The following is a 72,089-nucleotide window of genomic DNA, read 5'->3' on the forward strand; positions in this document are numbered from 1 at the left end:
CCTGTTGGAGCTCTACAGCCATTTGGATAGGCCACAGTTGGAGTATTGTGTACAGTTCTGGTCACTGCATCATGGGATGGATGTGATTGCACTGGAGGGAGGGTAAAGGACATTCACCAGAACATGGGTTGGGCTGCAGCAGTTTCGCTGTGAAGGGGGAGGCTGGATAAGCTCAGGCTGCTTTCTTTAGAGCAGAGATCGGGGTATATAAGACCGAGGGGGATGTGGACAGAGTGAATGTTAAAGCAGTTTTCCCCCTTAGTCAGAGGGCAATTAACAAAGTGGTGTAATTTTAAGCTGAATGGCAAATGGTTTAGAAGGGACATGCCACCCAGAGGATGGTAGGGGCCTGCGCTGCATCGTCCAAGAGGGGAGTTGAGGTAGAAATCCTCAAAACCGTCACAAAGTACTTGGATAAGCACTGAAAGGTCATAACATTCAAGACCATGGACTAAGTGCTGGGGACTGAGACTTGTGTTGCTTTTAGTGTAATTTTGGAGGTACAAACCTGATGGACCAAAGGGGACATTTACCCTGTATGATGCCATCACGCTATTAATTTGAATGTAAGGTTCTGATTTTTGTTTTGTCTTTGTTTTGAGAAAATGTGACCGAGAGGAAGTTCCAGCTGTTGGTGTGGTCTGTATCAGCTTCAGGTTCTGTGTTAGAGTGCTCATTCACAGAGAGAATTTCCCAAATCAGTCAGATAACTGAATGACCAAGGAAAGCTGTGGGATAACAGTGTGCAGTGGAACAGCTCTCAAGGAGCTTGACAACATGAGGTATTAAATGACTGAATAACCTCAGCAGAATCAAAGTCATCACTGAAAAGAATATCAAAAGATACTCAGATATTGATGGGACTGATAGTGAGTGAAATATTGCAAGTATTGTTGTTGAAGACAAATTGGAATCAACATTTGAGACCTAACAGGATCAGATTAATCTAGTCTTTGGGGTATTCAAATACAGACTTCAATCTCAATGATATCATATCATTAAAATAAATGTGTTGTCATTAATTGTTTGTTCAAAATGATAAAAAAATTTGAAGATGTAATCATGGTTTCCCAGTGGAGATACCACACAATATAAAATAAAGTCTCTGGAACTGTGTCAGCTCCATCTCCGAGAGAATTCTCCAATTCCGACAGGTTGCCAGCAGCAGGAAGGGAAAGAAACAACGAAATGCATCTTCTCAGAGAAAGGGTGGATCAGGTGTTTGACACCATCCTCGCTGTGGTTGGTGTTCCTGGTAAGTCTTGTAACAACTGAGCTCATACAAAACTTTGCATTGAATCATCCTTATTCCTGTGGTCATTCCCCTCAACAATAAGTATACCATTTTGGATACTGTTGGGGGGGATGACTTACCAGCGGAAAGCTGTGGGGCACCTGCTACTCAGAAGGGAAGGGGGAAGAGGAGCAGAGCAGTAGTCATTGGGGACTCGATCGTTAGGGGGACAGATAGAAGGCTCTGTGGGGACAAGAGAGACTCACGGTTGGTGTGTTGCCTCCCGGTTGCCAGGGTCCGTGATGTCTCTGATCGTGTTTTTGGGATCCTTCCGGGGAGCGGGGGGAGGGAGAGCAGCCCCAAGTCGTGGTCCACATTGGCACCATTGACATAGATCGGAAGAGAGATGGAACATCAGGGAGCTAGGATGGAAGCTTAGAGCTAGGACAAACAGAGTTGTTTTCTCTGGTTTGCTGCCCGTGCCACGTGCTAGTGAGGTGAGGAATAGGGAGAGAAAGGAGTTGAGCACGTGGCTACAGGGATGGTGCAGAAGGGACGGTTTCGGGTTTTTAGATAATTGGAGCTCTTTCTGGGGTTGGTGGGACCTCTACAAGCAGGATGGTCTTCATTTAAACCAGAGGGGTACCAATGTCCTGGATGGGAAATTCGCTAAAGTGATTAAGGTGGATTTAAATTAATACAGCAGGGGGATGGGAACCAAAATTGTAAGACAGGTACAGAAGAGGATGAGAGTAGGGAACCTGGATTGAAGTGTGTGTACTTCAACGTGAGGAGCATTCGAAATAAAGTGGGTGAACTGGCAGTGTGGGTTGGTACCTGGGACTTCGATGTTGTGGCCATTACGGAGACATGGATATAGCAGGGACAGGAATGGCTGTTGCAGGTTCCAGGATTCAGATGTTTCAGTAAGAACAGAGAAGATGGTAAAAGAGGGGGAGGTGTGGCATTGTTAATCAGGGACAATATTACAGTTGTAAGAAAGGATGTTTGGGGACTCGTTAACTGATGTAGTATGGGCTGAGGTTAGAAACAGGAAATGAGAAGTCACCAAGCTGGGAGTTTTCTATAGGCCTCCGAATAGTCCCAGAGATGTAGAGGAAATGATAGCAAAGATGATTCTCGATAGGAGTGAGAGAGGCAGGGTAGTTGTCATGGGGGACTTCAACTATCCAAATATTGACTGGGATCACTACAGTACGAGTACTATAGATGGGTCAGTTTTTGTCCAGTGTGTGCAGGAGGGCTTCCTGACACAGTATGTAGACAGGCCTAACCTACTGGGTAATGAGCCTGGCCAGGTGTTAGATTTGAAAGTAGGTGAGCACTTTGGAGACAGCGATCACAATACTGTCAGATTTACTTTAGTGATGGAAAGGGATAGGTGTACGCCACCGAGGAAGAGTTACAGCTGGAGGAAGGGAAATTACGATACAATTAGGAAAGATTTAGTAAGCGTAGAATGGGGAAGGAAACTGCAGTGGATGAGCACATTAGAAATGTGGAGCTTATTCGAGGAAATGATAAGTATGTACCTGTCAAGCAAGGAGGAAGATATAGCGCACTTGAGCTGTGGTTGACTAAGGAAGTGGAATCCATGGTCAAGAAGAAGAGGAAGGCTTATGTTAGGACAAAATGTGAAAACTCAGTTAGGGCACTTGAGGGTTACAAGGAAGTCAGGAAAGACCTAAAAAGAGAGCTCAGAAGAGCCAGGAGGAGACATGAGAAGTTATTGGTGGATAGGATCAGGGTTATCCTTTAGGCTTTCCACAGGTATGTCAGGAATAAAAGAATGACGAGAGTTAAATTAGGGCCAATCAAGCATAATAGTGGGAAGTTGTGTGTGGAGTCAGAGGAGATAGGGGAAGCACTAAATAAATATTTTTTGACAGTGTTCACTATAGAAAATGAAAATGTTGGTGAGGAAGATACAGAGATACTTGCATCTAGATTAGAGGAGATTGAAGTTCACAAGGAAGAGGTATTAGAAGTACTGCAGAGTGTGAAAATAGATAAGTCCCCTGGGCCAAATGGGATCTATCCTAGGATCCTCTGGGAAGCAAGGGAAGAGATTGCCGAGCCTTTGACATTGATCTTCAAATCATCATTGTCTACAGAAATTGTGCCTGAGGACTGGAGGATAGCAAATGTGGTTCCCTTGTTCAAAAAGGATAGTAGAGACAACTCTGGTAATTACTGACCAGTGAGTCTCACTTCAGTTGTTGGTAAAGTGTTGGAAAAGGTTATAAGAGATAGGATTTACAACCATCTCGAAAAGAATAATCTGATCAAGACAGTCAGCACGGTTTTGTAAAGGGTAAGTCGTGCCTAACGAATCTTATTGACTTTTTTGACAAAGTGACCAAACAGATAGATGAGAGTAAACCAGTTGATGTGGTGTATATGGATTTCAGCAAGGTGTTCGAGAAGGTTCTCCACGGTAAGCTATTATTCAAAATGCGGAGGAATCGGATTTTGGGAGACATAGCTTGGTAGTGTCGATGAGCAGAGGGATCTTGGTGTTCATGTACACAGATCTTTGAAAGTTGCCACCCAGGTAAATAGTGCTGTGAAGAAGGCATATGGCGTACTGGGCTTTATTGGTAGAGGATTTGAGATCCCGAGTCCTGAGGTCATGTTGCAGTTGTATAAGACTCTGGTGCGGCCTTATCTGGAGTATTGTATACAGTTCTGGTCGCCATACTATAGGAAGGATGTGGAGGCACTGGAACAGGTGCAGAGGAGGTTTACCAGGATGTTGTCTGGCATGGTAGGAAGATCGTATAAGGAAAGGCTGAGGCACTTGGGGCTGTTCTCATTGGAGAAAAGAAGGTTTAGGGGAGATTTGATAGAGGTGTACAAGATGATGAGGGGTTTCGATAGGGTTGACAGTGAGAACCTTTTTCCGCGTATGGAGTCAGCTGTTACTAGGGGACACAGCTTTAAATTAAGGGGATGTTGGTATAGGACAGATGTTAGGGGTAGATTTTTTAGTCAGCGGGTTGTGAGTTCATGGAATGCCCTGCCAGTAACAGTGGTGGACTCTCCCTCTTTATGGTCATTTAAGCGGGCATTGGATAAGCATATGGAGGTTATTGGGCTAGTGTAGGTTAGGTAGGCTTCGGTCGGCGCAACATCAAGGGCCGAAGGGCCTGTACTGCGCTGTATTTTTCTATGTTCTATGTTCTATGTTCTATAGCAGTTTGAATCAGTAATTGGCTTGCTGAAAGAAAACAGAGTTTTGTAGTTGATGGAACATGTTCATCTTGGTGTCCAGTTACTAGCAGCGTACTGCAAGGGTCAGTGTAAGGTCCACTGCTGTTTGTCATTTTCATAAATGACCTGGATGAGGGATTAGAAGGGTGGGTTAGTATATTTGCGGATGACACTAAGGTCGGTGGAGTTGTGGATAGTGAAGAAGGATGGAGTAGGTTGCAGAGAGACATTGTTAGGATGCAGAGCTGGGCTGAGAGGTGGCAAATGGAGTTTAATGTGGACAAGTGTGGATGGAGTAATCGGAATGCAAAGTACTGGGCTAATGGTAAGATTCTTGGGAGTGCAGATGAGCAGAGAGATCTCGGTGTCCATGTACACAGATCCCTGAAAGTTGCCACCCAGATTGACAGGGTTGTTAAGAAGGCGTACGGTGTTTTGGCCTTTATTAATAGAGGGATTGAGTTCCGGAACCAGGAGGTTATCCTGCAGCTGTACAAAGCTCTGGTACGGCCACACTTGGAGTATTGTGTACAGTTCTGGTCACCGCATTATAAGAAGGAGGTGGAAGCTTTGGAAAGGGTGCAGATGAGATTTACGAGGATGTTGCCTGGTATGGAAGGAATGTCTTACAAAGAAAGGCTGAGGGCCTTGAGGCTGTTCTCGTTAGAGAGAAGGTGGTTGAGAGGTGACTTAATAGAGACATACAAGGTAATCAGAGAGTTAAATAGGGTGGACAGAGAGAGCCTTTTTCCAAGTATGGGAACGGCAAACACATGGGGACGCAAGTTTAAAGTGAGGGGAGATAGGTATAAGACAGATGTCAGAAGTAGTTTCTTTACTCAGAGATTAGTAAGGGTATGGAATGCTTTGCATGCAATGGTAGTAGATTCGCCAAGTTTAAGTGCATTTAAGTCATCATTGGCAGGCATATGGACGTACATGGAATAGTGTCGGTGGGATGGGCTTCAGATTAGTATGACAGGGCGGCGCAACATCGAGGGCCGAACGGCCTGTACTGCGCTGTAATTTTCTATGCTCTATCAACAACTGATAACAATATATTTCCATTTAGGAAGGCAAATCCCACTGTCAGATAATAGTGTCCTCACTGACTGAGTTTGAAGTGAATAGTTTGTCAGTTAGGAGGGTCCTCAGCATTGTGTGTTTCCCTATACTGTGCAGAATGGGAGACCACCTTGATGGAGTTTGGCTGAGCACCAGCCTCTGGCTGGTCTAGAAAGTGTTTCGAGGTAAAAACAATGACTGCAGATGCTCGAAACCAGATTCTGGATTAGTGGTGCTGGAAGAGCACAGCAGTTCAGGCAGCATCCAAGTAGCCTTCGCCCACCTCCAACACACTGCATCCACCTGGACACCCCGCGCTGGCCTATTACCTGTCCTCGACCTTTTCATTTCCAACTGCCGTCGGGACATTAACCGCCTCAACCTGTCAACCTCCCTCACCCACTCCAACCTCTCACCCTCACAACGCGCAGCCCTTCAAGCCCTCTGCTCCAATCGCACTGACCTCTACACCGCTGAAGCCAAACGTCAACTCGAGGATACCTCTTCTTACTGCCCCCTCGACCATGACCCCACCTCCCCCATCACCAAACCATCATGTCCCAGACCATACAGAACCTCATCACCTCAGGAGATCAACCACCCACAGCTTCCAACCTCATAGTCCGGGAACCCCGCACTGCCAGGTTCGACCTCCTTCCCAAGATCCACAAGCCTGACCACCCTGGCCAACCCATTGTCTCAGCATGCTCCTGCCCCACTGAACTCCTCTCTACCTACCTTGACACTGTCCTATCCCCCCTAGTCCAGGAACTCCCCACGTACATTCGAGACACCACCCACGCCCTCCACCAACTCCAAGACTTCCATTTCCCCGGCCCCCAATATCTTCACCATGGATATCCAATCCCTCTACACCTCCATCCGCCAGGATCAGGGCCTCCAAGCCCTCTGTTTCTTCCTCTCCAGACGTCCCCAACAGTACCCTTCCACCAATTCTCTCATTCGTTTGGCCGAACTGGTCCTCACCCTGAACAATTTCTGCTTTGAATCCTCCCACTTCTTCCAGACCAAAGGGATAGTCATAGGCACACGTATGGGCCCCAGCTATGCCTGTGTCTTTGTTGGCTACGTAGAACAGTCGATCTTCCGTAGTTAGACTGGCAACACTCCCCACCTCTTCCTCCGCTACATTGATAACTGCATTGGTGCCACCTCGTGCTCCCGCGAGGAGGTCGAGCAATTCATCAACTTCACCAACACATTTCACCCTGACCTTAAATTTACCTGGACCATCTCTGACACCTCCCTCCCCTTCCTGGACCTCTCCATCTCCATTAATGACGACCGACTTGACACTGACATTTTTTACAAACCCACTGACTCCCACAGCGACCTGGATTACACCTCTTCCCACCCTACCTCTTGCAAAAATGCCATCCCGTATTCCCAATTCCTCCGCCTCCGCCGTATCTGCTCCCAGGAGGACCAGTTCCACCACAGAACACACCAGATGGCCTCCTTCTTTAGAGACCGCAATTTCCCTTCCCACGTGGTTAAAGATGCCCTCCAATGCATCTCGTCCACATCCCGCACGTCTGCCCTCAAACCCCACCCCTCCAACCGTAACAAGGACAGAATGCCCCTGGTGCTCACCTTCCACCCTACCAACCTTCACATAAACCAAATCATCCGCCGACATTTCCGCCACCTCCAAACAGACCCCACCACCAGGGATATATTTCCCTCCCCACCCCTTTCTGCCTTCCGCAAAGACCGTTCCCTCAGTGATTACCTGCTCAGGTCCACGTCCCCCTACAATCTAACCTCAAATCCTGGCACTTTCCCCTGCCACCGCAGGAACTGTAACACCTGCGCCCACACCTCCTCCCTCACCTCCATCCAAGGCCCTAAAGGAGACTTCCAAATCCATCAAAGTTTTACTTGCACATCCACCAATATCATTTATTGTATCCGTTGCTCCCGATGCGGTCTCCTCTACATTGGGGAGACTGGGCGCCTCCTACCAGAGCACTTTAGGGAACATCTCTGGGACACCCGCACCAATCAACCACACCACCCCGTGGCCCAACATTTCAACTCCCCCTCCCACTCTGCCGAGGACATGGAGGTCCTGGGCCTCCTTCACCACCGCTCCCTCACCGCCAGACGCCTGGAGGAAGAATGCCTCATCTTCCGCCTCGGAACACTTCAATCCCAGGGCATCAATGTGGACTTCAACAGTCTCCTCATTTCCCCTTCCCCCACCTCACCCTAGTTCTAAACTTCCAGCTCAGCACTGTCCCCATGACTTGTCCAGACCTGTCCTACCTGCCTATCTCCTTTTCCACCTATCCACTTCACCCTCTCCTCCCTGACCTATCACCTTCATCTTCTCCCCCACTCACCCATTGTACTCTATGATACTTTCTCCCCACCCCCACCCTCCTCTAGCTTATCTCTCCACGCTTCAGGCTCATTGCCTTTATTCCTGATGAAGGGCTTTTGCCCGAAACGTTGATTTCGAAGCTACTTGGATGCTGCCTGAACTGCTGTGCTCTTCCAGCACCACTAATCTAGAAAGGGTTTCGGAAGACCACCCTCTCTCTGTGGTAGTTCACAGCCTGCTATCGGTCAGATGGGTTTGTAACAACCCACCTCTCAGTGAAACCTGGTGTTTCCCATTCCTTGATGGAAAGGGATTGTGTTGGTGGATCTTACTCAGGCAGCTCGCTCCAAATGGGAGCCCAGATACAGCAGGGCAATGGGTGGGTTCAGCAGGTCATTAGGAATGAGGAGACAATGGGGGCTGCAGATAGAACATGGTGCTGGAAAAGGCACAGCAGGTCAGGCAGCATCTCAGGAGGAAGAAAGTAGAGGGTTCAAGCAGGGCTGTTCTTCAGGACAGTTACAGTGACCAAAGTTGCATGAATTCAGGTTTTATTCACTGAGGGCTATGTTGTACAAACGTGGACAGCTGGAGGAGTTGGGTCAAATGTTGAAGTCTTCCTGATTGTGGTGTGTATCCAACCTGGTACAATGTGACTGGATTTGCTGCTGAACACCTTCATGGTTCCGATGGTCAGGATGTTCAATCCTGTGCACAAGGGAGAGATTCAATGCCTTCTCATTTGTTCATCCATCATATAGAGCCCATCCTTCCTGGACACTGTGGTCTGATTCAATGCTTTGTCCTGTAGTTCATACAGTGTAGATAGAGAATTCTGGAGGCAAACTGAACTGTGGAGACTCCAAAACCGAATACAGAAATTTTGCGATCAATGTCCATGTTAGATTTTTGCTATTCTTTGTTTTCCTGATCCCAGGTGTCTTTGTGTGGATGCTGGGGACTTATGGGAAATGTCAGCCAGTTAGACTAACCAGTAAAGCAGCTGCTGAACTAAAACCACCTTAGGTACATGACTGTGTTTCTGTGAGTAATCTGCTGCCCATGTTCTTCCCGATGTCCTTTAAAAGAGCAAATGATTAATTTAGACAGTGTTTGCTGATGTGGTTCAGATTCTTTAAACTTCATATAACGTGGAACAACAATTATCTTTGTGTCATTACCTACAGTCTAGGCTCAGGCACAAAGAATCTTTGAGTAATAACTTAAAACCTTTTTTTTCTCTTACAGTAAGTCTAGTGGTGATTGTAAGCTTAGCTTGGGGCAACTGTGGCCTTTCTACATGCACCACTCGCTATCTGGTGGCCATGACAATTTCGGATCTACTGTTCATTGTTGTTTGTATCGTCCTTCACCGATTTAACCGTTATTATTATCCACTATGTTTTCTGCAAATCACTCCTGTTTGTAGTGTTCTCTATGTCCTCAACCGCTTGACTATTGATTGTTCTGCGTGGTTCACCATTGCTTTTTCCTTTGATCGATTTGTTGCCATTTGTTTACATGAGATGAAAACTAAGTATTGCACAGGGAAAACTGCAACCAGGGTTCTAACAACAATCTGCATCTTCTTTTGTTTAAAGAATATTCCCAACTACTTTGTGTATTACCCTGGAAAGATGATCAACAATGTTCCATGGTACTGTTATACCAGGTCTAGTTATTATAATGACCCTCGGTGGATAGGTTTTAGATATTTTCAGACTTTTTTAACACCACTGTTCCCATTCACTTTTATTCTCTTTATCAACATTCTGACTGTCAGACATATCTTCGAGGCCATTAAGGTGCGGAAGGAACTGAGAGGTCAGAGAAAAACAGAGAATGATCCAGAGGTAGAGAGCAGGAAGAATTCTGTGATTATACTCTTTGCCATATCTGCCAGCTTCATACTTCTCTGGTTGTTGCATATTTTATATTTCTTTAAGGCTGGTTATTCCTTGGATTCTGTTTCTTTTGGTCTCTTTGCTCAGATTGGATATATGCTGAGGAACTTAAGTTGCTGCACAAATGCCCTTATTTATGTGGTGACACAGAAACATTTCAGAGACCAGTTAAAGTATGCCGTGACATATCCAGTTAGAACAATAATTCAATTGGTGAATCAATCCAAGTAACTCAGAGCCAACATTAGGTGCAGCAGATAATGGAACGAGGAGTCCACGTGAGGAATGGACCGAAAGGAGAAGGAGGAGCAGCAACATGATAACACTCCTTTCCTCATGGGCAAGGACTGACTCCATCTGAGGGGCAAAATGACAGAGACTGGAGGGGGAAAGAGACATCTGTCCTATATCTATCACCCCTCAATTTAAAGTTATGTCCCCTCGTATAAAGTGCTGTTAGTACTGAGCAACAATTAGTAGGAAGTGGGACAACAAAAGCAAAACCAAAAGATGAATTAGCAATGCACAAAAGCAACATTCATGTCAAGTAATCTGTTCACAGTGAGTGAAGTGGGGAGAAAAATAAATGATATGGAGGAAGGTGAGTGTTAGATGAGATGAGATTAGATTGCTCAGAGTATGGAATCAGGCCATTTGGCCCAACAAATCCACACTGACCCCCTGAAGAGTAACCCACCCAGACCCATTCCCCTATATTTACCGCTGACTAATGCACCTTACACTATTAGCAATTTAGCATTACCAATTCACCTGACCCGCACATCTTTGGATTGAGGGAGGAAACTGAAGCACCCTGATGGAACCCACGCAGACACAGGGAGAATGTACAAACCCCACACAGACAGTTACCTGAGGCTGGAATGTAATCGTTCACTGCAGGCCAGAGAGGGAAATGCAACGACAGGCCCCTGTCCTCACTGAATTCTCTGAGCCACCACATCTGGGCAAACTAACAAAATACATGAGAAGTTTAAAAGAGGAAATAACATCGTGTCAGGACTCTGTGTCTTTTGATTGCACATTTATATCCAACAATAGCAAACTTAGTTTCCATTCAATTCCTCATGATGAACATAGTACACAGAACATTACAGCACAAGACAGGTCCTTCAGCCCTCGATGGTGGTGAGTATACTATTGTTGCAGGCAGGCCTTTCCATGCCCCTACTAGTCTCTGAGTAAAGAAACTACCTCGGACATCTGTCCTATATCTATCACCCCTCAATTTAAAGTTATGTCCCCTCGTATGAGCCAATGCCATCTGAGGTAAAAGGCTCTCACTGTCTACCTTATCTAACTCTCTGATTATCTTATATGTCTCAATTAGGTCGCCTCTCAACCTTCTTGTCTTGACTGAAAACAGCCTCAAGTCCCCCAGCCTTTCCTCATAAGACCTTCCCTCCATATCAGGCAATCCTAGTAAATCTTGTCTGAAACCTTTCCAAAGGTTTCACATCCTTCCTATAATGCAGTGACCAAAACTGTACACAGTACTCCAAATGCAGTCGCACCAGAGTTTTGTACAGCTGCAACATGACCTTGTGGTTTCAAAACCCAATCCCTCTACCAATAAAACCTCACACACCGTATGCCTTCTTTAAATCTTATCAACGTGGGTTGGGTGGCAACTTTCAGGGGTCTTTGTATGGACACTGAGATCTCTGCTCATCTACACTCCCAATAATCTTATCGTTAGGCCAGTACTCTTTATTCCTGTTACTCCTTCCAAAGTAAATCACCTCACACATTCCCACATTAAACTCCATTTGACACCTCTCAGCCCAGCTCTGCAGTTTATCTATGTCCCTCTGTAACCTGTAACATTGTTCGGCACTGTCCACAACTCCATTGACGTTAGTGGTATCCGCAAATTTACTAATGCATCCTTCTGTGCCCTCTTCCAGGTCATTTATAAAATGACAAACAGCAATGGACCGAACACAGGTCCTTGCAGTACACCATTAGTAACTGAATTCCAGGATGAACATTTACCATCAACCACCACCCTCTGTCTTCTTTCAGCTCACCAATTTCTGATCCAACCCACTAAATCACCCTCAATCCCATGCTTCCATATTTTTTTGAAATAGCCTACCCTGGGGAACCTTATCAAACGTCTGACTGAAATCCATATCCACCACATCAACAGCTTTACCTTCCTCCATCAGTTTGGTCACTTTCTCAGTTTGTGAGGCACGGTGCCTCAGTGGTTAGCACTGCTGCCTCACAGCACCAGGGTCCTAAGTTTGATTCCAGCCTCAGGCGACTGTCTGTGTGGAGTTTGCACATTCTCCCCGTGTCTGCGTGGGTTTCCTCCGGGTGCTCCGGTTTCCTCCCACAGGTCCAAAGATGTGCAAGTCAGGTGAATTGGCCATGCTAAAATGCCCAGAATGTTAGGTGCATTAGCCAGAGGGAAATGGGACTGAGTGGGTTACTCTTCGGAGGGTCGGTGTGGACTGGTTGGGCTGAAGGGCCTATTTCCACACTGGAGGGAATCTAATCAATAACTCTCCAAAGTTCCATAACAATACAACAGCAAATAAAACAGTAATTGCTACTCCTGGAATTTGAGGAAATCACCTCAAACACCTAAAACACCTCAAAAATGGAGCAAATGTTACAGCCAGAAATCTTAGCAGGACTTATACACTTAATAGTAAGGTCCGAGGGAGTGTTGCTGAACAAAAAGACCTTGGAGTGCAGGTTCATAGCTCCTTCAATGTGGAGTCACAGGTAGATAGGATAGTGAAGGCGGCATTTGTTATGCTTCCCTTTATTGGTCAAGAGTATTGAGTACAGGGGTTGGGAGGCCATGTTGCAGTTGTACAGGACATTGGTTAGGCCACTTTAGGAATATTGGTGCAATTCTGGTCTCCTTCCTTTTGGAAAGATGTTGTACTGGAAAGGGTTCAGAAAAACTTTACAAGGATATTGCCAGGGTTGGAGGATTTGAGGTATAGGGAGAGGTTGAATAGGCTCGGGCTGTTTTCCCTGGAGTGTCGAATGCTGAGGGATGGCCTGATAGAGGTTTATAAAATCATGAGGGGCATGGATCGGTTAAGTAGACAAGGTCTTTTCTCTGGAGTGGGGGAGTCCAGAACTCGAGGGCATAGGTTTAGGCTGAGAGGGGAAAGATATAAAAGAGACCGAAGAGACAACTTTTTCACTCAGAGGGTGGTACATGTATGGAATGCGCTGCCAGAGGAAGTGGTAGGGGCTGGTACAATTGCAACATTGAAAAGGCATCTGGATGGGTATATGAATAGGAAGGGTTTGGAGGGATATGAGCCAGGTGCTGGTAGGTGGGACTAGACTAAATTGGGATATCTAGTCGGCATGGATGAGTTGAAGCGAAGGGTCTGTTTCCATGCTGTACATGTCTATGACTCTGACTCAATAAAGGAGAAATAGCAATGACCTGCCTCTCACAAAACCGTGTAGATTATCCCTAATTAATTGTTTCCTTTCCAAATGATTATAAGTCCTATCTCTTGTAAACTTTTTGAACACTTTACCCACAGTGAAATAAGGTTCACTGATCTATAATTACCAGGGTTGACCCTACTTCCCTTCTTGAACAAGGGGACAACATTTGCTGTCCTCCAGTCTTCTGGCACTATTCCTGTAGACATTGATGATATAAAAATCAAAGCCAAAGGTTCTACAATCTTCTTGCTGGCTTCCCAGAGAATCCTAGGATAAATCCCATCCAGCCCAGGGGACTTAACTATTTTCACGCTTTCCAGACTTGTTAACCTCTTCTCTTTGTGAACCGTGGTCCTGTCTAGTCTAGTACCCTGTATCTCAGCGTTGTCTTTTTCCAGAGCGAAAATTGGTGAAAAATATTCAATTAGTGCTTCTTCTATATCCTCAGACTCCATGCACAACTTCCCACTACTGTCTTTGATTGGTCCTAATCTTATTGTAGTCATTCTTTTATTCCTGACATATCTGTAGAAAGCTTGAGGGCTTTCCTTGATCCTATCTGCCAATGACTTCTCCTGTCCCCTCCTGGCTCTTCTTAGTTCTCTCTTTAGTTCTTTCCTGGCTAACTTGTAACTCTCAAGCGTCCTAACTGAGCCTTCCCGTCTCATCCTAACATGAGCCTCCTTCTTCCACTTGACAAGAGATTCAACTTCCTTTGTAAACTACAGCTTCCTGACTCAACCACTTCCTCCCTGCCTGATAGGTATGTAGTTATCAAGGACATGCAGTAGCTGTTCTTTGAATGTGCTCCACATTTCAATTGTGCCCATTCCCTGCAGTTTCCTTCCCCATTCTATGCATCCTAAACCTTGCCTAATCACATCATAATTGCCTTTCTACCAGCAATAACTCTTGCCCTGTAATATATACCTATCCCTTTCCATTGCTAAAGTAAACATAAATGAATTGTGGTCACTATCAAAGTGCTCACCGACCTCCAAATCTAAGGCCTGGCCGGGTTCATTACCCAGTAACAAGTCCACTGTGGCATCGCCCCTTGTTGGCCTGTCTACATACTGTGTCAGGAAACCCTCCTGCACACATTCGACAAAAACTGATCCATCTGAAGTACTCAAACTATAGTATATCCAGTTAATATTTGGGAAGTTGAAGTCCCCCATAATAACTACCCTGTTACTCTGACTCCTCTCCAGAATCATCTTTCCTCGACATCTTTCCTTTCCTTGACATCTCTGGAACTTTTCGGAGGCCTATAGACAACACCCAACATGGTGACCTCTCCTTTCCTGTTTCTAACCTCAGCTCATTCTACCTCAGTAGATGAGTCCTCAAATGTCCTTTCTGCCACCATAATACTGTCCTTGACTAACATCGCCATGCCTCCCCCTCTTTTACCATCTTCTCTGTTGTTACTGAAACATCTGAACCCCAGAACCTGCAACAACCGTTCCTATTCCTGTTTTATCCATGTCTCCAAAATGGCCACGATATCGAAATCCCAGGTACCAATCCATCCTGCAAGTTCACCACCTTATTCCGGATGCCCCTGACATTGAAACCATTTTCCTGCTGGCTGGTGGACTCTTGCGACCATGAAACCATATTTCTGACCTCACTACTCTCACCCTCCTGGACATTGTAACTACAATTCCGGTTCCCATCCCCGGCTGAATTCGTTTCAACCGTCCTGAAGAGCAATATCAAATTTCCCCTCCCCCAAGGATATTGGAACCCCTCTCGTTCAGGTGTAGACCATCCTGTCTGTAGGATGTACACCTGGTTCAGGTGTACACCACCTACCCCAGAATTTAAGCTCCAATTATTTATTTATCCGAAACCCTGCCTCCTGTGTCATTAATCACATGTTCAACTCCTCTCTCTCCCTATACCTCGCCTTGCCAGCACTTGGCACGGGCAACAAACCAGAGATAACAACTCTGTTAGCTCTAGCTCCAAGCTTCTACCCTATCTCCCTGAATTTCTGCCTTAAATGCCCACTCCTTTCCCTACCCATGTCATTAGTGCCTCTGTAGACCACACCTTGGGACTGCTCCCCGTCACCCTCAAGGGGGTCCTTATGGGTGGCAAAGTGACTTCGTGGTTAGCACTGTCACCTCACAGCACCCGGGACCTGGGTTCGAATCCAGCCTTTGGCGACGGTCTGTGTGGAGTTTGTACATTCTCTGTGTCTGCATGGGTTTCCTCCAGGTGCTCCAGTTTCCTCCCACAATCCAAACATGTGCAGGTTAGGTGACTTGGCCATGCTAATTTGGCCATAGTTTTCAGAGATGTGTAGGTTAGGTGCATTAGTCCGGAGTAAATATAGGATAATAGGGTAGGGGAATGGGTCTGGGTGGGTTACTCTTTGGAGGATCAGTGTGGACGTGTTGGACAGAAGAGCCTGTTTCCACACTGTAGGAATTCTATGATTCGATGATTCCAAAAACATGATCCAACACATCACAAACCCTGGCACCTGGGAGGTAACACTCCATCCGTGAGTCTCTCTCATTCCCACAGAACCTCCTGCTTTTCTCCCTAACAATGGAGTCCCCAGTGACTAATGCTGTGCTCATCTTCCACCTCCCTTCTGAGCAACAGGGACAGACACTGTGTCAGAGACCTGTACCCCATGACTTACCCCTGGTAAGTTGTTCCCCCCCAACAGTATCCAAAATGGTCTGCTTGTTATTGAGGGGAATGGCTGCAGGGGATCCCTGCACTGCCTGCTAGTTCCCTTTCCATCCCCTGACTGTAACCCATCAGCCCTTTTCTTGTACCTGAGGTGCAACTACCTCCCTGTAACTCCTCTCATTAACTCCCCTGCCTCCAGAATGATTCAAAGTTTCTCCAGCTCCAGCTCTAGATCCCTAAAGTGTTTTTCAAGGAGCTGCAGTTGGGTGCACTTCCCACAGATGGAGTCAGCAGGGTGTTATGACACGGGATAAACCCCTCTGTTAATTTAAACCTAACACACAGAGATGTTCACCTCTTGCTGTAACCTGTTAAATTGCAAGAGGCAAAGGACCATCCCAGTTTTCACTACTTCAAATAAAAATTCACTATTTTATTCTTTAAGTTCAACAGAGAACGTTAAACAACTATTTACAACTCCTTTTTCTTAAACCTGTCTTTTCCCGCCCACTCCACAATACTGGGCTGATTAAAAAAAACTCGATGAAGTTTTAATAAAAAAAGTTACATTTCAAATCCAGTCAGCTTTGTCGATTCTCCTTTTGTCGACTTTCCTCTGTTTAGGTCGGTTTTTCTTCAGTCTTTTTCTGCGCAGCGAAGTTCATATTAACTTCTTCCCATATATATATAAAACATTGAATAGACACCAATACATTATTAGTTAAATCCGTGATACCGCATCTGTGATTACATTCTTGTCACCCGGAACATGTACGATTTTTAAATTAAAATCTGTTACATAAGGCTCCCATGAAATAGTCTCATTTCCTTGTCTTTAAAGCTTTCCAAGAATGAAAGAGGATTGTGATCCGTGTGCACGACCGTCTCTGACACATTGTTTGTGATATTCACATTAAAATGTCATCAGGACAGTACCAAACTCAATAGTTCTTTTTTGAACATAAAGTATTTTGTCTGGTGGGTGTTGAGTTTCTTTGAAAAGTAACCACCTGGCAGTTCAATCCCATCCTTATCTTCCTGTAGCAGTACAGCTCCAACTCCTGTGTCACGAGCATCGATGGCAACTTTGAAAGGTTTTGAAAGGTTTGGTGTCGCTAAAACTGGTGTGATGGTTAATATTGCTTTGAAATAGCCGAATACCTGCTCGCATTGTTCTGCCCACCAAAACGTTGTGTTACTCTTCAGCAAATTGGTAAACAGTGCCACTACACTGCTGACGTTTGGAACAAACTTCTGATAGAATCTGCTTAGTCCCAAGAATTGTTCCACCTCTTTGTTTGAGGTTGGATATGGAAATTCCTTGATGGCCTTCATCTTTGCATTCCATGGGGGTCAACCTTCCATGACTGATGTTACATCCTAAGAATGTCACCTCTGCTTTTGCAAATTCAGTTTTGTTGAAGTTTGTTACCAGTTTTGCTTCTCGTAGTCATTCAGAGTTCTGCCAACTGTACCATGTGCCTTTTCCAGGACTTACTAAAGATCACTACATCATCCCCATAGACTGCACAGTCTGTGAACCCAGCCACAACTTTGTTCAGGAGTCTTTGGAATGTGGTGGGGGCATTATTCATTCCAAAAGGCATCGCGTTGAATTGATGTAGCCCATTTGGGGTTACAAACACAGAAATTTCTATCACCGTCTCTGACAAAGGTAACCATGCAGTAAGTCTAACTTTGTGATGTAACTGGCTTGTCTGATATGAATCCGATTTTGTAACGGTGTTCACCTTCCGATAATCCACAAAAAATCCCATTTGGTCTGGGAACTGAGACGATCAGCAAACTCCACTCACTCTGGCTCTGTTCAGTGCTGTCCTTGTCAAGCATGGCCTCCACCTCCATCTGGACCTGTCTGGCTTTGAAAAGATTAAGTTGTTTTATCAGAACAGTATTCCCTATGTCCAGTTCATGTACAACAGTATTAGTCCTCTCCATCTGATTCTCACATATGTCTTCAAACTGCAGTAGCAAACCTTTCAACTGAGCCCCTAGACCGACAGCTCACTAACCTGTCCAAATCCTCGAGGATTTCTTCATTTTTTAACATATTTTGAGGCACATCAAAATTCACAATATCTGGATTTGATTCCTCGCTCTGTGGGGCAGTAACTAACACCCATTTCTCCTGGTCTTTCTCTCTACCATAATGAGGTTCCAACATGTTCACATGACATCCCCAGTACAGTTTTTCTCCTACCTGCCATCTTTACTAGATAGATCACCTGACTTAACTTTTTCTCAATCTGATAGGACCCCTAAACCTGGTTTTGAAGGGATCGCCTATTGCTTATGACAATACTAACACATCCTCGCCTCAGGAAAACGTCTGAGTCTCAGAGTTTTTAATCTGTCACCTGCTTCATTCTACGCTGTGCCATCTTTACGTGCTGTTTAGCGAAATCATCAACTCGATTTAGTGTCTCCATCACCTCTGATACGTAATCTAAGTGTGAGATCTCCGACTTTGGTCCTGTCAATTTCTCCTTGATTAATTTCAAACAGCCTCTCACTTCATGTGGAATATTAACTCGAAGGGAGTAAAATGAGTAGATTTATTTGGGGCAAACAATATGAATGGGATACCTTTACCCCAGTCATTCGGGTAATCCTGACAGTATGTTGTCAACATGGTCTTCAAGGTCTGATACCACCTTTCTAAAGCTCCCTGGGATTCAGGATGATATACACTGGGATTAAAATGCTGTATGCCGAAGCTATCTGTAACCTCCTTAAACAGCTAAGCAGTAAAATGTGACCCTTGATCCAACTGAATCTCTCTGAGTAGCCCATACCGTGTGAACAAAGCTACTAACTCTTCTCCCTTGATACTCCGTCATGGAATTGCCTCCGGAAATCTGGTAGAAACATCCATTATGGTTAACATGTGCTGGTTCCCACTTTTAGTTTTCGGGAGGGGACCTACACAATCAATTACAACCCACGCGAAAGGGAATTGGCAACAGAGGGGCTGGTTTTGTTACGACCTGGGGCTTACCTACCATTTGGCATGTATGACACATACAGCAAATGTTAACCACATCATTGTGCATTCTACGTTAATAAAAATGTTTTTGTACCTTAGCCTGAATCTTTCATACTCCTCGGTGACCTCCTACAGGAAGTTCATGTGCTCACCGTAACACTTCCTGTCTGTATGCTACCGGCAACACAACCTGGTGCACTTTGGCCCATTTCTCCTCTGCACTAACCTGCCGTGGTCTCCATTTCTATCTGAGAATTCTATCTTTCAGATAATAACCCTTAGGAATACACTCTGCCTCCTTTTCGGAGTAACCATCCACACATATATCTTTTATTGCCTTGTCTTGCTGTTGCAAGTCCCTTAACCTTTCAGGACTAAACACCTCTGTCTGACCCTCTGCCTGTTCAGGTTTTTCTGCACCATTACATCAAACAGGGTATCCACCAACTGAACCTCAACTCCTTCATCTTTCTCTTCAGTTTTTACTTTTTGCTGTGACTTCTGTTAGTGGGATCTTGTTACTACACAATCTGGGAAAATATCAGGATATTTTTCTTTTAACTCCTCAGTTTCTTGATCTTCCTTGGGCTTCACCACAAGAAGGGATGTCACTCCCACCTTGGATCCTGCCAAATCATTCAGAAGAACAAACTGAATTCCTGGAACCAACACTCTGTGAATCTCTGACTGTTATTCTCCCAGGTAAAACCAAGAACTGTAGATACTGGAAACCAGAGTCGAGATTAGACAGTGGTGCTGGAAAAGCACAGCAGGTCAGGCAGCGTCCGAGGAGCAGGACTGTTACTCTCCCAGCCTTGAGTTGGCACTGCAACCTGATCTTACATCATGGAATGTTACATTTCTGTCTGTCTATCCCACAGATTACCAAACTCTCGGGTAACAGATCAGGAAGTGTACAAATTCGCTCATCTCTTACAATTAGAGACTGGTTAGATTGTGTATTTCTCAAAATTATAATTTCTTGTTCTTCTCCCCCTGTTCTCTCAGAGTAACCTTTACCCACAAAGATGAATTCTTTGTAGAGATCAGATACTAACCCCATACCCAGCCCCTGCCTCGGCTGTGCACTCTCCTTCAGGTCCTCAGCTCTTCTTGGGGTCTCCTTTCCTACCTTCACTAAGGCCACTGGCTCAGCTCCTTTTACCACATCTTTTCCCACAATGCCTTTCTTCAACAACCAGCACTGTGACTTTACATGTGTCACTTTCCCACCGTGGGAACACCTGAGGCCTTTCACCTCCTTTCCACCATCTTGGGCTTGTTTTCGAACCTGTGGTAAATATTTACATGTTCTCTACTTTTTGTTTCCTCGTGCAGAATCTCCCCTTCACCCAACTTCTATCCCACACAGGGCGTAATTCGGCCCGGAAGCTTCTCATATACACCAATATGTATTCATCTGCTAATCCTGCTGCACATCTCACTTCCTGAACTTTCTGTTCTTCCACACGAATTCTTACCATCTCTGGAAGTGAGTTTTTAAACTCCTCCAGCAGAGTAATCTCTCAGAGCCTCATAGGTCTTATCAATCTTTAAGGCTCACATCCATCTATCAAATTGATTATGTTTCATTCTTTCAAACTCAACTTAAATTTGATGTGGTTCCTTCTTTATGTTTCTGAACTGCTGTCTGTACACTTTTGGGACCAATTCATAAGCACTCATAGATTCATAGAGATGTACAGCATGGAAACACACCCTTCGGTCCAACCCATCCATGCCAACCAGATATCCCAACCAAATCTAGTCCCACCTGCCAACACCCGGCCCATATCCCTCCAAACCCTTCCTATTCTTATACCCATCCAATGCCTCTTAAGTGTTACAATTGTACCAGCCTCGGCCACAACCTCTGGCAGCTCATTCCATACACGTACCATACTCTATGTGAAAAAGTTGCCCCTTAGGTCTCTTTTATATCTGTCCCCTCACCCTAAGCCTATGCTTTCTAGTTCTGGACTCTCCAACCCCAGGGAAAAGACTTAGTCTATTTATCCTGGGCGGCACTGTGGCACAGTGGTTAGCACTGCTGCCTCACAGCGCCAGAGACCTGGGTTCAATTCCCACCTCAGGCGACTGACTGTGTGGAGTTTGCACGTTCTCCCCGTGTCTGCGTGGGTTTCCTCTGGGTGCTCCAGTTTCCTCCCAGAGTCCAAAGATGTGCTGGTCAGGTGAATTGGCAATGCTAAATTGCCCGTAGTGTTAGGTAAGGGGTAGATGTAGGGGTATGGGTGGGTTGCGCTTCGGCGAGTCGGTGTGGACTTGTTGGGCAGAAGGGCCTGTTTCCACACTGTAAGTAATCTATCCTATCCATGCCCTTCAGATAGATTCTCATCAGATCTCGATCAGTCAACCAGAAGGGGGAACCCACCGCCGAGGAACACAGGACTGTTCTAAAAGAAACAGGACATGCCTTCCCAGCCATCGATGGTGCCTCCCCTGCTGGTGATGATGGCCATCCCAGACGAGCACCCAAATTGTGAGAAACAGAGCTCATGTACCAATAAATTTCAGTCCGAGTCAAATTCTGAAGCAGCGAATTTTATTGAAACGTTCTTGCAAGATGGGTGTCGAACAAATAGGCACCCAATCCAAAAATTACTCCACAATTTATCCAGTTTAATTGAGTCTCTCTCGGTATAGAACACAGAACATTACAGTGCAGTACAGGCCCTTCAGCCCTCGATGTTGCACCAACCTGTTATACCAATCTGAAGCCCATCTAACCTACACTATTCCATGTCCATAAATATGCTTGGTCCAATGACAACTTAAATGTACTTAAAGTTGGCGAATCTACTACCATTGCAGGCAAAGCATTCCATACACTTACTACTCTCTAAGTAAAGAAACTCCCTCTGACATCTGTCCTATATCTATCACCCCTCAATTTAAAGCGATGCCGCCTCGTGCTCGCCATCACCATACTTGGAAAAAACTCTCCCTGTCCACCCTATCTAACCCTCTGATTATCTTGTATATCTCTATTAAGTCACCTCTCAACCTTCTTCTCTCTAACAAAAACAGCCTCAAGTCCCTCAGCCTTTCCTCATAAGACCTTCCCTCCATACCAGGCAAGCAGAACCTTTCCAAATCTTCCACATCCTTCTTATATTGCGGCCGCACTAGAGTTTTGTACAGCTGTAGCATAACCTCATTATTCTGGAACAAGATCCCTATATTAATAAAAGCTAAAACACTGTATGCCTTCTTAACAACCCTGTCAACTTGGGTGGCAACTTTCAAGGATCTGTGTACCTGGACACTGAGATCTCTCTGCTCATCTACACTACCAAGAATCTTTCACTTAACCCAGTACTTTGCATTCCGGTTTTTCCGACCAAAGTGAATCACCTCACATTTGTCCGCATAAAACTCCATTTGCCACCTCTCGGCACAGCTCTGCAGCTTATCTATGTCCCTCTGAAACCTACAACATCCTTCATCACTATCCACAACTCCACTGACCATAGTGTCATCTGCAAATTTACTAACCCACCCTTCTACACATTCATCCAGGTCGTTTATAAAAATGATGAACAGCAGTGGACCCAACACTGACCCTTGCGGTACACCACTAGTAAATGGACTCCAGGATGAACATATTCCATCAACCACCACCCTCTGTCTTCTTTCAGCTAGCCAATTACTGATCCAAACTGCTATATCTCCCACAATCCCATTCCTCTGCATTTTATACAATAGCCTACTGTGGGGAACCTTATCGAACGCCTTGCTGAAATCCATATACAACACATCAACTGGTTTACTCTCATTTACCTGTTTGGTCACCTTCTCAAAGAACTCAATAAGGTTTGTGAGGCATGACCTACCCATCACAAAACTGTGCTGACTATCCCTAATCACATTATTCTTTTCTAGATGATTATAAATTCTATCTCTTAAAACCTTTTCCAACACTTTACCAACAATTGAAGTAAGGCTCACTGGTCTACAATTACCAAGATTGTCTCTACTCCCCTTCTTGAACAGAGGAACCACTTTTGCTAACCTCCAGTCCTCTGGCACTATTCCTGTAGACAATGACGATTTAAAGATCAATGCCAAAGGCTCAGCAATCTCCTCCCTTGCTTCCCAGAGTATCCTAGGATAAATCCCATCCGGCCCAGGGGACTTATCTATTTTCACACTCTTCAGGATTTCTAATACCTCCTCCTTGTGAACCTCAATCCCACCGAGTCGAGTCGCCTGTATCTCAGTAATCTCCTCATCAACATTGTTGTTTTCTAGAGTGAATGCTGTCGAATAATATTCAATTTGTGCTTCCCCTATCTTCCTCTGACTCCACACACAACTTCCCACTACTATCCTTGATTGGCCCTAATCTTACTCTCATCATTCTTTTATTCCTTAAATACCTATAGAATGCCTTAGAGTTTACCCTGCTCTTATCCGCCAACAACTTCTCATGTCTCCTCCTGGCTCTTCTGAGCTCTCTCTTTAGGTCTTTCCTGACTACCTTGTAACCCTCAAGCACCCTAACTGAGCCTTCACATCTCATCCTAACTTAAGCCTTCTTCCTCTGGACCAATGATTCCACTTCCTTTGTAAACCATGGTTCCTGCGCTCTACAGCTTCCTCCCTGCCTGACAGGTACATACTTATCTAGGGCACACAGGAGCTTTTCCTTGAATAAGCTCCACATTTCTAATGTGCCCAAACCTGCAGTTTCCTTCCCCATCCTATGCTTCCTAAATCTTGCCTAATCGCATCGTAATTGTCTTTCCCCCAGCTATAACTCTTGCCCAGTGGTATACACCTATCCCTTTCTATCACTAAAGTAAACATAACAGAATTATGGTCTGTATCACCAAAGTGCTCACCTACTTCCAAGTTTAACACCTGGCCAGGCTCATTACCCAGTACCAAATCTAATGTGTCTTTACCCCTTGTTGGCCAGTCTACATACTGTGTCAGGAAGCCCTCCTGCACACACTGGACAAAACCTGACCCATCTATAGTTCTCGTACTATAGTGTTCCCAGTCAATATTCGGAAAGTTGAAGTCTCCCATGACAACTACCCTGTCTCTCTAACTCCTATCGAGAATCATCTTTGCTATCCTTTCCTCTACATCTCTGGAACTATTCGGAGGCCTATAGAAAACTCCCAACAGGGTGACCTCTCCTTTCCTGTTTCTAACCTCAGCCCAAAGTACCTCAATTGACGAGTCCCCAAACATCCTTTCTACAACTGTACTACTGTCCTTGACCAACAATGCCACACCTCCTTCTCTTTTACCACCTTCCTTGTTCTTATTGAAACATCTAAATCCTGGAACCTGCAAAAACCATTCCTGTCACTGCTCTATCCATGTCTCCGAAATGGCCACAACTTCAAAGTCACAGGTACCAACCCATGCTGCAAAGTCACCCATCTTATTTTGGATGCTCCTGGCATTGAAGTAGACACACTTCAAACCAACTTCTTGCTTGCCGGTGCCATCTTGAGTCCCTGAAACTTGATTTTGGACGTCCCTACTCTTAACCTTTTCTATACTTGAACTACAATTATGGTTCCCATCCCCCTGCTGGATTAGTTTAAACCCACCCCAATAGCCTTAGCGAATTTCCACACCCCCAGGATATTGGTACCCCTTTGGTTGAGGTGAAGACCAGCCTGCTTGTAGAGGTCCCACCTACCCCAGAAAGAGCCTCAATTATCCAAGGAGCCAAAACCCTCCCTCCTGCACCATCCCTGTAGCCACGTGTTCAACTCCTTTCTCTCCCTATTCCTTGCCTCACGAACACGTGGCACGGGAAACAAACCAGAGACAACAACTCTGTTCGTCCAAGCTCTAAGCCTCCAACCTAGCTCCCTGAATTTCTGCCTTCAATCGGGCCTATACTAGTTCTTGCCAATTTGAATTTTCTAGTTTGGGATTGAATACTCTCCTTGACAGAGTCTATAAATGTGGGTTGTTCATCTTCTTACTGAGTCCTTATTTTTGAACAGAAACAATCATTGCTGAACGTTTTGAAAAATCTATTTAAGTGTCTGACCCTATATTTTTGCATCCCGCATTCGGTTAGGTGTAAGACAAAAATCTGCAATTAAAATGCTTGATTCTTTTCAATCTTTCAAGAAGATCTTCTCCATGTGGCTGAACACCAACTCATTCCACACGGACTCCAGACCACCTTTAAATTAGCAGAGTTCAGACCCGAACAGGACAAACAGGACAGACTACAGATTCAAAAACACCAGCAACAGTTCTCCTTCAAGATCCTCCAAAAATACCTCCCTCCCCTTCCTGGACCTCTCCATCTCCATTAATGACGACCGCCTTGACACTGACATTTTTTACAAACCCACCGACTCCCACAGCTACCTGGATTACACCTCTTCCCACTCTACTTCTTGCAAAAATGCCATCCCGTATTCCCAATTCCTCTGCCTCCGCCGAATCTGCTCCCAGGTGGACCAGTTCCACCACAGAACACACCAGATGGCCTCCTTCTTCAGAGACCGCACTTTTCCTACCCACGTGGTTAAAGATGCCCTCCAATGCATCTCGTCCACATCCCGCACCTCCGCCCTCAGACCCCACCCCTCCAACCGTAACAAGGACAGAACGCCCCTGGTGCTAACCTTCCACCCTCCCAACCTTCGCAAAAACCAAATCATCCTCCGACATTTCTGCCACCTCCAGAAAGACCCCACCACCAGGAACATATTTCCCTCCCCACCACTTTCTGCCTTCCGCAAAGACCGTTCCCTCCGTGACTACCTGGTCAGGTCCACACACCCCTAGAACCCACCCTCCCATCCTGGCACCTTCCCCTGCCACCGCATGAACTGTAAAACCTGTGCCCACACCTCCTCCCTCACCTCCATCCAAGGCCCTAAAGGAGCCTTCCACATCCATCAAAGGTTTACTTGCACATCCACCAGTATCATTTAATGTATCCGTTGCACCCGATGTGGTCTCCTCTACATTGGGGAGACTGGGTGCTTCCTCGCAGAGTGTTTTAGGGGTCTTCTCCAGGACACCCACACCAAACAACCACACCGCCCCGTGGCCCAACATTTCAACTCCCCCTCCCACTCTGCCGAGGACATGGAGGTCCTGGGCCTCCTTCACCGTCGCTCCCTCACCACCAGACGCCTGGAGGAAGAACACCTCATCTTCCGCCTCAGAACAGAACAACCCCAGGGCATCAACGTCGACTTCAACAGTTTCCTCATTTCCCCTTCCCCCACCTCACCCTAATTCCAAACTTCCAGCTCAGCACTGTCCCCATGACTTGTCCGGACTTGTCCTACCGGCCTATCTCCTTTTCCACCTATCCACTCCACCCTCTCCTCCTTGACCTATCACCTTCATCCCCTCCCCCACTCACCCATTGTACTCTATGCTACTTTCTCCCCACCCCCACCCTCCTCGAGCTTATCTCTCCACTCTTCAGACGCACTGCCTTTATTCCTGATGAAGGCCTTTTGCCCGAAACGTTGATTTCGAAGCTCCTTGGATGCTGCCTGAACTGCTGTGCTCTTCCAGCACCACTAATCCCGAACACATGATCAGCCGAGAGTGACTCCCTTCTCCCAGGTTCCCCGTCTCTCTGTTATTTCTGTTTGATGATGCCACATTCCAGTGGGAACCCTCCGACATGGCTTCGCTTTCCCTCAAATGAGAAATCCTCCCCCCCCCCCCCCCCCCCAAATCTGGTGGACAGGCCTTTCACCTGTGAGGGACCCAGCTCCTGTGCTCATCCCCTCACCCCTTCACCTCCTTTCCAGAACAATGATGGAGGTTCCCTTATCCTCACTCTCCACTGCACTCACTTCCACATTCACACAATCATCCCCGCCACCTCCTGCAGAACAGCACCATCAAACACATCGTCCCCTCTCATCCCCTGTCAGCATTCTTAAACACCTCAAAGGTGAGGTGCCAGAGGGCTGAGAGGTTGCTCATGTTGTCCCCCTGTACAAGAAGGGTAGTAAGGATATTCCAGGTAACTACAGACCAGTGATCCTGACACCTGATGGGAAAGTTGCTGGAAAAGATCTGAGGGTTAAGATCTATTTATATTTAGAAAAGAATGATCTTATCAATGATGGTTTTGTGCGGGGGAGATCGTGCCTTACCAACTTAATAAAGTTCTTCAAGGATGTGACCGAGTTGATAGATGAAGGAAGGGCTGTTGATATCATATACATGGACTTTAGTAAGGTGTTTGATAAGGTTCCCCATTGTAGACTAAAGGATAAAGTGTAGTCACATGGTGTGCAGGGTGTTCTAGCTCGGTGGATAAAGAACTGGTTGAGCAACAGGAGACAGAGAGTAGCAGTTGAAGGGAGTTTCTCGAAATGGAGAAAGGTGACAAGTGATGTTCCACAGGGGTCAGTGTTGGGACCACTGTTGTTTGTAATGTACATAAATGATCTGGAAGAGGGCACTGTTGGTATGATCAGCAAGTTTGCAGATGACACGAAGATTGGTGGAGTATCAGAAAGCATAAGGAACTGTCTGAGAATACAGGAGAATATAGATAGATTGGAGAGTTGGGTAGAAAGTGGCAGATGGAGTTCAATCCAGACAAATGTGAGGTGATGCATTTAGGCAAGACTAATTCTTGAACGAATTATACAATGAACAGAAGAGCCTTGGGATAAGTTAATGGGCAGAGAGATCTGGGAGTGCAGGTCCATTGTACCCTGAAGGTTGCTGCACAGGTGGATAGAGTGGTCAAGAAGGCATATAGTATGCTTGCCTTCATTGGATGGGTTATTGAGTATCAGGTAGGTAAAAACAATGACTGCAGATGCTGGAAACCAGATTCTGGATTAGTGGTGCTGGAAGAGCACAGCAGTTCAGGCAGCATCCGAGGAGCAGTAAAATCGACGTTTCGGGCAAAAGCCCTTCATCAGGAATAAAGGCAGAGAGCCTGAAGCGTGTTGAGATAAGCTAGAGGAGGGTGGGGGTGGGGAGAAAGTAGCATAGAGTACAATAGGTGAGTGGGGGAGGGGATGAAGCTGATAGGTCAGGGGCGGGGGGTAGGGTGGAGTGGATAGGTGGAAAAGAAGACAGGCAGGTAGGACAACTCAAGGAGGACAGTGCTGAACTGGAAGTTTGGAACTAGGGTGAGGTGGGGGAAGAGGAAATGAGGAAACTGTTGAAGACCACATTGATACCCTGGGGTTGAAGTGTTCTGAGGCGGAAGATGAGGTGTTCTTTCTCCAGGCGTCTGGTGGTGAGGGAGTGGCGGTGAACCTCAATGTCCTCGGCAGAATTGAAGGGTTATTGAAATGTTGGGTCACAGGGCAGTGTGGTTGATTGGTGTGGGTGTCCCGGAGATGTTCCCAAAAACGCTCTGCTAGGAGGCATCCAGTCTCCCCAATGTAGAGGAGACCACATTGGGAGCAACGGATACAATAAATGATATTAGTGGATGTGCAGGTAAAACTTGGATGCATGTGGAAGTCTCTTTTAGGGCCTTGGATGGAGGTGAGGGAGGAGGTGTGGGCACAGGTTTTACAGTTCCTGCGGTGGCAGGGGAAAGTGCCAGGATGGGAGGGTTGGTTGTAGGGGGGGCGTGGACCTGACCAGGTAGTCACGGAGGGAACGGTCTTTGCGGAAGGCGGAAAGGGGTGGGGAGGGAAATATATCCCTGGTGGTGGGTTCTTTTTGGAGGTGGCAGGAATATCGGAGGATGATTTGCTTTATGCGAAGGTTGGTAGGGTGGAAGGTGAGCACCAGGGGATTTCTGTCCTTGTTACGGTTGGAGGGGTGGGGTCTGACAGCAGAAGTGCAGGATGTGGACGAGATGCGTTGGAGGGCATCTTTAACCACGTGGGAAGGGAAATTGCTGTCTCTAAAGAAGGAGGCCATCTGGTGTGTTCTGTAGTGGAACTGCTCCTCCTGGCAGCAGATACGGCAGAGGTGGAGGAATTAGGAATACAAGATGGCATTTTTGCAAGAGGTAGGGTGGGAAGAGGTGTAATCCAGGTAGCTGTGGGAGTCTGTGGTGGAACTGGTCCTTCTGGGAGCAGATAAGGCGGAAGCGGAGGAATTGGGGTGGCAATTCATGTTAAAATTGTACAAGACATTGGTTCAGCCACATTTAGAATACTGTGTACAGTTCTGGTCACCACATTACCAAAAGGATGTGGACGCTTTAGAGAGGTTGCAGAGAAGGTTTACGAGGATGTTGCCTCGTATGGAAGGTGCTAGCTATGAAGAGAGGTTGAGTAGGTTTGGTTTGTTTTCATTAGGAAAAAGGAGATTGAGGGAGGAACTGATTGAGGTTTACAAAATCGTGAAGGGTATAGACAGGGTGGATAAGCTTTTTCCCAGGGTGAAGGATTCAATAACAAGAGGTCACGCTTTGAAGGTGAAAGGTGAAATGTTTAAGGGGGATACATGCGGCAAGTACCTCACACAGAGGGTGGTGGGTGCCTGGAACATGTTGCCAGCAGGGGTGGTAGAGACAGGCACGGTAGATTCATTTAAGATGCGTCTGGACAGATGCATGAGTAGGTGGGAAGCAGAGGGATACAGATGCTTAGGAATTGAGTGACAGGTTTAGAGAGTGGGTTTGGATTGGCTCAGGCTTGGAGGGCCGAAGGGTCTGTTCCGAGGCTGTAATTTTTCTTTGTTCTTTGTCCTTTGTTCTTTTTCATAAGGTCCGTTCCATAAGGCATTTTCATAAGGCATTCCCTCAGAGCGTTCCCTCAGAGGCACCCTCCGTCACCCCGAACACTTCCCCATTCCCCCATAGAACCTTCCTATGCAATTACAGAAGCTGTTACACTTACTGATTCACCTCTTCCCTCCTCCCTATCCAAGGCCCCGAATACACCTTCCAGATGAAGCAACATTTCATTTGTACCATTTCAATCCGGTCGACTGTCACTGCTGCTCACAATGCAGTCTCCTTTACATTGGGGAGACCAAACAGAGATGACTTTGGGGAACCCTTCCACTCTGTCTGTCAGACTTTCTCATTGCTTCCCATTTCAATAACCTCCCTTGCTCTCATGCTAACATTTCAGTCCTGGGTATGCTGCAATGTTCCACAGAAGTCAAACCCAAGCTTGAGTAACAACTGACTTTACACTTGGGTACGTTACAGCCTGTAGGAGTTAATATTCAATTCCATAACTTCACAGCCTGACCACATTTTGACTGCTTTCTGCATTTTTAATGCATTCTCTCTCCTGGTTTCCCTATGACCTTTCCTTGTCTGTGTCTTGTTTATCTTGCACTCAATGGTGAGAACCGATTCCCCCCCAGTCCCACCTTAATTTATGATGAGGAGGTGCCTATGTTGGACTGGGGGACACAAAGTTAAAAATCACACCACACCAGGTTATGGTCAAAATAAACCTGTTGGACTCTAACCTGGTGTTGTGTGATTCTTAACAGTGTCCACCTTAACTTAGACCCACCTTCCAGCTGTTTCTCTTTCACCATAACTAAGCTCCACACCCTCTGTTTTCCATCACCCTCTTCCTGTCAAGGGATTAAAAAACAAATTTCCCAATCCCTTTCCAGTTCTGAAGAAATGTCACGCTGGTCTTGAAACATTCAATCTTTTTCTCCGTCCCTGCAGATGCTGCCAGACCTGACTATTTCCGGAAATGTTGAGGCACAGAACCAATTTTCAATAAAACAAGTAACTGTAGATACTGGAACTCTAAATAAAAACTTAAATTGCTGGAGAAAATGGGGGCTGTGAAGAAGGGTTACTGGACCTAGAATTTTAACTCTGTATTCAGTCCACAGGAGCTGCCAGACCTGCTTAGGATCTCCACCAATTTCTGTTTTGGAACACGTTTCAGTGATGTGTACAAAAAGTTGCTCCAACGCCCTGTCCAACATGGAGACCTATACACCGGGAAGTGAACACTAGCACAATGTGCACTACTTCATTGGTTCTGAAACTACACATGGCTGTCATCACTGACCCTACAGAGCTCTTAATCATGGTCAGGGAGTGAAACAGAAGGGAAGACATTCACTTTAAACACAGAAGGTGGCATTATTGGAAGGGAAGAGATTCAGATGAACATGTTAAAGGATTTTGTGTGATATGATAAATTGGAGGTATGACACTACGAAGAGACCCTCAGGAGAATGAAGATATTAATATTGAAGTGTTCCTCCATCAGAAACCAGAGTAGGTCACTGAGTACAGGGACGATGGGTGAATGGGTCTTGGTGTGAACTGGGGGATAGGAAGCAGAATGCATTGCAGATATTGCAGCTCAGACTGGCCATTCATGTGGTGCTGTAAACCACAACAGCAACAGATTCAGGTTTAACCACAGTCTGTAACTTTTCTCCCCGATAGTCCCTCCATCTACCATTGCCATCAATCGATGGTTCAGTGAAGAGTGTGGGTGAATATGCCAGGGTCAAAACCATGTCTACTGAAAACTGATGGCAACCCCATTAAAGCTACTGCACTTGGATGCTTGCATTCCAAGCAGCAGGACAAACATCTGATACAGAAGGTGAAATGATCCCAATACCAATTGGCCAATGATCATGTGTGGTCCCGTCATAAATAGTGATAGAGTATTTGTGATCTCAATTAATAGTCATCGACAGTTAAACAACTCACTGGAGGAGAGGGCTCCACAAACATCCCCATCCTGAATAACGGAACAGCCCTGTACATCAGTGTAAAAGACTAGGATGTAGTATATGCACCATCCTCAGCCAAAACTATTGAATGGGTGATTCATCTCTCCCTTTTCATGATATCTTGAAGTCAGTTAAGAGTTACCCATATTGCCGAACATCGCCTCTATGCACTTTTCCCAAGGTACATATCTCTTCATGTGATCATTGACTAAAAAATATAAAATAGGAACTGCAGTGGTGGTCCCTTCAGTCTATCGATTTTTCTCTCCATTAAATACAAAAAAGCTGATCCTTCATTTCCCCACCTTACTCCTGCTCTCTTCCCATCCCTTTAGTCTCTAGAGATCCTTACTTCCATGGCCTTATGTGGTAGAGAATTCCCCAGGTTCACCAGTCTCTGAGTGCAGACATTTATTCTCATCTCAGTGCAGAGTAACCTGCCTGTACCTAATACCGTGGCCTGTTGTTTTAGAGGTGCCAATCAGGGGAGTTATCATCACTGTTTCCACTCTGTCTCATCCTCTCAGAGATTTATATATGTCACTGTATCCTCCAGTCATTTTCCTAAAACTCATGGAATACAGGCCCAGTCCACCCAAACTGTTCCCACGACAAGCCTGTCATCCCAGAGATCAGTCTGGCCATCATTCACTGCACTCCCTCAATGTCAGGATTGTCCTTCATTCAGTATGGAGACCCAGATGGCACACAATACCGCACAATGTTTGAGATGACGTCTCACCAAGGCCCTGCACAGCGACAATAAGACACCCATTACTCCGGTACTCACATTCCTTCGTAATGAAGGTCAACACACCATTTATCTCCGGCACTGTTTTCTGCTCCCATAGTGTTGTTTTCAGTGACTAGTGTATAAGGTGACCCAGTTCCTTTTCAATGTTACAGCTCCCCACTTGGCGGGGGTCTATGTACACTGGTCAGTGTGACAATGCCATTCCCAGTATTGACTTCGAGCTTCAGAACTCGCTGCCCAGCATGGACCTCTGAGGCCTGCACAGAAGCAAACAAAAAAGGGAACGTAAGTCCTTTTATAGATCTCGGTCGTTCAATCAATCCCTTATCAAACAGTAGGCTGCCTTTCTATGTTTCCTTCCAAAGTATACAATGTCACATCTATCCACATTGCTCTTGATCTCCGGCGTATTTACCCATTCACTCCACTTGTCTCAATCACCTTGGGGTTATTTTACCTCCTCCTGACCCACACACAATCCTACATTGTTTAGAGCCATCATCAGGCTTGGAAATATTACATGGGAGTCCCTCAACCACATGTTTGATCAGTATTGTGAACAGCTGGGGGCCAAGCACCCATCCCTGTGACAGCCTATGAGCCTTATCCTCCAAAAAGATTATTTTATTCTTATTCACTGTTTCCTGACAGTTCTCTAATTCTAAAGTCATGTCCATACATTAGCCCCAATCCCACAGAATAATTTTACAAACTAGGATTGGAACTTTATCAAAAACCATTCTGAAAATCCAAATGCATCACATCCATTCCTTCTCCAGAATTTCGGTCCCAGTCATTTTCTCCAATATAATTCCCATTTCATCAATCTGTGTTCACTTTGTCTCTGTCCATAACTTCACTCCCAACCATTTCTCTGTTCTGCTTGATGTGCATTTGGAATATTTTGGGATTCTTCCTAATCTTGCCTGCCAGCACTTCTCCATGTCTTTGTGTTCGTCGGGCTCCTCTGTGTGAAGTTTCTAAGTTTCACCGAGATCATGCCTCATTCTTTTGAAGCTCTCAATAGCACAGGCCACGTTTCCTCAACAGAGGAATTAATCTGGAGAATCTCCATTGTAGTTCGTCTGTACTCAGCATATTCTTCCTCAGATCAGGAGACCAGAACACAACACTCCAGATACAGTCTGGCCAACACTCTCTGCAACTGGTGCAGGATGTCTTTACTGCGATATTCCAAATCCCTTTCAATGAAGGCAAACCTAACTTTTACTTTTCCATTTGCACATGTTCTTGCCAATACTCTCCCCTTTAACTTTATTTGCGAACTCACTGTGTGAGGTCTTCAAAAATCATCCAGAATACACATCGATACCATATCTCTGGTTCTCCATTGTCCAGGTTTACAAGAAACATCTTCAAATAATTTGAAAAACATTTCTCAGTAACGATTTCCCTTTCATAAATGTATAATCATTATCTCCAATTTTCCTGTTACATTCTAAATATCTAAGATCATATTCTTCATCATAGAATCTAACAGATTCCTGACCGTGGATAACAAGTTAGCAGATCTGTAGGTCGCCAATCTCCCTCTTCTTCCCTTTGCAAATAGTCGGATTAAGTTCATAACATTTCGGTTATCCAAGGGTTTTAGCCGGAAGCATTGATTTTCCTGTTCCTTGGAGGTTGTCTGACCTGCTCTGCTGTTCCAGCTTCACATTTGTTGACTCTGCCTTCCACCATCTGCAGTCCTTACTGTCTCCCACGTTAATCACCTTCCACTTCCCCAGAATGGACTCCTGCCTTTGCGAATGACCAGAGTAAAACCCAGTGCTGTCCAATGCAATCAATGTTTCTATTGCTGCTTCCTCCGGAATTCTGGGATGAAGTACATTTTGTCCGTCAGATTTAGCAATGCACAATCCAGCTTTGTTTCCAAATCCTACCTCCTCCCTGATAGGAAGGATTTTATTTTCTTTATTTGCACAAGGCCCACGGTCACTTGGTGTTTCTGGGGGATTTTCTGGATCTTACTCCATGAAGACAGACACAAAGTAACTGTTTACTTTTCCAGTAATTTCCCTGTTCTCTACAATAATTTATCCAGTCCACACATTCACTGCTCCACATTGGACTTTGCTTTCATTTTCCTTTCAAATATCGATTGGAACTTTTTGTCCATTTGTTTGTTTCTTGTTTGCATTCACGTTCTCCTTTTGATTTTCTGAGCAGTTTCTTGGTTCTCCTTTGCTGGGTTCTAAATTTCTCTGAATTCACTGTCATAAAATGATATCTGATATTTTAATTAGCCTCTTCCTTTAATGTAATAATAAATATTGATGTTTTCAAAACAATTCACATCACAGAAGAAGTTCTGGAGGTTTTAGGGAATATAAAGATGGATAAATCTCTGGGACCTGGTCTAATGCATTCCACTCAGATATACAAAGTAAGGGAACGAATTACGGGGCCCCTTGCAAAATGTTTTCATCATCTATAACTACGAGTGAGGTGTCTGATAACTGGACAGTGTTTAATATCGTGCCTTTATTTCAGAAGGGTTGTAAGGAGAACTAGTGACCTGTGAGACTGACATCTATTGTGGTAAATTGTTGGAGGTGAGCTTAAAAGCGAAGAGTTTTGGATATTTCTGGAGGCAGAATTTGATTCAGGGTAGTTAGCATCCATTTGTATGAGGAAAATCGTGTCTTGCAAATGTAATTGAGCTTTTTGAAGAAGTTTTCTAAAAGGTGGATGAGGGCAGAGCAGTAGATGTTGTATACTTGGACTTTAGTAAAGTCTTTGACCAGGTTCCACAAAGTAGACTAATTAATGGAGTTTGATCGCAAGGGGTTCAGAGTGATCTTGCCACTTGGATACAAAACTCGCTTAATGTCAGGAGACAGAGTGACGGCAGAGGATTGTTCTCCCATAGAGGGCAGTATGTTGGGAGTCTGCACTCTGCTACTGCTGTAAAGGAAAATAGATGCTGAGTTGTTGCAACTGAGAGCAGCTGGGGTAGGTTGAGGCCTAGAGCATGGAGTCTCTAGCGCTGCAGCCTGCCTGCCTGGAAGCACTTGAACCTGGGATTCTCTGATCCTTTTACTGCCTGGTGGCCTGTATTTTTCCTCAATGAGTTGAAGACCGCTGTAATTGCACCTCCAGTGCTGGGGAGAAAATGCTGAGGATTGGGGCCTACAGCCTGCGCCTCAGGTACTGCAGCTTGGAGGGGACCAGACTTGGGACTTGCTGTCACTGCTGCTGCTGCCCTGAGGAGCCTGATGGTCTGCAATTCTATTCTCCGGTGACTGGGAGATGTGTTTCTGGAGCCTGGATGTCTTCTTCAGTTTGGGGATTCTGGCTTGGACACTAATTTCTTGGGGGGGCGTTGAACACTTACAATGAGTGGCTGTATGTTGGAGTCTGGGACCTGGAACTATTTGGAGCCTGGACAATCGCCTTATTGCTGCTGCTTTGTGACTGTAACCTATTTGCTGCCAGTGACTATTGCTCAGGGCACTGGGGAACAATTGCTTTGCACCTGTGGTTTGGGTAGCAGGTCAGGGCATGGTTGCCTGGGTGACTGGACTGGCAGGTCAAGCCTAACAGGACTCTCTCAGTTTCCTTTACTGACTATTTATGTGAGGGGAGGTGTTGGTCTTGGTTTGGGAGTGGCGATTGCAATCACTGGACTCTGTAAAACAATACCCAGGGTGGGGCCCAGTCACTCCTACGTGGGGGTGGATGCATCTTCCACCTCCCCCCCCCAGCCCCTCCCAGGGCCTCGTCACCCTTTCCTTATTTAACAAACCAGCTCAGGACGAAATGTTACATTCACCCCAACATGACCATTAAGACCTGTCAGCGGCCTTGGTGGGGCTAGTCTGGTTCCCCACCATTGTCACTACATCAAAGATGTATGGGAAGGCAGTGTTCTTCCTGAAGACTGAGCAGGTGGTGCAACTCACCCTGGAGAAGGGCCTTACTGTCGCTAAGATGGTATTTGCCTGTTGACCCTCTGGAGGTAATTTCCCAGAGGATCATTTTGATGAACATCCTGCCCTTTGTTCCATTTGATTTCCTTCCATCGCACATTCACCAGCTCAGGAAGATATGTTGGGTATGGTGTCAGTACTGCTTGGTCTGAAGGAGGTCTTTGCTTACCAGGCATTCTGGTCAGATGAAGGCTGTGCGGGGTCATGCTTGCAAGGAGGTGGGACTACTCTGGAGGAATTGGCCTGCCTTGAAGACCGCTGCCAAGTTAGAGAATGGAATACAGTCTTTGCAGGATGCAGGATGTGAGGATGTATGTTTATGATAGACATTGGCGTCCAGTCTATCCCATGAAATATAAACAGAAATGTTAAGGAAGGGAAACGAGGAGTCAGAGAATCGGGGAATTTCTGTGTGTGTGCGTCTGTGTGTGTGTCCGTGTGTGTGTATCTCCGTCTGTGTGTGAGTGTCTTTGTGGTGAGTCTGTGTGCGTGTGTCTGTCTGTGTCTGTGTTTGTCAGTGTGTGTCTGTGTATCTGTGTTTGTCAGTGTGTCTGTGAGTGTGTGTGTGGATTTCTCTGTCTGTGAGTGTGTGTGTGTGTGTGTTTCTCTGTCTGTGTCTGTGTGTGCGTGTCTGTGTGTGCGTGTCTGTGTCTATCTGTCTGTGTCAGTGTGTGTGTGTGTCTGTTTGTGTGTCTGTGTGTGTGTGGGACTCGATTCCCCTCACTGACCTCTGCATTGGGACTCGATTCCCCTCACTGACCTCTGCACTGGGACTCGAGTCCCAGTGCAGAGGCCAGTGAGTTAAGTGGACAGTTAAGAAGGCAGGTAGGAAACATGCCTTTACCCATTGAGGCAGAGATTATCAGAGCAGGGAGGGTCCTGTTGGAGCTCTACAGCCATTTGGATAGGCCACAGTTGGAGTATAGTGTACAGTTCTGGTCACTGCACCATGGGATGGATGTGATTGCACTGGAGGGAGGGTAAAGGACATTCACCAGAACATGGGTTGAGCTGCAGCAGTTTTGCTGTGAAGGGGGAGGCTGGATAAGCTCAGGCTGCTTTCTTTAGAGCAGAGATCGGGGTATATAAGACCAAGGGGAATGTGGACTGGGTGAATGTTAAAGCAGTTTTCCCCCTTAATCAGAGGGCAATTAACAAAGTGGTGTAATTTTAAGCTGAATGGCAAATGGTTTAGAGGAGACATGCCACCCAGAGGATTGTAGGGGCCTGTGCTGCATCGTCCAAGAGGGGAGTTGAGGTAGAAATCCTCAAAACCATCACAAAGTACTTGGATAAGCACTGAAAGGTCATAAAATTCAAGACCATGGACGAAGTGCTGGGGACTGAGACTTGTGTTGCTTTTAGTGTAATTTTGGAGGTACAAACTCGATGGATCAAAGGGGACATTTACCCTGTATGATGCCATCACGCTATTAATTTGAATGTAAGGTTCTGATTTTTGTTTTGTCTTTGTTTTGAGAAAATGTGACTGAGAGGAAGTTCCAGCTGTTGGTGTGGTCTGTATCAGCTTCAGGTTCTGTGTTAGAATGCTCATTCACAAAGAGAATTTCCCAAATCAGTCAGATAACTGAATTAACAAGGAAAGCTGTGGGATAACAGTGTGCAGTGGAACAGCTCTCAAGGAGCTTGGCAACATGAGGTATTAAATGACTGAATAACCTCAGCAGAATCAAAGTCATCACTGAAAAGAACATCAAATGATATTCAGATATTGATGGGACTGATAGTGAGTGAAATATTGCAAGAATTGTTGTTGAAGACAAATTGGAATCAACATTTGAGACCTAACAGGATCAGATTAATCTAGTCTTTGGGGTATTCAAATACAGACTTAAATCTCAATGATATCATATTATTAAAATAAATGTGTTGTCATTAATTGTTTGTTCAAAATGATAATAAAAATTTGAAGATGTAATCATGGTTTCCCAGTGGAGATACCACACAATATAAAACAAAGTCTCTGGAACTGTGTCAGCTCCATCTCCGAGAGAATTCTCCAATTCCGACAGGTTGCCAGCAGCAGGAAGGGAAAGAAACAACGAAATGCATCTTCTCAGAGAAAGGGTGGGTCAGGTGTTTGACACCATCCTCGCTGTGGTTGGTGTTCCTGGTAAGTCTTGGAACAACTTAGCTCATACAAAACTCTGCACTGAATCATCCTTATTCCTGTGGTCATTCCCCTCAACAATAAGTATACCATTTTGGATACTGTTGGGGGGGATGACTTACCAGCGGAAAGCTGTGGGGCACCTGCTACTCAGAAGGGAAGGGGGAAGAGGAGCAGAGCAGTAGTCATTGGGGACTCGATAGTTAGGTTGACAGATAGAAGGTTCTGTGGGTCAAGAGAGACTCACGGTTGGTGTGTTGCCTCCCGGTTGCCAGGGTCCGTGATGTCTCTGATCGTGTTTTTGGGATCCTTCCGGGGAGCGGGGGGAGGGAGAGCAGCCCCAATTGTGGTCCACATTGGTACCATTGACATAGTTTGGAAGAGAGATGGAACATCAGGGGGCTAGGATGGAAGCTTGGAGCTAGGACAAACAGAGTTGTTTTCTCTGGTTTGCTGCCCGTGCCATGTGCTAGTGAGGTGAGGAATAGGGAGAGAAAGGAGTTGAGCACGTGGCTACAGGGATGGTGCTGGAGGGAGGGTTTCGGGTTTTTAGATAATTGGAGCTCTTTCTGGGTTTGGTGGGACTTCTACAAGCAGGATGGTCTTCATCTAAACCAGAGGGGTACCAATGTCCTGGATGGGAAATTCGCTAAAGTGATTAAGGTGGATTTAAATTAATACAGCAGGGGGATGGGAACCAAAATTGTAAGACAGGTACAGAAGAGGATGAGAGTAGGGAACCTGGATTGAAGTGTGTGTACTTCAATGCGAGGAGCATTCGAAATAACGTGGGTGAACTGGCAGCGTGGGTTGGTACCTGGGACTTCGATGTTGTGGCCATTACAGAGACATGGATATAGCAGGGACAGGAATGGCTGTTGCAGGTTCCAGGATTCAGATGTTTCAGTAAGAACAGAGAAGATGGTAAAAGAGGGGGAGGTGTGGCATTGTTAATCAGGGACAATATTACAGTTGTAAGAAAGGATGTTTGGGGACTCGTTAACTGATGTAGTATGGGCTGAGGTTGGAAACAGGAAAGGAGAAGTCACCAAGCTGGGAGTTTTCGAAAGGCCTCCAAATAGTCCCAGAGATGTAGAGGAAATGATAGCAAAGATGATTCTCGATAGGAGTGAGAGAGGCAGGGTAGTTGTCATGGGGGACTTCAACTATCCAAATATTGACTGGGATCACTACAGTACGAGTACTATAGATGGGTCAGTTTTTGTCCAGTGTGTGCAGGAGGGCTTCCTGACACAGTATGTAGACAGGCTTAACCTACTGGGTAACGAGCCTGGCCAGGTGTTAGATTTGAAAGTAGGTGAGCACTTTGGAGACAGCGATCACAATTCTGTCAGATTTACTTTAGTGATGGAAAGGGATAGGTGTACGCCACCGAGGAAGAGTTACAGCTGGGGGAAGGGAAATTACGATGCAATTAGGAAAGATTTAGGAAACGTAGAATGGGGAAGGAAACTGCAGTGGATGAGCACATTAGAAATGTGGAGCTTATTCGAGGAAAAGATAAGTATGTACCTGTCAGGCAGGGAGGAAAATATAGCGCACTTGAGCTGTGGTTTACTAAGGAAGTGGAATCCCTGGTCAAGAAGAAGAGGAAGGCTTATGTAAGGACAAAATGTGAAAACTCAGTTAGGGCACTTGAGGGTTACAAGGAAGTCAGAAAAGACCTAAAAAGAGAGCTCAGAAGGGCCAGGAGGAGACATGAGAAGTTATTGGTGGACAGGATCAGGGTTATCCTTAAGGCTTTCCATAGGTATGTCAGGAATAAAAGAATGACGAGAGTTAAATTAGGGCCAATCAAGCATAATAGTGGGAAGTTGTGTGTGGAGTCAGAGGAGATAGGGGAAGCACTAAATAAATATTTTTTGACAGTGTTCACTATAGAAAATGAAAACGTTGGTGAGGAAGATACAGAGATACTTGCATCAAGATTAGAGGAGATTGAGGTTCACAAGGAAGAGGTATTAGAAATACTGCAGAGTGTGAAAATAGATAAGTCCCCTGGGCCAAATGGGATCTATCCTAGGATTCTCTGGGAAGCGAGGGAAGAGATTGCCGAGCCTTTGACATTGATCTTCAAATCATCATTGTCTACAGGAATAGTGCCTGAGGACTGGAGGATAGCAAATGTGGTTCCCTTGTTCAAAAATGGTAGTAGAGACAACTCTGGTAATTACTGACCAGTGAGACTCACTTCAGTTGTTGGTAAAGTGTTGGAAAAGGTTATAAGAGATAGGATTTACAACCGTCTAGAAAAGATTAATCTGATCAAGACAGTCAGCACGGTTTTGTGAAGGGTAAGTCGTGCCTAACGAATCTTATTGACTTTTTTGACAAAGTGACCAAACAGATAGATGAGAGTAAACCAGTTGATGTGGTGTATATGGATTTCAGCAAGGCGTTCGAGAAGGTTCCCCACGGTAGGCTATTATTCAAAATGCGGAGGAATGGGATTGTGGGAGACATAGCAGTTTGAATCAGTAATTGGCTTGCTGAAAGAAAACAGAGGGTTGTAGTTGATGGAACATGTTCATCTTGGTGTCCAGTTACTAGCGGCATACCGCCAGGTTCGGTGTAAGGTCCACTGCTGTTTGTCATTTTCATAAATGACCTGGATGAGGGATTAGAAGGGTGGGTTAGTAAATTTGCGGATGACACTAAGGTCGGTGGAGTTGTGGATAGTGAAGAAGGATGGAGTAGGTTGCAGAGAGACATTGTTAGGATGCAGAGCTGGGCTGAGAGATGGCGAATGGAGTTTAATGTGGACAAGTGTGGATGGAGTAATCGGAAAGCAAAGTACTGGGCTAATGGTACGATTCTTGGGAGTGCAGATGAGCAGAGAGTTCTAGGTGTCCATGTACACAGATCCCTGAAAGTTGCCACCCAGATTGACAGGGTTGTTAAGAAGGCGTACGGTGTTTTGGCCTTTATTAATAGAGGCATTGTGTTCTGGAACCAGGAGGTTATGCTGCAGCTGGACAAAGCTCTGGTACGGCCACACTTGGAGTATTGTGTACAGTTCTGGTCACCGCATTATAAGAAGGATGTGGAAGCTTTGGAAAGGGTGCAGATGAGATTTACTAGGATGTTGCCTGGTATGGAAGGAATGTCTGACAAAGAAAGGCTGAGGGCCTTGAGGCTGTTCTCGTTAGAGAGAAGGTGGTTGAGAGGTGACTTAATAGAGACATACAAGGTAATCAGAGAGTTAAATAGGGTGGCCAGAGAGAGCCTTTTTCCAAGTATGGGAACGGCAAGCACATGGGGACACAAGTTTAAAGTGAGGGGAGATAGGTAGAAGACAGATGTCAGAAGTAGTTTCTTTACTCAGAGATTAGTAAGGGTATGGAATGCTTTGCCTGCAATGGTAGTACATTCGCCAAGTTTAAGTGCATTTAAGTCATCATTGGCTGGCATATGGACGTACATGGGATAGTGTCGGTGGGATGGGCTTCAGATGAGTATGACAGGGCGGCGCAACATCGAGGGCCGAAAATTACTGCGCTGTAATTTTCTATGCTCTATCAACAACTGATAACAATATATTTCCATTCAGGAAGGCAAATCCCACTGTCAGATAATAGTGTCCTCACTGACAGAGTTTGAAGTGAATAGTTTGTCAGTTAGGAGGGTCCTCAGCATTGTGTGTTTCCCGATACTGTGCAGAATGGGAGACCACCTTGATGGAGTTTGGCTGAGCACCGGCCTCTGGCTGGTCTAGAAAGTGTTTCGAGGTAAAAACAATGACTGCAGACGCTGGAAACCAGACTCTGGATTAGTGGTGCTGGAAGAGCACAGCAGTTCAGGCAGCATCCAAGTAGCCTTCGCCCACCTCCAACACACTGCATCCACCTGGACACCCCGCGCTGGCCTATTACCTGTCCTCGACCTCTTCATTTCCAACTGCCGTCGGGACATTAACCGCTTCAACCTGTCTACCTCCCTCCCCCACTCCAACCTCGCACCCTCACATTGTGGGCGGCACGGTGGCACAGTGGTTAGCACTGCTGCCTCACAGCGCCGGAGACCCGGGTTCAATTCCCGCCTCAGGCGACTGACTGTGTGGAGTTTGCACGTTCTCCCCATGTCTGCGTGGGTTTCCTCCGGGTGCTCCGGTTTCCTCCCACAGTCCAAAGATGTGCAGGTCAGGTGAATTGGCCATGCTAAATTGCCCGTAGTGTTAGGTAAGGGGTAGATGTATGTGTAGGGGTATGGGTGGGTTACGCTTCGGCGGGGCGGTGTGGACTTGTTGGGCCGAAGGGCCTGTTTCCACACTGTAAGTAATCTAATCTAATCTAAACGCGCAGCCCTCCAATCCCGACCTCACCATCAAGCCAGCGGATAAAGGGGGCACAGTGGTAGACTGGCGCACTGACCTCTACACTGCTGAAGCCAAACGTCAACTCGAGGATACCTCTTCCTACTGCCCCCTCGACCATGACCCCACCCCCATCACCAAACCATCATCTCCCAGACCATACAGAACCTCATCACCTCAGGAGATCAACCACCAACAGCTTCCAACCTCATACCTCCTTCCCAAGATCCACAAGCCTGACCACCCTGGCCGATCCATTGTCTCAGCATGCTCCTGCCCCACTGAACTCATCTCTACCTACCTCGACACTGTCAAATCCCCCCTAGTCCAGGAACTCCCCACATACATTCGAGACACCACCCACGCCCTCCACCTCCTCCAAGACTTCCGTTTCCCCGGCCCCCACTGCCTCATCTTCACCAAGGATATCCAATCCCTCTACACCTCCATCCACCATGACCAGGGCCTCCAAGCCCTCCGTTTTTCCTCTCCAGACGTCCCCAACAGTACCCTTCCACCGACGCTCTCATTCATTTGCCGAACTAGTCCTCACCCTTAACAATTTCTCCTTTGAATCCTCCCACTTCTTCCAGAACAAAGGGGTAGCGATAGGCACACATATGTACCCCAGCTATGCCTGTCTCTTTGTTGGCTATGGAGAGCAGTTGATCTTCCATAACTACAACGGCACCACTCCCCACCTCTTCCTCCGCTACATTGATGACTGCATTGGCGCCACCTCGTGCTCCCGCGAGGAGGTCGAGCAATTCATCAACTTCACCAACACATTTCACCCTGACCTTAAATTTACCTGGATCATCTCTGACACATCCCTCCCCTTCCTGGACCTCTCCATCTCTGTTAATGACGACCGACTTGACTCTGACATTTTTTACAAACCCACCGACTCCCACAGCTACCTGGATTACACCTCTTCCCACCCTACCTCTTGCAAAAATGTCATCCCGTCTTCCCAATTCCTCCGCCTCCGCTGGATCTACTCCCAGGAGGACGAGTTCCAACACAGAACACACCAGATGGCCTCCTTCTTTAGAGACAGCAATTTCCCTTCCCACGTGGTTAAAGATGCCCTCCAATGCATCTCGTCTCCATCCCGCACCTCCGCCCTCAGACCCCACCCCTCCAACCGTAACAAGGACAGAACGCCCCTGGTGCTCACCTTCCACCCTATCAACCTTCGCATAAACCAAATCATCCGCCGACATTTCCGCCACCTCCAAACAGACCCCACCACCAGGGACATATTTCCCTCCCCACCCCTCTCCGCCTTCCGCAAAGACTGTTCCCTCCGTGACTACCTGGTCAGGTCCACGTCCCCCTACAACCCACCCCCCCATCCTGGCACTTTCCCCTGCCACCGCAGGAACTGTAAAACCTGCGCCCACACCTCCTCCCTCACCTCTATCCAAGGCCCTAAAGGAGACTTCCACATCCATCGCAGTTTTACTTGCACATCAACCAATATCATTTATTGTATCCATTGCTCCCAATGCGGTCTCCTCTACATTGGGGAGACTGGGCGCCTCCCAGCAGAGCACTTTAGGGAACATCTCCGGGACACCCGCACCAATCAACCACACCACCCCGTGGCCCAACATTTCAACTCCCCCTCCCACTCTGTCGAGGACATGGAGGTCCTGGGCCTCCTTCACCACCGCTCCCTCACCGCCAGATGCCTGGAGGAAGAAGGCCTCATCTTCCACCTCGGAACACTTCAACCCCAGGGCATCAATGTGGACTTCAACAGTCTCCTCATTTTCCCCTTCCCCCACCTCATCCTAGTTCTAAACTTCCAGCTCAGTAACTGTCCCCATGACTTGTCCGGACTTGTCCTACCTGCCTATCTCCTTTTCCACCTATCCACACCACCCTCTCCTCCCTGACCTATCACCTTCATCCCCTCCCCACTCACCCATTGTACTCTGCTAATTTCTCCCCACCCCCACCCCCACCCCCACCCTCCTCTAGCTTCTCTCTCCACGCTTCAGGCTCACTACTTTTATTCCACTTGAAGGTCTTTTGCCCGAAAGGTTGATTTCGAAGCTACTTGGATGCTGCCTGAACAGCTGTGGTCTTCCAGCACCACTAATCTAGAAAGTTTTTCGGAAGACCACCCTCTCTCTGTGGTAGTGCACAGCCTGCTATCGGTCAGATGGGTTTGTAACAACCCACCTCTCAGTGACACCTGGTGTTTCCCATTCATTGATGGAAAGGGATTGTGTTGGTGGATCTTACTCAGGCAGCTCGCTCCAAATGGGAGTGCAGATACAGCAGGGCAATGGGTGGGTTCAGCAGGTCATTAGGAATGAGGAGACTATGGGGACATGCTAATAGAGCGCGGTGCTGGAAAAGGCACAGCAGGTCAGGCAGCATCTCAGGAGGAAGAAAATTGAGGTTTCAAGCAGGGCTGTTCTTCAGGACAGTTACAGTGACCAAAGTTGCATGAATTCAGGTTTTATTCACTGAGGGCTATGTTGTACAAACATGGACAGCTGGAGGAGTTGGGTCAAATGTTGAAGTCTTCCTGATTGTGGTGTGTATCCAATCTGGTACAATGTGACTGGATTTTGCTATTCTTTGTCTTCCTGATCCCAGGTGTCTTTGTGTGGATGCTGGGGACTTATGGGAAATGTCAGCCAGTTAGACTAACCAGTAAAGCAGCTGCTGAACTAAAACCACCTTGGGTACATGACTGTGTTTCTGTGAGTAATCTGCTGCCCATGTTCTTCCCGATGTCCTTTAAAAGAGCAAATGATTAATTTAGACAGTGTTTGCTGATGTGGTTCAGATTCTTTAAACTTCATATAACATGGAACAACAATTATCTTTGTGTCATTACCTACAGTCTAGGCTCAGGCACAAAGAATCTTTGAGTAATAACTTAAAACCTTTTTTTTTCTCTTACAGTAAGTCTAGTGGTGATTGTAAACTTAGCTTGGGGCAAATGTGGCCTTTCTACATGCAGCACTCGCTATCTGGTGGCCATGACAATTTCGGATCTACTGTTCATTGTTTTTTGTATCGTCCTTCACCGATTTCAACGTTATTATTATCCACGATGTTTCCTGCAAATCACTCCTATCTGTAGTGTTCTCTATGTCCTCAAACGCTTGAGCATTGATTGTTCTGCGTGGTTCACCATTGCTTTTTCCTTTGATCGATTTGTTGCCATTTGTTTATATGAGATGAAAACTAAGTATTGCACAGGGAAAACTGCAACCAGGGTTCTAACAACAATCTGCATCTTCTTTTGTTTAAAGAATATTCCCAACTACTTTGTATATTACCCTGGTAAGATGATCATCAATGTTCCATGGTACTGTTACACCAGGTCTCGTTATTATAATGACCCTCGGTGGATAGGTTTTAGATATTTTCAGACTTTTTTAACACCACTGTTCCCATTCAGTTTTATTCTCTTTATCAACATTCTGACTGTCAGACATATCTTCGAGGCCATTAAGGTGCGGAAGGAACTGAGAGGTCAGAGAAAAACAGAGAATGATCCAGAGGTAGAGAGCAGGAAGAATTCTGTGATTTTACTCTTTGCCGTATCTGCCAGCTTCATACTTCTCTGGTTGTTGCATATTTTATATATCTTTAAGGCTGGTTATTCCTTGGATTCTGTTTCTTTTGGTCTCTTTGCTCAGATTGGATATATGCTGAGGAACTTAAGTTGCTGCACAAATGCCCTTATTTATGTGGTGACACAGAAACATTTCAGAGACCAGTTAAAGTATGCCGTGACATATCCAGTTAGAACAATAATTCAATTGGTGAATCAATCCAAGTAACTCAGAGCCAACATTAGGTGCAGCAGATAACGGAACGAGGAGCCCACGTGAGGAATGGACCGAAAGGAGAAGGAGGAGCAGCAACATGATAACACTCCTTTCCTCATGGGCAAGGACTGACTCCATCTGAGGGGCAAAATGACAGAGACTGGAGGGGTAAAGTCAGTGTAAAGGGCTGTTAGTAATCAGCAACAATTAGTAGGAAGTGGGACAACAAAAGCAAAACCAAAAGATGAATTAGATATGCACAAAAGCAACATTCATGTCAAGTAATCTGTTCACAGTGAGTGAAGTGGGGAGAAAAATAAATGATATGGAGTAAGGTGAGTGTTAGATGAGATTAGATGAGATTGCTCAGAGTATGGAAGCAGGCCATTTGGCCCAACAAATCCACACTGACCCCCTGAAGAGTAACCCACCCAGACCCATTCCCCTATATTTACCGCTGACTAATGCACCTAACACTGTGGGCAATTTAGCATTACCAATTCACCTGACCCGCACATCTTTGGATTGAGGGAGGAAACTGAAGTACCCTGATGGAACCCACGCAGACACAGGGAGAATGTGCAAACCCCACACAGACAGTCACCTGAGGCAGGAATGTAATCGTTCACTGCAGGCCAGAGAGGGAAATGCAACGACAGGCACCTGTCCTCACTGAATTCTCTGACCCACACATCTGGGCAAACTAACAAAATACATGAGAAGTTTAAAAGAGGAAATAACATAGTGTCAGGACTCTGTGTCTTTTGATTGCACATTTATATTCAACAACAGCAAACTTAGTTTCCATTCAATTCCTCATGGTGAACATAGAACACAGAACATTACAGCACAAGACAGGTCCTTCAGCCCTCGATGGTGGTGAGTATACTATTGTTGCAGGCAGGCCTTTCCATGCCCCTACTAGTCTCTGAGTAAAGAAACTACCTCGGACATCTGTCCTATATCTATCACCCCTCAATTTAAAGTTATGTCCCCTCGTATGAGCCAATGCCATCTGAGGTAAAAGGCTCTCACTGTCTCCCTTATCTAACTCTCTGATTATCTTATATGTCTCAATTAGGTCGCCTCTCAACCTTCTTGTCTTGACTGAAAACAGCCTCAAGTCCCCCAGCCTTTCCTCATAAGACCTTCCCTCCATATCAGGCAATCCTAGTAAATCTTCTCTGAAACCTTTCCAAAAGTTTCACATCCTTCCTATAATGCAGGGACCAAAACTGTACACAGTACTCCAAATGCAGTCGCACCAGAGTTCTGTACAGCTGCAACATGACCTTGTGGCTTCAAAACCCAATCCCTCTACCAATAAAACCTCACACAGTATGCCTTCTTTAAACCTTATCAACGTGGGTGGCTACTTTCAGGGGTCTTTGTATGGACACTGAGATCTCTGCTCATCTACACTCCCAATAATCTTATCATTAGGCCAGTACTCTTTATTCCTGTTACTCCTTCCAAAGTAAATTACCTCACACATTCCCACATTAAACTCCATTTGCCACCTCTCAGCCCAGCTCTGCTTTTTATCTATGTCCCTCTGTAACCTGCAACATGGTTCGGCACTGTCCACAACTCCATTGACGTTCGTGGTATCTGCAAATTTACTAATGCATCCTTCTGTGCCCTCTTCCAAGTCATTTATAAAATGACAAACAGCAATGGACCCAACGCAGGTCCTTGCAGTACACTATTAGTAACTGAATTCCAGGATGAACATTTACCATCAACCACCACCCTCTGTCTTCTTTCAGCTCACCAATTTCTGATCCAACCCACTAAATCACCCTCAATCCCATGCTTCCATATTTTTTTGAACTGGCCTACCCTGGGGAACCTTAGCAAACGTCTGACTGAAATCCATATCCACCACATCAACAGCTTTACCTTCCTCCATCAGTTTGGTCACTTTCTCAGTTTGTGAGGCACGGTGCCTCAGTGGTGAGCACTGCTGCCTCACAGCACCAGGGTCCGAAGTTTGATTCCAGCCTCAGGCGACTGTCTGTGTGGAGTTTGCACATTCTCCCCGTGTCTGCGTGGGTTTCCTCCGGGTGCTCCGGTTTCCTCCCACAGGTCCAAAGATGTGCAAGTCAGGTGAATTGGCCATGCTAAAATGCCCATAATGTTAGGTGCATTAGCCAGAGGGAAATGGGACTGAGTGGGTTACTCTTCGGAGGGTCGGTGTGGACTGGTTGGGCTGAAGGGCCTATTTCCACACTGTAGGGAATCTAATCAATAGCTCTCCAAAGTTCCATAACAATACAATATCAACTAAAACAGTAATTGCTACTCCTGGAATTCGAGGAAATCACCTCAAACACCTAAAACACCTCACAAATGGAGCAAGTGTTACAGCCAGAAATCTTAGCAGGACTTATACACTTAATAGTAAGGTCCGAGGGAGTGTTGCTGAACAAAAAGACCTTGGAGTGCAGGTTCATAGCTCCTTGAATGTGGAGTCACAGGTAGATAGGATAGTGAAGGCAGAGTTTGTTATGCTTCCCTTTATTGGTCAAGAGTATTGAGTACAGGGGTTGGGAGGCCATGTTGCAGCTGTACAGGATATTGGTTAGGCCACTTTAGGAATATTGGTGCAATTCTGGTCTCCTTCCTTTTGGAAAGATGTTGTACTGGAAAGGGTTCAGAAAAACTTTACAAGGATATTGCCAGGGTTGGAGGATTTGAGGTATAGGGAGAGGTTGAATAGGCTCGGGCTGTTTTCCCTGGAGTGTCGAATGCTGAGGGATGGCCTGATAGAGGTTTATAAAATCATGAGGGGCATGGATCGGTTAAGTAGACAAGGTCTTTTCTCTGGAGTGGGGGAGTCCAGAACTCGAGGGTATAGGTTTAGGCTGAGAGGGGAAAGATATAAAAGAGACCTAAGAGACAACCTTTTCACTCAGAGGGTGGTACATGTATGGAATGAGCTGCCAAAGGAAGTGGTAGTGGCTGGTACGATTACAACATTGAAAAGACATCTGGATGGGTATATGAATAGGAAGGGTTTGGAGGGATATGAGCCAGGTGCTGGCAGGTGGGACTAGACTAAATTGGGATATCTAGTCGGCATGGACGAGTTGAAGCGAAGGGTCTGTTTCCATGCTGTACATCTCTATGACTCTATGACTCAATGAAGGAGAAGTAGCAATGACTTGCCCCTCACAAAACCGTGTTGATTATCCCTAATTAACTGATTCCTTTCCAAATGATTATAAGTCCTATCTCTTGTAAACTTTTTGAACACTTTACCCACAGTGAAATAAGGCTCACTGATCGATAATTACCAGAGTTATCCCTACTTCCCTTATTGAACAAGGGGACGACATTTGCTGTCCTCCAGACTTATGGCACTATTCCTGTCGACATTGATGATATAAAGATCAAAGCCAAAGATTCTACAATCTTCTTGCTGGCTTCCCAGAGAATCCTAGGATAAATCCCATCCAGCCCAGGGGACTTAACTATTTTCACACTTTCCAGACTTGCTAACCTCTCCTCCTTGTGAACCGCAGTCCTGTCTAGTCTAGTACCCTGTATCTCAGTGTCATCTTTTTACAGAGCGAAAACCGGTGACAAATATTCATTTAGTGCTTCTTCTATATCTTCAGACCCCATGCACAACTTCCCACTACTGTCTTTGATTGGTCCTAATCTTACTGTAGTCATTCTTTTATTCCTGACATATCTGTAGAAAGCTTGAGGGCTTTCCTTGATCCTATCTGCCAATGACTTCTCCTGTCGCCTCCTGGCTCGTCTTAGTTCTCTCTTTAGGTCTTTCCTGGCTAACTTGTAACTCTCAAGCATCCTAACTGAGCCTTCCCGTCTCATCCTAATATGAGCCTCCTTCTTCCACTTGACAAGAGATTCAAATTCCTTTGTAAACGACAGCTTCCTCACTCAACAACTTCCTTCCTGCCTGATAGGTACGTAGTTATCAAGGACATGCAGTAGCTGTTCTTTGAATATGCTCCACATTTCAATTGTGCCCATTCCCTGCAGTTTCCTTCCCCATTCTATGCATCCTAAACCTTGTCTAATCACATCATAATTGTCTTTCTACCAGCAATAACTCTTGCCCTGTAATATATACCTATCCCTTTCCATTGCTAAAGTAAACATAAATGAATTGTGGTCACTATCAAAGTGCTCACCTCCCTCCAAATCTAATGCCTGGCCGGGTTCATTACCCAGTACCAAGTCCACTGTGGCATTGCCCCTTGTTGGCCTGCCTACATACTGTGTCAGGAAACCCTCCTGCACACATTCGAAAAAAACTGATCCATCTGAAGTACTCAAACTATAGTATTTCCAGTTAATATTTGGGAAGTTGAAGTCCCCCATAATAACTACCCTGTTACTCTGACTCCTCTCCAGAATCATCTTTCCTCGACATCTTTCCTTTCCTTGACATCTCTGGAACTATTAGGAGGCCCATAGACAAGACCCAACAGGGTGACCTCTCCTTTCCTGTTTCTAACCTCAGCCCATTCTACCCCAGTAGATGAGTCCTCAAATGTCCTTTCTGCCACTATAATACTGTCCTTGACTAACATCGCCATGCCTCCCCCTCCTTTCCCATCTTCTCTGTTGTTACTGAAACATCTGAACCCCAGAACCTGCAACAACCGTTCCTGTTCTTGTTTAATCCATGTCTCCAAAATGGCCACAACATCGAAATCCCAGGTCCCAACCCATCCTGCAAGTTCACCCACCTTATTCCGGATGCTCTTGACATTGAAACCATTTTCCTGCTGGCTGGTGGATTCTTGCGACCTTGAAACCATATTTCTGACCTCACTACTCTCACCCTCCTGGACATTGTAACTACAATTTCGGTTCTCATCCCCCGGCTGAATTCGTTTGAAACCCCCCGAAGAGTAATATCAAATTTCCCCTCCCCCAAGGATATTGGAACCCCTCTCGTTCAAGTGTACACCATCCTGTTTGTAGAGGCCCCCACCTACCCCAGAATGAGCCCCAATTATCTGGGTATCCGAAACCCTGCCTCCTGTATCATTAGCCACATATTCAACATATCTCTATCCCAATACCTCACCTCGCCAGACTTGGCACGGGCAACAAACCAGAGATAACAACTCTCTTTGTTCTAGCTCCAAACTTCCACCCTATCTCCCTGAATTTCTGCCTTAAATGTCGTTAGTGCCTATGTGGACCGCACCTTGGGGCTGCTACCCGTCACCCTCAAGGGAGTCCTTATGGGCGGCACAGTGACTTTGTGGTTAGCACTGTCACCTCACAGCACCCGGGACCTGGGTTTGATTCCAGCCTTTGGCGACGGTCTGTGTGGAGTTTGTACATTCTCTCTGTGTCTGCATGGGTTTCCTCCAGGTGCTCCAGTTTCCTTCCACAATCCAAACATGTGCAGGTTAGGTGACTTGGCCATCCTAATTTGCCCATACTTTTCAGGGATATGTAGGTTAGGTGCATTAGTCAGGGGTAAATATAGGATAATAGGGTAGGGGAATGGGTCTGGGTGGGTTACTCTTCAGAGGATCGGTGTGGACCTGTTGGACAGAAGGGCCTGTTTCCACACTGTAGGAAATGTATGATTCTATGATTCCGAAAACATGAGCCGAGACATCCTGAACCCTGGCATCTGGGAGGTAACATGCCAACTGTGAGTCTCTCTCATTCTAACAGAACCTCCTGCCTTTCCCCCTAACTATGGAGTCCCCAATGACTAATGCTCTGCTCATCTTCCCCCTCCCTTCTGAGCAACAGGGACAGACTATTGAGGGGAACGACTGCAGGGGATCCCTGCACTGCCTGATAGTTCCCTTTCCATCCCCTGACTGTAACCCATCAGCCCTTTTTTTGTACCTGAGTTGCAAACACCTCCCTGTAACCCCCCCCCCCCCCTCCCACCGACCTCCGGAATGACCCAAAATTCATCTCGCTCCAGCTCTCGATCCCTAAAGTGTTTTTCAAGGAGCTGCAGTTGGGTGCACTTCCCACAGATGGAGTCAGCAGGGTGTTATGACATGGGATAAACCCCTCTGTTAATTTAAACCCAACACACAGAGATGTTCACCTCTTGCTATAACCTGTTAAATTGCAAGAGGCAAAGGACCATCCCAGTTTTCACTACTTCAAATAAAAATTAACAATTTTATTCTTTAAGTTCAACAGAGAACGTTAGACAATTATTTACAACTCCTTTTTCTTAAACCTGTCTTTTACCGCCCACTCCACAATACTGGGCTGATTACAAAAACTCGATGAAGTTTACAAAAAAAAGTCACACTTCAAAACCAGTCAGCTTTGTCGATTCTCTTTTGTAGACTTTCCTCTGCAGATTTTTCGAGGTTGCCTTTTCCTCAGTCTTCTCCTGCACAGCTTTTCATGGACAGGTACCTTTCAGAGAACGATTCGATGAGCAGTCTATTCTTGTTGGTGTTTGTGACAGTGCTCCCCCTAACTGTTCAAAATGTCTGATTTTAAACCCCAAAACATCGGACCATTTCATTGGTGTGATGTTATCAAAACACTAAATTCAAATTTGATTTGACTTTGGTATCTGGGGCAGAATATAAACTGATTGGTCGAATTTGGATTTGTTTTTGTTCCATGGCAATGCAACTCCAGTTATTTGTTTCAACCAAGTGTTACATTTTTAAATTGTTCAGGACACTCTGTGCTTTCAGTCAGGCCTTGCTAGCTTCCTCTCTCTTTTAAAGGTACAGGACACACCTACCCTTCATAACACCTCCCCCCCCTTAAGAAGAAAATGAACCATCATAATGAAAAGATGGCTTCATTTTATTTCTCTATTTCTTTGATCGAAGTTCATATTAACTTCTTCCCATATATATGAAACATTGAATAGATACCAATACATTATTATTTAAATCTGCGATACTGCATCTGTGATTACATTCTTATGACCTGCAACATGTATGATTTTTAAATCAAAAGTCTGTCACATAAGACTCCAATGAAATAGTCTCATATCCTTGTCTTCAGTGCTTTCCAAGAATGAAAGCGGATTGTGATCCGTGTGCACAACCATCTCTGCCACATTGTTTGTGATGAACACATTAAAGTGTTGTAAGGCCAATTCCAAACTCAATAGTTCTTTTTCGAACATAGAATATTTTCTCTGGTGGGTGTTGAGTTTCTTTGAAACGTAACCACCTGGCAGTTCAATCCCATCCTTTTCTTCCTGTAGCAGTACATCTCCAATTCCTGTGTCACAAGCACCGATGGCAACTTTGAAAGGTTTTTAAAGGTTTGGTGTAGCTAAAACTGGTGTGATGGTTAATATTGCTTTGAAATGGCCAAATACCTGCCAGCATTGTTCTGCCCACCAAAACGTTGTGTTATTCTTCAGCAAATCAGTAAACAGTGCCACTACACTGCTGATGTTCACAACAAACTTCTGGTAGAACCCGCTTTGTCCCGAGAATTGATGCACCTCTTTGTTCGAGGTTGGTTGTGGAAATTCCTTGATGGCCTTCGTCTTTGCATTCCATGGGGGTCAACCTTCCATGACTGATGTTACATCCCAAGAATGTCACCTCTGCTTGCGCAAATTCAGTTTTGTTGAAGTTTGTTACCAGTTTTGCTTCTTACCAGTTCAGAGTTCTGCCAACTGTACCATGTGACCTTTCCAGGACTTACCAAAGGTTACTACATCATCCCCATAGACTGCACAGTATGTTAACCCAGCCACAACTTTGTTCAGGAGTCTTTGAAATGTTTTGGGTGCATTATTCATTCCAAAAGGCCTCACCTTGAATTGATGTAGCCCATTTGGGGTTACAAACACAGAAATTTCTATCACCGTCTCTGACAAAGGTAACCATGCAGTAAGTCTAACTTTGTGATGTAACTGGCTTGTCTGATATGATTCTGATTTTGTAACGGTGTTCACCTTCCAATAATCCACAAAAAATCCCATTTGGTCTGGGAACTGAGATGATCGGCAAACTCCACTTGCTCTGGCTCAATTCAATGCTGTCCTTGTCAAGCATGGCCTCTATCTCCATCTGGACCTGTCTGGCTTTGAAACGATGAAGCTGATAGGGAATACTGTCCTGATAAAACAACACCCCTATGTCCACTTCAAGTACACCAGCATTCGTCCTCCCCATCTGATTCTCACATATGTCTTCAAACTGTAATAATAAACCTTTCAACTGTGTTCTATGCTCCTGAGACTGACAGCTTACTAACATGTACAACTTCTCAAGGACTTGTTCATTTTTTCACATATTTTGAGGCACATCAAAATTCACAATATCTGGACTTGATTCCTCGCTCTGTGGGGCAGTAACTAACACCCATTTCTCCTGGTCTTTCTCTCTACCATAATGAGGTTCCAACATGTTCACATGACATCCCCAGTACAGTTTTTCTTCCATCTGCCATCTTTACTAGATAGATCACCTGCCTTAACTTTTTCTCAATCTGATAGGTCCCCTAAACCTGGTTTTGAAGGTATTGCCTATTGCTTGTAACAATACTAACACATCCTCCCATCGGGAAAGCGTCTGAGTCTCAGAGTTTTTAACCTGCCACCTGCTTCATTCTACGCTGTGCCCTCTTTATGCGCTGGTTAGCTAACTAACCTAGTCGATTTACTCTCTTCATCACCTCTGATACATCATCTAAGTGTGAGATCGATGACTTTGGTCTGTTAATTTCTCTTTGATTTATTTCAAACAGCCTCTCACTTCATGTGGAATGTTAGCTAGAAGGGAGTAATTTGAGAAGATTTATTTGGGGCATGTCTAATGGCAAACAATATGAATGGGATACCTTTATCCCAATCCTTCGGGTAATCCTGACAGTATGTTGTCAACATGGTCTTCAAGGTCTGATGCCACCTTTCTAAAGCTCCTTGGAATTCAGGATCATATTCACTGGATTTAAAGTACTGTATACCTCAGCTATCCGTAACCTCTTTAAACAGCCTAGCAGTAAAATTTGACCGTTGGTCAGACTGAATCTCTCTGGGTAGCCCATACCATGTGAACAAAGCTAGGCTAACTCTAGCTAACTCTTCTCCCACCGTTTTTGCCTTGATACTCTGTCATGGAATTGCCTCCGGAAATCCGGTAGACACATCCATTATGGTCCATAAGTACTGGTTCTCAATTTGAGTTCCCGGGAGGGGACCTACACAATCAATTACAACCCACACAAAAGGGAATTAGCAATAAAGGTGCTGGTTTTATTACCGCCTGTGGCTTACCGACCATTTGGCATGTATGACACGTACGACAAAAGTTAACCACATCCTTGTTAATTCCAGTCCAATAAAAATGTTTTTGTACCTTAGCCTGAATCTTTCGTACCCCAAGGTGACCTCCTACAGGTAGTTCATGTGCTACCCATAACATCTCCTGTCTGTGTGCGACCGGCAACACAATCTGGTGCACTTCAGCCCATTTCTCCTCTGTACTAACCTGCTGTGGTCTCCATTTCCGTCTTTGGATTCTATCCTTCAGATAATAACCCTCCGGAATACTCTTTGCCTCCTTTTCGGAGTACACATCCACTTATATATCTTTTATCGTCGTATCTTTCTGTTGCAAGTCCTTTCACTTCTGTCTGACCCTCTGCCCATTCAGGTTTATCCTGCACCATTACGTCAAACAGGGTGTCCGCTAACTGAACCTCAACTCCTTCATCTTTCTCTTCAGTTTTTGCTTTGTGCTGTGACTTATGTTAGTGAGATCTTGTTACTACACAATCTGGGAAATTATCAGGATATTTTTCTTTTAATTCCTCAATTTTGTGATCTTCCTCGGGCTTCACCACAAGAAGGGATGTCACTCCCATCTTGGATCCTGCCAAATCATTCACAAGAACAAACTGAATTCCTGGAACCAACACTCTGTCAAACTCTGACTGTTATTCTCCCAGGTAATTCCAAGAACTGCAGATGCTGGAAACCAGAGTCAAGATTAGTCAGTGGTGCTGGAAAAGCACAGCAGATCAGGCAGCATCTGAGGATCAGGACTGTTATTCTCCCAGCCTTGAGTTGGCACTCCAACCTGATCTTACATAAAGGAATGCTAAATTTCTGTCCGTCTCTCCCACAAATTACCAAACTCTCGGGTAACAGATCAGGAACAGTGCAATTTCACTCAACTCTTACAATTAGAGACTGGTTAGATACTGTGTTTCTCAAAATTATAATTTCTTGTCCTTCTCCCCCTGTTCTTTCAGAGTAAACTTCACCCACAGAGGCAAATTCTTTGTAGAGATCAGGTCCTAACCCCATACACAGCCCCTGCCTCTCCTGCAGCTCCTCGGCTCTTATTGGGGTCTCCTTTACCACCTTCACTAATGCCACTGGCTTAGCTTCTTTTCCCACAGTGCCTTTCTTCAACAACCAGCACTTTACATGTGTCACTTTCCCACAGTGGGAACACCTGAGGCCTTTCACCTCCTTTCCACCATCTTGAGCTTGTTTTTGAACCTGTGGTAAATATTTACATGTTCTCTACTTTTGGTCTCCTCATGTAGGAGCTCCCCTTCTCCCAACCTCTATCCCTCACATTGGCCCTGAAGCTTCTCTCCTGCACCAACACGTACTCATCTGCTAATCCTGCTGCTCTTCTCACTTCCTGAACTTTCTATTCCTCCTCCTGAATTCTTACCATCTCTGGAAGTGAGTTTTTAAACTCCTCCAGCAGAGTAATCTCTCAGAGCCTCATAGGTCTTATCAATCTTTAAGGCTCACATCCATCTATCAAAATGATTATGTTCAATTCTTTCAAACTCAACATAAGTCTGACCTGGTTCCTTCTTTATATTTCTGAACCACTGCCTGTATGCTTTTGGGACCAATTCATAAGCACTCAGAATAGCCTGTTTAACCACATCATCAGCTCTTGAACCCTGACAGCGTGTCAAATATCTCATCAGCTCTGCCTTCCAGCTTAGTCTGAATTAGCATCACCCATAAATTCTCGGATCACTCCATCTGCCTAGCCAATTTTAAAAAATGAAATAAAGAAGGCTTTTACATATTTCTCATCAAAATGTGGCAGAGTTTTAACATATTTGCATATATCACTACCTTCTCCTTTAATCTCCATCCTGTTAACTTGACTTTGCTGACGAGGTTGCAACTTCTCAAGTTCAAACTGTCTCTCTTTTTGCTCAGCGAATAACTTTCTCCCTCTTTCTTTTTCCTATCTCTCTGCCTCTCTCTCTCTCCTCTCTCTTTCTGTCTCATGTGCTTCTCTCTCTTTTTCTTTCTCTCTCCCTTTCTTCTCTCTGTTTCTCTTTTGCTCTACTTTTCTTCTCTCGCTCTCTCTGTTCAGCTAAGAACCTTCTCTCTGTCTCTCTTTTTCTTTTCTCTCTCTCTTTGCTTATCTTCTAACTCTGTTTTCCTCAATTGTAATTGAAGTTTTTCGAACAGTGCTACACTTGTCTGTTTCTGTGGCACACCTGAGTGTTTGAGTAATTCCATTACAGTTTCAGCTTTATTTTTGTCCTTGGTTAAACCCAATTCTAACCTCTTTGCTAATTCTAAGAGTATGGTCTTTTCTTCCTAAATTTCTTGGCCAATTTGGGAATCATCTCCAAACCCCAGAACCTCCTTAGCAATTTTAAGAGCCATTTCTCTCACTTTTAATTTAACCAACGACAAGTAACCAAAATTAAACTAATTGTCTCACCTATGAAAGACCTAGGACACTAATTGGCAAGTGGTTAAATCAACTGAGCTTTTTTTGTATCCCAAATCTATTCAAATCTGTCCAACTCTCAGATTGGATCTATCTAAACATGTTCAGATCATGAATTGGAGACTCAAACTACTCAAATCCTGGCGACAATCCCCCAAACTATTACGACACGGTGTAAACCCCTCTGCGAATGTAAACCTGACACACAGAGATGCTCACCCCATGCTGTAATCTGTTACATTTCAACAGGCAAAGAACCATCCCAGATTTCACTATTTAAAGGAAAAATTAACAATTTTATCCTTTAAGTTTAACAGAGAACATTAGACCACTACTTACAACTCCTTTCTCTTATAACCTATATTTTACTGCCCACTCTACAATACTGGTCTGATAAAGAAAAGCCCCAACTAAGTTTACAAAAAAAAATCACATTTCAAAATCAGTCAGCTTTACTGATTCTCCTTTTGTAGACTTTCCTCTGTATACATTGGTTTTTCTTCAGTCTCCTGCACAGCGTTTCTTACGGACAGATACCTTTCAGAGAACGATTCGATTAGCAGTCTATTCTTGTTGGGGTTGTGGCAGTGCTCCCCCGAACTGCTCAGAATGTCTGGTTTTACCCCAAACCATCAGATAATTTCAATAGTGTGTGGGAAATCATGTCTCACAAACTTGATTGAGTTTTTTGAAGAAGTAACAAAGAAGATTGATGAAGGCAGAGCAGTAGATGTGATCTATATGGACTTCAGTAAAGAGTTCAATAAGTTCCCCATGGGAGACTGATTGGCAAGGTTAGATCTCATGGAATAAAGGGAGAACTAGCAATTTGGGTACAGAACTGGCTCAAAGATAGAAGACGAAGGGTGGTGGTGGAGGGTTGTTTTTCAGACTGGAGGCCTGTGACCAGTGGAGTGCCACAAGGATCGGTGCTGGGTCCTCTACTTTTTGCCATTTACATAAATGATTTGGATGTCAGTATAAGAGGTACAGTTTGCAGATGACACCAAAATTGGAGGTGTAGTGGACAGCGAAGAGGATTACCTCAGATTACAACAGGATCTGAACCAGATGGGCCAATGGGCTGAGAAGTGGCAGATGGAGTTTAATTTTGATAAATGCAAGGTGCTGCATTTTGGGAAAGCAAATCTTAGCAGGACTTATACACTTAATGGTAAGGTCCTAGGGAGAGTTGCTGAACAAAGAGACCTTGGAGTGCAGGTTCATAGCTCCTTGAAAGTGGAGTCACAGGTAGATAGGATATTGAAGAAGGCGTTTGGTATGCTTTCCTTTATTGGTCAGAATATTGAGTACAGGAGTTAGGAGGTCATGTTTCACCCATACAGGACATTGGTTAGGCCACTGTTGGAATATTGTGTGCAATTCTGGTCTCCTTCTTATCGGAAAGATGTTGTGAAAGTTGAAAGGGTTCAGAAAAGATTTCCAAGGATGTTGCCAGGGTTGGAGGATTTGAGTTATGGGGAGAGTCTGAACAGGCTGGGGCTGTTTTCCCAGGAGCGTCGGAGGCTGAGGGGTGATCTTATAGAAGTTTACAAAATTATGAGGGGAATGGATAGGATAAATAGACAAAGTCTTTTTCCTGGGATCGGGGAGTCCAGAACTAGAGGGCATAGGTTTTGGGTGAGAGGGGAAAGATATAAAAGAGACCTAAGGAGCAACTTTTTCACGTGTATGGAATGAGCTGCCAGAGGATGTGGTGGAGGCTGGTACAATTGCAACATTTAAGAGGCATTTGGATGGGTATATAAATAGGAAGGGTTTGGAGGGATATGGACCGGGTGCTGGCAGTTAGGACTAGAGTGGGTTAGAATATCTGGTCAGCGTGGGCAGGTTGGACCCAAGGGACTGTTTCCATGCTGTACATCTCTATGACTCTATGGCTCTATGTTATCAAAACACTAAATTCAAATTCGATTGGAATTTTGGTATCTGGGGCAGAATTTATACTGATTGGCTGAATTTGAAATTGTTTTTGTTCCATGGCAATGCAACTGCAGCTATTTGTTTCAACTAAGTGTTACATTTTAAAATTGTTCAGGACACCCTGTGCTTTCAGTCAGGCCTTGCGAGCTTCCTCTCTCTCTTAAAGGTACAGGGCACACCTACACCTTCATAACAAGGGAACTAGTGGAGTCCCTTACCTCCCACATTCTGCAGGAAGAACATTCAACTGCCCTAATTGCCATTCCTACTATTCTAAATTCCCAAAGAGGCTACTGAAAAATAAAAAAAAGAAAAATTAGTTACCTTACCAATCCGGCACACAGAACCCTGTTTTGGTGAGAGGAGGATGATGGGTAGGAGACACCACCTAAGTAGTGTCTCAGGGAAGCCAAGCACCCAAATATATTACTTCACTCACTCAGCAATCCCATGTCCGTTCCTGCTTAGCCTGTGCTCTGCCTATTCATGAGATCAGTTTTTAAAGCAGAAACATATCTCCCAACAGGCCCTGCTCCTCTCTCCCTCTCTCCTCGCTGCTCCTGAAAAACAGAGGCCTGACTCTTGAGGTAAGTCCCTCGAGGCAATTTAATTCCTGGCAATCGCAAGTTGAGAGTTTTTACATTGATCAAAAGGAAAACCCAAAGGTGAAAGGAATTTGATCAGTTTGAAAAATACATGTGGCTGCAGTGTTTCAAGCTGGAATCCACGGGGAGGCCACTGGCTCTTCCTCTCTATCCCAGGGGTTTCAGCTGCAGTGAAGGTTTTTAAAACAAACTCCTTCCAGTGACTGTAAGAAAACAGCTTCGCTGCTGCAGCTCATGGTGGGGTCTCGAGGTTCGGAAGAGGGAAGCAACCTGGATCGGACCAGGAACATGCAGCACCAGGAATAACCAACAGGCCACCCTCAGAACTATCGAACTCCTTCAGATATTCAATGGAGGACAGCGACCTCGAGACTGCCTCATGGGGAGTGTAAGTTGGCACGGAGGATGTAGGGCATGGTTTGTGGTCACTCCTCGGGTATGTAGTAAATTTAGATATTTTGATTTCTTAAATTTAGCTGTTACATGCCCTCTACACTCCGTTTGGATATTTTTAAAAAATACAATCTACTTTTTACCTGTAACCTTGCAAATGACAACTTCTTAAACAAAAATTGAGACAGCCAGGTCCAGTCGTGCCAGGCTGCGCCATTCACTGAGCCCAAGTCTCCAGAGAAACCGCATATCGATGAAGCCACACTACTTGGCATTAAGGACATGATGGATGATTCACAGGCCGAAATCATTACCAAGTTTGAATCTATAATTTGAGAGAGGGTTAGGAAGGAGGTAACAGCTACTCTGAAGCTGTTGGAGGAAAACGTTTCTTCGCAATGCAGGAGTATTTTGAACCTGGAACATTTGGCTCATGAGCATGATAACCAGATAACTAACCTCCAAGCTAATGTTATCTGCTATGATTGAGTCTCTGACGAAGAAATGTGAAGACTTGGAGGCCTGCTTCAGGAATAATATTCAACTTGTGGGTTTACCCAAAGAATCGGAGGATTTTCATCCAACAGAATTTATAGCCTGACTTTTACAGGACTTGCTCAGACTTGAGGATAAACCCATGTTGGACAAGACTCATCGTATGCTGCGCGCTAACCTGAAAGAAGGTGAGTTACCTCGCCCGATGGTTGTCAGGGTGAACCAGTTTCAAATGAGAAATCACATTCTGTGCTGTGCTGGAGTAGCTTCTCTCCTTGTTTATAATGGAAAGAGAGGATATATTTTTCCTGATTTCACCCGACTGTTGCTAAGCAGCATGCGGCTTTTGCCAAGGTAAAGAAGGAGCCTCACTCATGTCCTAACATTAAATTTGGCCTTTGTTATCCAGAGATATTACATATCATCTTGCTGAGCAGGCTAACACATAGGTTTGATGGCTTGGGTCGGGCTACGGACCTTGTGAATAAAAACGTTTCAAAAATGCAGTTCCAGAGCCAGTTTGATGTTTGGGCCTAACTAGGTCAGTTAGACATTAGTTTTATGCTACTATGGACAAAGACTGCATTTCCCACTGGGGAGATTAAAATGGACGGTATGCTGTGTTTAAAATCAACTCGGAGAAAGGGAGGACTGCAGATGCTGGAGATCAGAGCTGAAAATGTGTTGCTAGAAAAGTGCAGTAAGTCAGGCAGCATCAAAGGAGAAGAAGAAGGGCTTCTGCCCGAAACATCGATTGTCCTTCTCCTTTGATGCTGCCTAATCTGCTGCGCTTTTCCAGCAACACATTTTTAAGGTATGCTGTGTTTACAGACTTGGATTTGATTTCTTTTTACATTTGACCTCATCCACCAAGAAGTACATGTTTCCTTACACAAGATTTTTTTTTGAGAGGTTGCGCTAATAGTACCAAAGAATGTAGAATTTAATTGTTTAACTACATACAGTAAATATTTTTATTACATGTACATGTTTACTCATTTTTTGCTTCACAGTTTTTGAATAGTTAACTTTTACATTCCCTGAGGTCACCGTGTAGTTTGCTTGAGCTACAAAACGCGACAGTTTTTTTTACTGTGGGGGAAGAGAGCACGCACTCAACTAGAGGGGACTTCTGCTGGGAGGGGGCGGGGTTGGTAGGCAGGTATTCCATTGGGGGGGGTTACCATTGTGGGAGTTGGTGGAGCTTGTTTTGTTCTGATGGGGATGGGGGGGTGACACATATTTCACTTTTACAAGGTTTACTCTTTTTTATCTATTATTGCACATTTGGGATTTTATGGTGAGTATTACACATGACACAGTTAATGATTCACCACCCTTGGTAGGTGGGACATTAAATTTGCCAGTCTGAATTGCAAAGGCCTGAACAACCCAATCAAACACACTAAGATTTTACATTATTTACACCATCTCAATGCCCATATAATTTACTTACAAGAAACCCAATTGAAAAATAAAGACAGTCCTAAGTTGAAACGAGGTTGGCTTGGACAAGTGCATTTTTCCTCCTTTTCTGGCAGATCTAGAGGAGTTGCTAATAAGTAAGTAATTAGCTCGCTGAGCTTGAAGGTTTGCTTTCAGATATTCCATCAGCATACTAGGCAACTTTATCAGTGAGAGTCTCTGGTGAAGTGCTGGTTGTATGTCCCACCTCTCTATTTAGAGGTCTTGGTTACTTCAGGTGGGTGATGTCATTTCCGTTTTTGTTCAAGGGAATCGATGTGTGTATTGATAGAGTTCTCATTAGAATGCAATGCTTCTAAGAATTTTTGTGTGTCTCTCTGTTTTGCCTGTCCTAGGATATGTGTGTTGTCCCAGTCAAAGTGGTGTTTTTCTTTGTCTGTATGTATAGAAACCATGTCTTTTGGCGGCCAGTTGGTGTTCGTGTATCCGAGTGCCAAGTTTCCTGCTAGTTTGTTTGATGAAGTATTGCTGCCTACTGGTAAGTTTAAGTATCTGCAAGTAGGGCATTTGCCTTTTTAAAATAGGCAGTTTTTTTTCAAATAACAGTCATATTACCATGGTCTGTGGGTAGGATAAACATGTTTTCTCCTTTTTAAGTTTTTCTAAGGCTTTATTTTCTTGAACATTAAGTGCGCTTCCTTCCTTTTATCGGCCTAATGTAGGTGCAATAGCTTGTCTTATGGTCTGCTGTGTTTCCTCTGAAAGACCTTTTCTTAAAGTAAATTCAAACGCTGTGGGGAAATCCTTTTTACTCATGTCTTTGTAATTGTAGTTTAACCCTCTGACTAGGACTGCTTTTCCTGTATTGGTAAGTGGATGGTCTGAAAGATTTTTTATCCAAACATCAGTTTTGTATGAAATGAAGTTAGCAGGGTGGCTGTCGCTATTAGACTCTCTTTATGCAATCTCTGAGTCTTTAGAAGTATCTCAAGAATGCATATCTCTCCAGGCCGAGTATGATGTTGTAATGTCACAATAGACCACCAAGCTTTTACTTCACTCTAGGTTAATATTTTATGAACAAGGAGATGGAACTCAGAAATTGTTAGCACATCAGTTGCACCAAATGTCCTCATCTCAAGTAATCCCATTAATTAAGGCTAATTCATGTATCCTCTCAGACCCATTCGAAATCAACAAGACATTGAAGGAATTTTACATTTCATGTTGTTCATCTGGATGTTACTCTGCTACAGCAGATTTTGATCCCTTTTTTGATAAGATTAACATTCCTACAATTGATCAAAATGTGGCAAAGGAATTAGACCAACCAATCACAGCAAGATAACTTGAGGCTGCGGCTAGATCACGACAAAGTGGGAAAACTCCTGGAACCGATGGTTTTCCGGTCAGGTTTTATAAAATATTTTGGAAAAAGCTGGCTCTGCTTTTGGTAGGTGTGTTTGTTGAAGCATTTAATTCTGGCTGTCTTCCTCAAACTTTAACTCAGGCATCAATTTCTTTGCTTTTAAAGAAAGGCAAAGATCCCTTACTGTGTGATTCATATTGTCCTATAAGTCTGCTCAATGTTGACTTTAAATTATTGTCAAAGTTATTGGCCCAATGTTTGGAAACCATCCTTCCATCTATCATATCCTTGGATCAAACTGGACTTATTTGCAACAAGCAGTCCTTTTTTAATCTTAGGTGGGTAATTTAACATTGTTTATAATTCTCCCCATCCACCCTCCCTGTGGCTTTGATATCTTTAGATGCTGAAAAAGCATTTGATAGAGTGGAATGGAATTAATTTTTTTTTAATTTTGGAGAAATTTGGCTTTGGGGTAAAACGTATTTATGGGATCAAACTACTCTATGTATCACCACAGGCCTCTGTTGGGACCAATGACATGAATTCTGAGTATTTCTACCTTTATTGTTCCACTAGACAAGGTTGTTCTTTAAGTCCACAGCTGTTTGCTGGTGGAATTGAACCTCTGTCTATTGCTCCACAGACCCTTCCTGATTTCTCTGGCATTACTCGAAATGGTATGGAGTTGAAGGTTGCCCTCTATGCAAGTGACCTTTTGCTATTTATCTCCAACTTATCTCTCTCCATTCCCACCACACTCTCAATTTTAGAATCTTTCAGTAAGACTCCTGGGTATAAATTGAATTTTAGCAAAAGTGAGATATTTGCTATCAATAAGCCTGCCAGCAAATACCCACTTGATAATTTGCCATTTAAAATCGCCAACTTTGGTTTTGTTTATCTTGGTGTACACATGGCAGATACACAAGGCAATTTGGACAGGAAACATTTTGAACCGTTATTGGTACCAATTAAATGAGACTTTGAATGATGGTCTCTCCTTAATTTGTCTGTTGCTGCGAGAATTAATTCCATTAAAGTGAATTTTTTTCTACAATTTAATTATTTATTTCAATGCATACCAATTTTTCTTACTCTTGCCTTTTTCCAAAAAGCAGATAGTCTCATTCTTGAATTTATTTGGAATAAATAAAATTCCTAGGTTACAAAAACAGTTGTTACACAGGCCTAATATATTAGGTGGAATGGTGCTGCCAAATATTTTGTTTAATTATTGGGCAGCAAACAGAAGAAATTCGAACTATTGGCTCCAATACGAGAAGCTTGACGCTTTCTCAATTTGGTTGACTATTGAGGCAAATCCCACCCACCCGGTAACATTGAAGGCTTTATTGAATTCACTTCTCCTTTCTTCAATCTGTATTTACACGAACAATGTAATTGTTTTATCCTGTCTTAAAATCTGGTTTCAATTTGACGTCACTTTCGCTTTCAGTCATTTTCTACAAAGGTGTCGTTGGTGGCAAATCATATTTTTCCCCATCTTTAGTGGACAGTGCCTTTTCTGGTTGGGCTAAGTTAGGAATAAAAACTGTGAAAGATTATATGTTAATTGTGTTTCTCTATCTTTTCAACATCTTAGTCGATACGTTTTCACTTCTTAAAAGCTACTTCTTTAAATATCTCCAAGTTCGCAGTTTTGGCCGTAGTTCATAATGATTCCTAATGATTCTGATTTTGACATCTTTCTAGAACCACTTTCTTCATTAAAGGAGGTTATTTCAGCAAGTTATTCAAACATTCAAAAAGTAATGTTATGACATGGGGTAAACTCTCCTGCTTTATTTTAAACCAACAATACAGAAAAGATTTATCCCATACAGTAATCTGTCAAACTTCGAGTGACCAAGAACTATTCAAAGTGAAAGTTAACAACTTTATTTCTTAAAGTATAACAGAGCATAATTAGCTAACAACTATGTATAAGTCCTTACTCTAACCTATCTTTACCTACCCTTCTATACTAGTCCAATAAAACTCCCAATTAAGATTTACAAAATAATACTTCTTAGCTCAAAAGGCAGGTTTCTGTTCATCTATTGGGATCTTCCTCTGGCTTTTCTTCTTCTTCTTAGGAATTTCTGCTTCACAGCTTACTGATTGATAAAGATCCCTTTTTAAGAGAGCTGTTTTTCTGGGCAGTGTGAAGATGACATCGGCTTGGCAGTTGTCCCCTCAACTGTTCAATTGTCCACAGTCTTATATCCCAAGGTATCAGATTGTTGTCATTGGCTTTTAAGATTGTCAATATACTCAATTCAAACTGGATTGGAGTTTGATATTTTTCGGGATATAATTGAAACTGATTGGCCAAATTCAAATTTGTGTTTTTGTCTCCAAGCAACGAGCTAATCGAGTTGTTCGACCGAGTGCTATGTTGTTATCTTATTGAGAATACATGGTGCTGTGTCCGGTAGTTCTGCTGCTTTTAACTCTCTTAAAGTACACCCACATCTTCATAACACCTCCCCCCTTAAGAAAAAATGAACCATCATAATGAAAAGATGGCTTCATTTTCTTCCCACCCTTTAAACACATTATCCGAACATACAGATAACTTTTATATCAGTTCACCTTAATTTCTTCCTATATGCTTATATATATAAAACATTAAATAAAGACAAATCACATCTAAACTCTATCAGTTAAATCCACGATAACGCATCTGTGATTACATTCTTCTGACCACAACATGTATGATTTTTAACTAAGGGTCTGTAACATAAGACTCCAATGAAATAGTCTCAGATTCCTATCTTTAAAACATTCCAAGAATGTAAGTGGATTGTGGTCAGTGTATACAGCCGTCTCCGACACATTGTTCATGACATCCACATTAACATGTTGGAAGGCCAGTACCAAACTCAGTAGTTCCTTTTCGATTGTGGAGTGTTTTCTCTGGTGGATGTTGATCTTCTACGAAAAGTAACCAACTGGCAGTTCAATCCCATCCTCATCTTCCTGGAGGAGCTCCAACTCCACTGTCACTAACATCGATGGCGACTTTAAAAGGTTTTGAAACATCTGTTGTAGCTAAAACTGGTTTGGTGGTTAATATCGATTTGAAATGGTTGAATGCCTCCTGGCATGGTTCTGACCACTGAAACTTTGTGTTCTTCATCAGTAAATCGGTTAACAGTACCACTACACTGCTAAAGTTTGGAACAAACTTCCGATAGAATCCGCTGAGTCTAAAGAATTGAAGCACCTCTTTCTTCAAGGTTGGTTGTGGAAATACCTCGATGGCTTTCGTCTTTGCGTTCTGTGGGATCACCTTCCATGACCGATGTTACGTCCCAAGAATGTCACCTCTGCTTTTGCAAGTTCCAGTTTATTTCAGTCTATCACCAGTTTTGCCTCTCGTAGTCACAGAGTCATAGAGATGTACACCACAGAAACAGACCCTTTGGTCTAACTCGTCCATGCTGACCAGATATCCCAACCCAATCTAGTCCCACCTGCCAGCACCTGTCCCATATCCCTCCAAACCCTTCCTATTCTTATACCCATCCAGATGCCTTTTAAATGTTGCAATTGTACCAGCCTCCACCACTTCCTCTGGCAGCTCATTCCATACACTTGCCACCCTCTGTGTGAAAAAAAGTTGTCCCTTAGGTCTCTTCTTTATCTTTCCCTTCTCACCCTAAACCTGTGCTCTCTAGTTCTGGACACCCCGACCCTAGGGAAAATACTTTGTCTATTGATTCTAACCATGCCTCTCCTGATTTTATAAACCTCTATCAGCCTCCGACCCTCCTGGGAAAACAGCCCTAGCATATTTAACTTCTCCCTACAGCTCAAATCCTCCAACCCTGGCAACATCCTTGTAAATCTTCTCTGAACCCTTTCAAGTTTCACAACATCTTTCACAATGTCGTTCAAAGACCTCTGCCAACTGTACCATATGATCTTTCTAGGAATTACTAAAGATCACTACATCGTCCAAATAGACTGCACAGTTTGTTAACCCAGTTACAACTTTGTTCATGAGATTTGGAATGTGGTGGGCACATTCTTCATTCACTTTAAACTGATATAGCCCATTTGGAGTGACAAACACAGAAATTTATTTCACCAACTCTGATAAAGGTACCTGCCAGTAAGCAGGCATTAAGACCAACCTGGTGGTGTAACTGACTTGCCCGAATTTCTCAATGCAGTCCTCCAATCAGGGAATTGGATTTGAGTTGGCGTTGACCTTCGATACTCCATGCAGAATCATTGAGTCCTATCTGGTTCAGAACTAAGACACTCACCGAACTCCACTCGTTCTGGCTTGGTTCGATGATGTCCTCATCAAACATAACCTTCACCTCCTTCTAGACCTGTCTGGCTTGAAGAGGATTAAGCTGATAGGGGAGCAGTTTTATCAGAGCAGTATTCCCTACGTCTACTTCATAGACAATAGCATTAGTCCTCCCCATCTGATTCTTACATATGTCCTTGTATTGCAGCAACAAATCTTTCAACTCTGTTCTATGTTCCTGAGACGGATTGCTTGCGAACCTATCCCACTCCTCAAGGACTTCTTCACTTTTTAATCTATTTCAAATCCACATAGTCTGGATTTGACACCTCACTCTGCAGGGCAGTAACTAGCATCTGGTTCTCCAGTTCTTTCTTTCTAGTGTAATAATGTTTCAACATGTTCACATGACATTCCTGATATCCTTTCTTCCTATCAGGCATCTTTACTAAATAGTTCATCTGACTCAACCTTTTCTCAATTTGGTAGGGACCACTAAACCTGGCTTTGAAGGGGTCTCCTATCATGGGCAACAGTATTAACACATCATCCCCTTGGGAAAATGTCTGAGTTTCAGAGCTTTTATCTGCCACCTGCTTCATTCTACACTGCGGCCTTTTTACGTGCTGTTTCGCTGCCTTACCTACTCGATTTCATCTCTCCCTCACCTCTGATACATAATCTAAGTGTGAGATCTCCGACTTTGGTCCTGTCAAATTTTCTTTAATTAATTTCAAAGGGCCTCTCACTCCATGACTGAATATTAACTCAAAGGGAGTAAACTGAATAGATTCATTTGGGGAATCTCTAATGGCAAACAATATGAATGGAATACCTTTACCCCAATCTCTCGGGTAATCCTGACAATATATGTTCTCAAGATGGTCTTCAAGGTCTGATGCCACCTTTCGAAAGCTCCCTGGGATTCAGGATGATATTCACTGGGATTAAAGTGCTGTATACCGAAGCTACCCATAACCTCTTTAAAAAGTCTAGCCATAAAATTTGACCCTTGGTCTGACTGAATCTCTCTGGGTAGCCCATACCGTGTGAAGAAAGATACTAACTCCTCTGCTATCCTTTTTGCCTTGATACTCTGTAATGGAAATGCCTCTGGAAATCTGGTAGACACATCCATTATGGTTAACATGTACTGGTTCCCACTTTTAGTTCTTGGGAGGGGACCTACACAATCAATTATAACCCATGTGAAAGCTTTTTCAAATGCGGGAATTGGCAACAAAGGTGTTGCCTGCGGCTTACCTACCATTTGGCATGTATGAGAGGTATGATTAAAGTTAACCATATCCTTGTGCATTCCAGGCCTTAGCTTGAGTCTTTTGTACCTTAGCCTGAGTCTTTTGTAGCCCTCCATGACCTTCTAAAAGTAGTTCATGTGCTACCCATAACATCTACTGTCTGTATACTACGGGCAACACAATCTGGTGCACTTCGGCCTATTTCTCCTCTGCAGTAAGCTGCCGTTTATGTCTGTGGACTCTACCTTTTAGATAGTAAACCCCTGGAATATTCTCTGCCTCCTTTCAGAGTACGCATCCACATATATATGTTTTATCATCTTGGCTTGCTATTGCAAGTGTTTTCATCTTTCAGGAGTAATTACTTCTGTCTAACCCTCTGCCTGGTCAGCTTTTTCCTGCACCATTACATCAAGCAGGGTATCTGCGAACTGAACCTCAACTCCTTCATCTTTCTCTTTACTTTTTGCTTTGTGCTGTGTTTTATGAGAGTGGGATCTGGTTACCACACAGACTGGGAAAGTACCAGGACATTTCTGCTTTAACTCCTCGGTTTCTTGGTCTTCCTTGGGCTACTCCACAACAAGGGGTGTCACTCCCACCTTGGAACTGACACTCTGTCAATCACTCCCACTGTAACTTCCCCACCTTCGGTTGGCACTCCAACCTGATCTTAGATAGGGGAACACTAAATTTCTGTCCATCTATCCCACAAATTATCACACTCTCGTGTAACAAATCAGAAAGAGTGCATATTCACTCGTCTCTTACTATCAGCGACTGCTTAGGTCATGTATCTCACAAAATTATAACTTCTTCATTCTTCATCACCCAATGTTTTGTTTGCATCTTGAAAATTTGTTTTCTTTAAGAAATATTGCATTATTTCTGCTCCCTATAACTTCAAATACCAATTCATCAATTTATGCTTGTCTAACGTTAAAGCCTGTTCCTAACTTGTAAATATATATTTATATATTATCAATTAATTTATTCAGTATTCAATATTTAAAATGGAAAATGCATGCAGTTCCCAACTTTGAAATCGACTATAATTACCCAGTTTTAGTACCTTAATTTAAATCTAAAATTAGTTTTCATAGGTAGTCCTGACCAATCATTGCTCAATTACAATGCTATAGGTCGTGAAATCATTGGAGCTGCCTTAAAAGGATTTGTCTATTCAAGTTTAAAAAAAAACTTCTTATGCATGAACAATGGCCGAATCCAAGGTCACAGATATTAACCTTCGGATTTTTTTTAATATTACAATCTAATGTTGAACTGAAACTTCAACTGTCCTCCATAAGTCGCTTTTATGTAAAGATAAAAGAGATTAGTTCGAAACTGACAGTAAGGCAGTCCTGACCTGTAAAAAGAACAGGAGTTATCATTTTATTTCATAATCCCGATAGAATCCTCAACCTTAAAAGAAATCATGTTAAGTTTCAATAATAAAAATCAGATTCAAAACAGTCCAGGGAAGAAAGCACAAACATTCAGTCACCAACAAACAAATGTGCATTCAAACCGAATCACAAAGGGTTAAACTTTCTCCCAGCTGTACAGCACTTTTCGTTCTCTCTCTCTTACACACCATATCTCACAGACACTTTCTGAGCTTCCCGCAACAACACCTCTGGGTGCTCTTCGCTTCACCCCTCTATCTTTTGAATATTTTTCTGGATGTCTGGCCATGATTTAGTTACAAAGTGTACTCTCAGTAGCCCTCCAGCTACCAGTCCTTCTGACTTGAAGCATGATCTGATTCCTCCTGACTGTCAGGCTGTTTTTCATTGACATATAAATTCAAATATTTACAAACCCAGTCTTCGTCTGACCCGTACTTTGGCCAGAAGACGTCGGGACGAAGAATAGATTCCTTAGTCCATACAAAGCAACAATATTTAATCATCTTTTTCCTATCTTTATCCCTTGTACAAGTAATATTTTTCCAATTCCACAACATCCTGCCCAACGGACTTTCTGGAGGTATGTTGGAAGGGACTCCATCTCCATTTCCATTGCCTTTTTCCTTTGTTTTCCCGGAGGCTTTTTCCTTACCCACGGCACAGCCCATATTGAGTTCCTTTGTTAGTCCCTTATGAACTACTAGAACTCAATCCCAGCCACCAAGGC

Source organism: Chiloscyllium punctatum, chromosome 29 (genome assembly GCF_047496795.1).
Source record: "Chiloscyllium punctatum isolate Juve2018m chromosome 29, sChiPun1.3, whole genome shotgun sequence".
NCBI lineage: Eukaryota > Metazoa > Chordata > Chondrichthyes > Orectolobiformes > Hemiscylliidae > Chiloscyllium > Chiloscyllium punctatum.